A 72,089-nucleotide genomic window follows, 5' to 3' on the forward strand; every position below is an offset into this window, starting at 1 on the left:
AACCAACTATTGTCAAACTCTACACATTGTGTATACTGATAATTCATTGCTCACTGTTCCTAAAACTATTACTTGAACTTGGAAGTTGGCTGAAAAACTGTTATACGTATCATATTCATATTCTAACTGCCAAGCTTGTTGTTTAAATTAATTTTTGTATAGGCAAATAAAATTTCAAGTGATAAAATCTGGTTAGTAATGAATGTATGAGGAATTTTGAGGTAGAATGTTTAGATAAATGCAGTGTAGCTTAAAAAACCAGCAAAATATTAAATTTCTTAGATTAATTTTAAAATTTTCTAAAATTAATTTTACGTCACGATTTTATATAGTCTAAAAGGATGAAAATACAGGTAAGAAAAGAGGCTCGGTTTGAATGTGTCAACGTGGAATCTCAAGTGATCCGTAATAATAAGTTGTTGCTGCTTCCAACAGGATATAAACTTAGCACCATTAACTAAATCGTTTCCTCTTAATTTGAATAAATATTCTTCTAAAAAGAAATGAACTCCTTTTTACAGTTTTATCTATATATATAAAAAAACAACGTTTTTGGTCATGTATATATAACAGACAATGAGTAGGAATTAAGAGATAAAAATGTTACATAAGTGTGTTTATTTAATAATGTCAAAAAATGTAAAGTGAAATTAAATACTATGGCCAAATGGGTTTAAATATTAATTCTGCATCACCACTTATGAGACGTACAGAATATTATTAAAATGAGCAATTAGATGCCATGAAGGAATGTACATCAATACTGCATACACATATTACGTTCACGCATAACCCTCATGAATGAGGAAAATCAATTTATTAGACTGTTTTCTTTATTTGATCGTACAGTGTCAACAATGATACAAATTTATTCACTTCTCGGTTGCTAATGTGTAGGAAATAATCAGCTGATTTTAATAAATGAGATAAACGATAGAGAGGTCTGGATAACAAAATATTTGTATGTAAAATATAGACGTAATTATATTATTATTTCTTGAAACATAGACATATAGTAATCAACCGAGTAAATTAGTTTGAATAAAAGTGTCATATCAGGTAGACCAATTAAAATGATTAACTAATTTAAATTTTAAAATAAAAATTTTCATTTCAAACGCAATATTTCGCTCTAAAGCGTTAAAGTGTCTTTTATTATGATGGGTACCCTAAGTTGCATTATCGGATATGCTAAAGTAAACAATGCTTATGTCAAAATTGTTCTAACAATAGAGCATAATGGTTCTGTCACTACTGGTCTATAGTACATAACGTTTATGTCATTACTGCAATATATAAAATGAGTATATTTTATATATATATATATATATATATATATATATATATATGTATATAATACTCTCCTAAGTACTCCTCCAAGTACTTTAAAGTTTAAACAAAAACAGAAAATCCAGTGGTCATGTTTAAATTTTCGAGTTCTCAGAACCCTTCATTGGAAAGACACTACATTAATAAAACATAGAAACAAAACCCAAACCAAGAATTAATAACAACCAAAATATAATAATAACAAATAAATACCATAAACAACAAAGATTCCAATCAACTGTTTGTAGAATGTTTGTTAATGTTTACATAGAACTAAAAATTAATATATATATATATATATATATATATATATATATATATATATATATATATGTATATGTGTGTGTGTGTGTGTGTGTGTGTGTGTGTGTGTGTGTGTGTGTGTGTGTGTAGCAGTAATGACATAAACGATATAAATGCAGTAATAAACAATGCTTATGTCAAAACCTTTCTACTTATAGAGCATAATGGTCCTGTCAACACTGTTCTAGAGTACATATAGTTTATGTCGCTACTGCTATGTACTGTATATAGTACACAATGCTTATGTGAACACGATTCTAGTTATAATTCGCTATATTTACATTAATATGACTTTATTTATAATGCACAATGGTAATAATTTAATTAATAAGCTTTCAAATATTTTATATTATGTGTTATAACCTGCCACTACAACCTGTAGAAAGCAACAAGCTATGTAACAGCGTGCTTCTAGCTATTGTGTATTAAACATTGCTTACATCAATACGGCTCTTGATACAGTACACAATACCTTACTACCTTAATAATACCCTACCAAGAAGCAAAGTCTAATTATTGTTATTTACAGTGCAAGCTGCTGTTTATGAATCCATGGCAATGAATAAATGTTGTGTAACAACGCAAATCAAGCTATAGTACGGAAAGTTTTTTTTCGAGTACGAAAGGTAAAGTGTTGCATGCGAAAATTATTCTACCAATAGTTTAAAATGCTTTATGTGAACTCCACTTTAGCTATCAACACAACGTTAAGCTATACAATTATATGGCTGATGTTGTGTAGCTGTGACTGAGCTTGTCAGCTTCAGGCTCTGCACAGAAAGCTTTACTCAAAGGATTGCTTCACTAACTAATTATACGAGCTTTATTTCTAGTAGTAATTATTCTGATTGTAATTAGTATCCGGTATATAAATGTATCAACCAGTTAAACTGAAATATTGGATAGTTCTGACATTCAAAGAGTTATATTTTATTTGGAATAAGTTACTTAATTTCTTTATGTTCATTTCTTATGTTTTACTACATTTTATGAATCGTCGAGTAGCCATTTTTACTAATTTGGCTTAAATAAATTAACATTATCCTTATTAATTCCTTTTACAAGTTACAATAAATTATACAATCACAAAGTAAGTTATAACATAACCGGAAAACACAAACAGATTTTAATCGGTCTTTATTAGTCTTCCAACATTTGCTTTACCAGCCTATTATTTTGGTGGAACTAGTAATATGTTTTATAATTTACATTTTTAATTCTAAAAACAATTGTTTGTTAAACTTTACTCAGCCCTTAGACACCCATGGAAATTCTCTTATAGATGTGGTTTTTCTATATTGGTTTAAAAAGTACCGTTAAACTAAGTTGGAATTTTCTTTGTTGCATATAAAGTTCATGGAAATGTTTGTGTAACTCCATTCAACCGTAGACGTATAGAGTGGTTGTGTATTAAGCAGTTGTCAACCTAATTTAAATTATGAAGTAATTTGGTTTTAGGGAGATTGATAACATAAAATGAGTTCAATTTTATCTCAATATAAATTAAACAGAAACGAAATATAACTCAGTACTTGCTCATTAACGGTTAATATTTTAGATTACTAATTATTCCGGTAGTTTGTTTAGTAATGCTATGATAGTATAAATCTCAATATATCCTATACATACACACATATAGATTTCCTGACTCTTTCATATCAAGTTTAGCAGTGTTCAAATGTATTACTTGGCTATGGTTTTTGTAAAAGAAAACTACTTTTCTAGTACTCCTACACTGGGAACGATGGTTCGTAAGTACATGATCATAACCAACTAACAATACTAAAGACTCAAAAATATAAACGGAATAAAAATTTAATTGACATTACCCCAATAATAAAGGTTATCATTATCATACTTTTGAATATTGTTACTAGAGAATGACTAAAAATAAACATTAAAGAATTTTAAAAATCTAAACTTTTAGTAGTTTGTATTTTTTATTTTAATTACAAAATGTAGAAACTGGAAAAGTTAAGATGACTACTCGATACTTTAAGAGTTTCAGTTTATAAAACACAAACTCTTAAATGTTAAATGTTAATTCAGGTTTCTATTGTAGATCGCTCCTGATGTGTGTTGGTATGGTGATTGATCTATTTTTTGTTCTCTAATATAAACTCTGACGAAATTAATAGTGAAATCAAAACCACTGAAGAACTTCATTTTCATAGTCTTCAACTTCTAATAAAATTGTGTAGTTAATTAAATTTAAAAATTTATTTTTTTACTATTCTATAATTCCATTGCACAATGGGGTAGCATAAAATGAGAGTTTCCCGGCGGCCGATGACGTCCATGGCTTTGGCCCCTGCGAGTGAGGGGGAGGTGGCTCGCGTCTTGCGGAGTCTCAAGGCGAAAAAGTCCTGTGACATCCAAGGAGTATCGTCATGGTTAGTTTAAACAATGCTCCAAGCAATTGTTGGCACCATTGACCAAACTGATCAATTTTTCATTTGAAACAGGCACCTTTCCAGACAAACTGAAAATTGCGAAAATCATTCCGATTTTCAAAAAGGACGATCCTTGTGTGACTAGCAATTATCGTCCAATTTCTGTTTTGCCTGCCATCAGTAAAGTCTTTGAAAAAATATTTTTGGCACGACTGGAAACTTTCCTCTCAAGATTTGAAATTCTCGATCCAGAACAATATGGATTCAGAAAAAACAGATCAACAGTCGATGCAGTCACAAACCTTGTTGAACTCGTTGTCGATGGGTTGGAGAGAAGAGAACATGTGCTCAGCATATTTCTTGACCTCTCCAAAGCCTTTGACTGTGTGCACCATGCGACACTGCTGCACCAGTTAGAGGAATGCGGCATTCGAGGTTTGCCGCACAAATGGGTCATGTCTTATCTCAGTGACAGGGTCCAGTGTGTACAGATCGAGAATGTCCTGTCAGACAAAACACAAGTAACCCAAGGTGTTCCCCAGGGATCAATTCTTGCCCCAGTTCTTTTTAATCTCTATGTCAACGGACTGAAATCATCTATCCAGCATGGTAAAGTGATTCAGTACGCTGATGACACGACTATTTGTGTAAAGGCAAAATCAGCTGCTGAATTAGAACTCAAATCATTTCTTGATCTAAATCTTTGCATTCAACATTTCAATGAAATGAACTTGCAAGCAAACAATTCAAAGTCAAATTTCATCAAATTTTGTTTTCAGCAGCGCAATGAACAAAACAAAATCACTGTGATGGTGGATGATGAACTCATTGAAGAAACATCTTCCACAAAGTTCCTTGGAATACATCTTGACAAGGAGTTGACTTGGAACGGTCACATTGACAACGTTTGCTCTAGAGTTAATTCAGGCATTTATGCTTTGCGTAACCTAGCACAATTCTGCTCCCTTGAACTCTTAAGAACAGCCTATTTTGGCTTGGTCCATACTCACTTGGAGTACGGAATCAGACTTTGGGGTAGCTGCTCTAAATACAAGCTGGAAAGGGTATTTAGACTTCAGAAAAGAGCTGTCAGAACCATCTTGAAATTGAAAACAAGAGAGTCGTGTAGAGAAGCATTTAGGGAGCTTAGATTATTGACTTTACCCTCCCTCTATATCTTGGAGGTCGCTCTGTACTGCAGGTCAAGGTGCACTTTGACTCAAGGCAGGGATGTTCACTCATATGATACTAGAGGTAGGGACAACTACAGAATTCAACCACACAGAAGTACAGCCTTTGAACGGCTGCCATCTCAAGTTGGTGTCAAAGTAATCAATTGCCTTCCTGAATGCATCAAAAATCAAAACCTGAATCTTTTCAAGACTCGTTTAAAGCATCTTTTGGTGTCTAGTGCCTTTTACACGATTGAGGAGTTTTTTTCAATACCGCTGGGACAATTAGTAACCCCCCTACCCGATATTCTGGTGTTGAGAGTGTGATTGTTTGCATGATTGATTGTTGAGAGATGTATGTATGTTTGAGTGAGCTTCAATGTGTATGAATGGCTAGGAAGAATATGACGCTTGCAACACAATTGTAAAATTGTAACAAATGCAATAAAGAATTTATTATTATTATTATTATTATTATTTATTGAAAAAAGGCTCCACACACAAAAAAATCTATATGATATTTAATACTTATAAAAATAGTTTTTTTTTATTTTTCCGTTGCTCATCCATTCACTTGTTGGTTTCTGTTGCTACATAATATTCTTGATAATCTTGACACCATCTGTGGTTTTCAATGGTGTCTTCTCCTGTTTTTTTTATTATGTACATACTTCTATTCTTGGCGTGTTACTAGGTAAAAAGCCGATAGGGTCCAGCTGGTATGGTTTATAACCCTGTACTAGTAGAAGTATAACCATATAAACCTCTAATGTCTGTGACGAGAGGCAATTTGCTTTGTAAAAGAATATTTTTATTGAAATCATTGGGGTAATATTTCCTAAGAAAGATATTTATAGTCAGCCACTATAGTTTTTGTGGAAGTCGAAATGGTAAGAATATCGACAGTGTTATAAATGTGAAGTAATATTTTTTTCTCAGATCATATCCATTCAAGTACGACCAGATAAACAAAACCGCAAGACATATAAATAATAGTTATACGAGTATCGCTGTCAGATAGGTAGATACATAGACTGAAAGTAGCTGTTTTCAGGTTCTGTATTTGATAAACTGTATATTGTACTTTTTTGAAAATTTACTATTGCCGAATGCGTTAACGATGTTCATATTTAAATGTACGACATAAATATATGTGTCAAATTCATACCATAAATAATAAAATATGATTGAAATATTTATTATATATTTTGTAAATAAAATTTAATAAATGCAGCTATTTCTTTGTTTCATACGCAATTTTGTGGGAAAATTCCTGAAAAAATATCATTTTAGCCAAGCTGTCCAATAAGATTCGCTCATAGTTATAAATACGAGAAAGCAGCGTTAATTATTATCAGTACCTTCATTAAAACATTTACATTCATTAGTTTCTATGTTTAACAAAGACATCGCGATGAGTTAAATACTGAGTCCTTGTCCTCAGTTTCAGAACAACAGGGATCGCGTGACAGATTCTACAACCTCTCTAGATCATCTTCGTACAATGTGTAGCACAATAAACGAGCTCGCATTGAAACACAGCTCTGGTGACAATTACAAACATTAGCGTTAATTACCTACCTCGCTCTCCCCATGTAAACGTTAAATGATTAAACCTTTGTTGTATGAAACATGTAGATGTCATAGTAACAGTATGCATTAGTTGCTAAGGCATGTTTTGGCATAAATCCATTACATGCACTAAATTTTCAATGGTAATTATATCTTTCGAATCAAACCACCCTTTCTGCTATGTCAACGAACCCACTTCTAGGACTATCAGGTAATCAATTACCACAGTTACAGATAACAATAAAGTTATGTTTTCATAATGAAACGTTAGTGCATGTTTACTCTAAAAATTTAATTCAATTCGACTAGAAAGCTAAGATAAAAATACAATTTAAAGTTATATTAAACTGATTGATTTCTCCGAAACGTCATATTGTAGTCTCTATAACTGGCTGAGCGTTAGCAAATATATAACTAGTAGGACTGACAAAAGTTCCATTCTTCTGGTCTGTCTGCTTGGTCACGCGATATCTCGATGGTTAACTGTAGCCTTGAACTTTTGCATTTTATTTACTTTCTATATTACTTTTTAATATTTTTATTATTTTTAATGTTTAATTTCTTAGAGACAAAAATGCTACATAGATACATATAAAAATGTTTAGTTTATAAGAAGAAATATTTTCCCATAAAACATAAAACTTGTTTCCTTCTTTAATTTTTCATTACTGTCCACAAGTGTGATTTTAAAATAAAAATACTATTTTTCGATAGTTAACAAAAGTAAAAGCTTTAATTATTATGTAAGTGTAGATATTATAGCTTGTATACATACCTAAAATACAAAAACTGCTCAAATGAACAAAGAACAAAATAAACTCTTGATTTAATCAAGCAATATTAAATTCCCGAGCTAAATAAATGAATATAACATTAGGATGTGGGAAGCTTTGTACACTCAACATATTACAAATAAAAATTTGTTAAAAACCATATAGCTGTTTTTTAACCAGGAAAGGCAACTGTTAGAATACAAATAAACTCAGCTGTCCTTGATCTATAATAAAAAGTGTTGTACCATTGTATATGGCGTGAAATTATCTACATATTTTGCATATTGAGAATTCTTTTAAGTGCTAAAATTGAATTTGTGAAGGAAACAAACTTTTTTCCGGAAATTTGCCATCGTTCAGTGATACAAAAAATCAGTAACATCACGTTTCGAGATCTGCAATCTGATCTCTTCTTCAGATAAATAACTAACCTAAGACATAATTAATTACAAACTAGGTTAAAATAAACAAAATCATACTAGAGCGTTTTGACACGCGTAAGTCTGGAATCACAACCGCCATGTTGTGTGTCAACTTCACTAACTCTAAAACATGCACTTGATAAAAAAATAAAAACAACACTAAATATCAAAACTGAACTACAGAATACAGGTCAATTAGGCCTGCATTCATGGGCCAACCACCTACGACTGACCAGAGCCCAATAGCAAATGGCGATTGCCACGGCAGAAAAAAGATTACAAATAACTAATATGTTTGATACTTTTGGTTTTCTTTTTAGTTCATTTTTCATAGTGGCAACCAAAGTGGCCTAATCTCGACCGATGGTTGACTGATTGGTTGGTCCGCCAATTTAATGTATGTAGCCTCGATTAATTTCCTTTTGAATAAATGAGATTTCCGATGTATTGTGTTAGCTTCACACCAATTCATATAAAGGTCTTCGGACCAACATTGGTGTGCAATTTTTAACTTTTCTGTTAGACCCTTTCTTGTGTTTTTTGTGTGTGTTCTTTTATCCTTAAATGTAAAGGTCTTTTTGTCTCGCCTATGTATTCCCCATTGCAACTAACTTTTATTCTGTATACACAGTTTTTGGAATTCTGTGTGCCATTTTTTGATTTTTTACGAGACGTTGTATTAGAGTATTGTGTGTTTTAAACGCAGTTCTAATGTTTTACTTTCTACCTACCCTTCTAATTTTCTCCGATACCACCGGCACATAAGGGGTTGACATAAACGCAAATTTATCACTATTCTGTTTTCTGACTCAAGAATGATTCTTCTAGTTCGTTTGCACTTATTTATTACTAATTGAGGGTATCCATTGCGTCTAAGATTCGATTAAAATTTTTTAAATTCCTCTTTTAATCCATCTTTATCTGAGCATAAGCTCTTTGCGCTATGAAATAACGAGTAGGCCACTGCTTCTTTGACAACTATTTTATGGTTTGATTGATAATTTAAATATTTTCCTGTGCGTTTTCGTTCGAAAAATAGTAGTCTTAAGGACACCACTATTATCTTGATACACACATCCAAAAAAGGAAGCCTGTTTTGGACTTCCACTGCCATTGTGAGGTGGATGGAAGGAGAAATACTATATTTATGTGATTCAAAAGCTTATTCAATTCAGTGTCTCCATGAGGAAAAATAACAAATGTACCATCCTCATACCTCCAAAAAATCTTCGGCTTGAACTGAGCTGAAGCCAAGGTTTTTTGCTCAAATTCCTCCATAAAGATATTGGCGATAATATGAGAAAGTGGAGAACCTATTGCCATCCCCTCATGTGGACGGTAAATTTGACCCTTTAACTTAAAATAACTGCATTGAGTGCGTAGTTCTAACAGTTCCACAATTACTGGCACGGTAAGTGCAGTTCCTTCCCTTAATGTCTGGTCTTCTTTGAGACGTGATTCAATGATTTTTAGAGCTTCTGGAACTAGACTTTTAACGTCAAAACTTAACGTCAAACTTACTAAGTTTGTCAGTTTCAGTCATATTTTGACTTCTCCCCAAAATCCCTGTGATTTTTAATAAAAGAGTTAGTTTTTCTACCAATGGTGATAAAAATGTAATTATGTCTTAGGTTACTTAATTACCTGAAGAAGAGATCAGATTGCAGATCTAGAAACATAGTGTTACTGATTTTTTGTACTACGGAACGATGGAAAATATCCGAAAAAATCCTGTTTCCTTCACAATCCTTCCATCGTCAAAAACGAACTTCAAACAAAGAACTAAATTTGTTTTTGAATATTTTAAAACACCGCCGGTAGGTGTAGAAATTGAAATATTGTATAATTGTGTAACACAGCACTGTGCAGTATTCTGCCAAGGTTCATTGTTTTATCTTAAATTCGTTATGTTATATAAATCCTTGTTTACAAAAAACACATACAGATAGCAACTACAAAACGGTGCTAGATAGGACACATTTCATCGTGATTATTTCTTGTTTTTTATCTACTGAAAAATGTATTAACGTTTAATCAAATGGTTTTGAGGCACCCTCTGTATTTGTGTAAACGATAAATCGCTTTAAACATTAAATTATATCAAAATAATGGTTGAAATAAATTTACCTTTTTGACATATTTAGAACATACCGCATCAGTCTAATATAGTACAATACAAGACCATTTTTCCATTTTCAATTTTTGCTGTAACAAGACTTTAATCGGTTGGCACTGTTTTAATTCGGGAATAACTTTAGCCACTCCAATAAAGTCGAAATGAAGCTTTGTAGAAGACTATTGTGCGTTATAGTAGTTCCATTTAGCTTTTGGCAGATAACAGATTATTTATAAATACTTGTGAGCACATAACAAGCACAGTTTTATATTTAAGGCTAATGTCTTCATGGGGTAACATAAGGAGATAATGTATGAAATGCGTTATAACAGAATGCGCAGAAATGCAGAATACACAGAGCACGTTCACAGCTAAGCTTCATGAATGTGGGGAATCTATTCATAAGACAGGCTGCGTCTTCTCTACACGCAATATAGCGGCCGACTATTGTCAACTTTGCACATTGTGAATGCTGCTTATTAATTGCTCAATGTTTAACTCCTTGTCAAGAGCAGGACGGCAGTTTGGTTGTTCATACCTTGCGTCATTATGAGGTGTAATTACTTTATGTTCAACTATATACATTTTAGATCGTAATTGTACTAGTTAATTCTTACAATTTACTATCACTAAATTCAATAATTACTTTAACTGTTTCACTGAATGGGAAACATTGTTGCATATATTACAACATAAATATAATATAATAATATGTCCAACATCAGGAAACGTTTCAATTTCATGAAGTACTTTAAACGGTACAACAGATGTTTACATTTAGTTGCTAACCCAAATAATACAATCACTAGTATCTATGTTATTGTTATTGCTTTCATTTTATCCTAATATTAATTGCTGCAAAATGTCTTATAGAGTATATACTACAAACATAATCGGCATACTCATTAAATACAGGCTATAAAAGAAATCTCTCTGTACACTCTTGAGAATATTGTTTCTTGGATGAAAAATAGGAAATATCCAAATGTAACTACTTGTCTATATTTTTCGTACCCACTTTCGGTCCATTTGGGTGTTTATTAAAGAATTATATTTAAAAACTAATTAAACCGAGTATATAAATTAACATATTCATCATAATGTTTTATCTGTTATTAGTTTCATTGTTGAACTGGTACCTTATTGTGAAGAAAGCTGAGATTGGAATTGCATGGTCGGAGTAAACTTGCTATATAGGCCTATTTTTCAATTTGAGCATATAAAGTGTCATTGGATTGATATAAAAAGTTTGTAAAAAAAGGATACTTTTGTCAATTTGTTGTAAAATTATTACTATTAAAGGTATAATAGTTTAAATAATTTAAATAACCGACACTTAGAAATTTCATTTAAAAAGCGAACAAACTTGTTTTATTGGTAGATATTATCCCAAGTTTAATAGATTTTACTAAATATCGGTTAAAGTTTTTTGACTAGTTTTTAAATAAAATTTTTCTTAAAGACAGACGTTAAACAAAAAGTGATAGATCATTAGGAACAATATCATTTAGTTTGTGAAGAGAGTTGTGTAGGCAGGATATTACGCTGGTATGTAAACCTGATAACTGCAGTAATTTATTCCTGATTTAGAGTAGTTTTTATGTAAGAGTAGTATTATTACGACTCATGTGATAAAAATACTGCGAATAGCGTGTGCACATAAGTGAAAACTTTCGCTGGTTATTCTACAATATAGTTACCATATTCCTGGAAAAAATATTAAAATAGTTATTAATAATAGGATATACCCAGTGGTTTGGCTGTGACTAAATTTTCAATATTACCATTTCCCCTTTTTTACATTAACGTTGACAACACATTGAAGTGTGTTGATGAGGTAAAACAGCACTTAGTTTGGCAATTGCCCTTGTTATCGTTTAAAAAATATTTAATTTCTTCCTTTGAGTGTTCAGTAGCATCAAATTAATTTGTAACGAAAAAAAATATATTTAGAGCTCTAACCTTTTAAATACTGTACGCTTACTTTCATGCTAATTCTTTCAAAATTATTTTTACATGTATTTAAATTGATAATATTCATCTTTGCATTTACTTTTTATTGGGAACATAAACGATTGTATTAATATTACAGGGAGAGGTCACGTGATCACGAGTGGTTTACTGTAGAGCTGTACGTGTCAATTAGGATCACTTCAATGTATTGTAGCACGGACCATGCGGCTCGCAACAGTTACAGTCAATTGTCCAAAAGGGTTTATTGTACAGAGAGCTTGTGCCCTTTCAATATATTTTTCAGCTTATTTGTTAAGACTAGTGCTATTTAGTATTCTTTACTACTAACTTTGCTAATTACTAATTACTAATGATAACTAATGATAGCATTAGTTAAGTGAGGACCTTGATAGAATATTTGTAGCGATGGTAAATAAATTGGTAACAATATAGAGATCTTAAGCGTTCTATATGGAATTTTATATCATCCTATATCATTAAAAATAAATACGAGGCATACTGAGCAGGTCAGCGGACTGATGAAAGGGTTGCTAGTTGGGTCCTGTCGCTAGTCCGACACTCGGTCAACTTCCGTTGTTTAAATAAAACTGTTTTTGGCCATCCCTATTAAACGGAAGAAGAAAGTAGAAAATTTGACATTAACTAGAAAACAATCGCTTTGAAGTGATGAGCGTATAATTTTACAAATGACTCCAGGTATAAAATCGTATTGATTTGATTATGTACCATATTTAATGAAAATAAAAGGATATTCTATTCATATTGACGATATTAAATTAACAAAATAATATCGTTAATGTAATGACTAACTAAAAGATTCATCAACTCCCAACAAAAACCATGAAATTTGGTATACGACCTTTATTATAATTTACTTTAAACTGTACATTTTAGGAAATATTAGGTATGAAATTCAGGACTTAAACTAAAAAAGTTTCTATTGCATAAAATGTAAGCAATATCAAGGCAAATCATGACCTGATTATTAGAGGTGCATAAGTTGAAATTAGGTTCGTAGACCAAATTTAAAACTAGGTAAAATTAGTTTTTAAGTATAAAAAAGTGTAATAGATTAAAAGCATATTTTTATTATAAGGTACAATAATTGTTTTCACACTAGCAATATAAATTTCAATGAAATAATTTATTATAATAATTAAATGTATGCGTCTTAAAATATAACTTCCTTTTTTCAATTTCATTTTTGACAACTGAGTAATAATAAATTTCCGAGCAGAAATTATTGAATTTAATATTTTGTGAGATAACTTGGTTACTCAGCAGATTATAAGAAAAAGAACCAATCAACAGTATTCTAGTTAAGAACGTTAGAAGATTATTAGCTTTTTAAAAATCAAATTTTATCTAGTATTAATAATTTAAACTATAAACTATTATTATTATTAATAACCTATAAACTATAAAATAATTTTGATTTATGTACTCCTACAATGACTTTATCAATCGGAAAATACAACCGTTAGAAAGCAAATAGCCTCATCTACTCTTCAGTTTCCGATAAAATTAAGATTAACAATTCTAATAATAAATCCAGATCAGTGATATGCACATCAACACGTTAGAGTGGATCGCTGATTAGGAACAAGTTGAGCGACCATAACAGAGAGCAACAAAACTGGTGTTGGAGCGAGCTTCTATTAGCTTAATGGGAATCGCATTACCTCTTCTTGTCTGCCTCAAACACATTCCGTCCATTAGGAAACTGTCCGTTCTGTCGTAACCATCTGCTGAATGTAAACGATTACTTCGATAAGTTTCCAAATTTGTTTCCTTAAAAACGTTTAAATATGCAATAAAAATAGAATTAATATTTTAGTGTACGTATTTAGTATACTGAATGGTTTCAGTACAAAAATAATGATTAAAATTAATTTTAATATGGATAGACTGTATTAAAAAACCTTTCGCATTGTAATGTAATAAATTCAATGATTAGGCATTTGTAATTTATATCCATATCTACTATTATAATTAAACACATATATACGATTAAACACATATAAGTAAACGATTACTTTAAGTTTCGAAATTTGTTTTCTTAAAATAGTTTTTAGTGTGCATTGACAATTGAATTAATACTTTATGTACATATTCAATATTCACGATTCATTATAAACACAATTATAAAGATTAATTGTATGTATTTGCTGTGTTCCAAACCTTTCGTATTCCAATATATACTAGATTTAAATATTAAACATTTAAAATTCTCATATATTTCTACTTTTTGAAAAAAAACACTTATTTAATTGTATTCTACTTGTAAGGAGTTTTTAACACTACCATGACCAAAGGATAATTGTAATATGATACTTTAAAAGGTGAGTACAAACTTTAAGTTTAAAACCAAACAATCTGGTTTTTCTTAAAGCGAAAGATGAATTTCCACTAAGAAAGAAATCGATCGTCAGCCAAAATATTTATGTTAGAGAAATGGGGCAGTTTAAAAAAGAATATTAAACAACAAATTTTACCCTCATCTATTCTTAGCTTCACACACTTAAAACCAACTGTCATTGATGGAAATTAATGTTAAATTTGTGTATCGCCATACAGAAACCGTCTAAAAGCAGCGAATTTATATACTCGTATATCTCTATCTAGTCAAATGACAGTGATATGACTAATATTTATGTGTACGACGGTCATTGTAAAGTGTGTCAAGTTAAGAAATATATATTATTCGATAATGTTTACTCCACCATCGAGGATGACTATTAATTTCTTTCTGAGGAAAAACTCCTCTTTTCATTACAGGAAAAAACACATTGCCACTAAAAACTTCCATCAGACTTTATTCTGAATAAACATTTTTTCCAATAAATTTGTGAAGGAAATTCTTTGATTCTTGAAAAAAAAAAAACAAATGTTTAGTTATCATTTATTTAAATGGTGATAAACTAGAATTTCACTGGTGATAGTGCAAACCAATACTTATGTTTCCTGCCATAACTACGTAGTTCACAACTTAATTAACATATGCTTTGGACTGGCAACATTTTAGCTAACATATTCGTATCTGATTCCTTCTGAATAGTATACAGTAACTAATATCGGTTACAGTGGATGTCATTGAGTTATGTAGATTCCGCGCAAAGTATCTAAGAAACATTCGTAATAATATGCCACCTCATTCATCAGATAATATTTTTAACCCTTTTAGTGCCAAGCATAATTTGTTACAGTTATACTGAAAGTGCCAGGCCTTCACACACCTGTCTGTACCAAGATTGCCAGCCACTTTTGGCCAAAAAATTACTCATTTTCTTTAAAAAAAACTCTAACTGGACCATTTTTTAGGATAAATTCATATTTCTTTTTTTTATATTACTCCTAGATAATTGTATTTTTCAAAAATATAATTAATTATACAACCAAATTTGTTTATTAATTTTTTTAAGGTAAAAATACTCAGTAAAAAGTAAAAAGAATATATATTTTTTGAGTTTGACTTGAAATACAGTACATAAAAAATCACATTAGCACAACATTAGGTACATGACTCAATTCCTCATTTAATTCTGAACAAAATCTCAAAATTTTAAAATGCTAACTTAAAAAAAAACATATAAAATTTTACTTACTAGGAAAACATTCCATTTTGTGAATTAAATGTCAACTAATGTTTCTGGTTACTATAACAATATTAGTTAGTCAACCTTGCAAATATTTTCACTTTTCATTATCGTATCTTGTTTTTTGAAAGAATAAAAATTAATTGTTCACTTATAAACACTAAAAATAACAAGTAACTATTTACATATATGTACACATAGAAAAATCATGAACAAAAAATATCACTCACAAAACTGTCAGAGAGATAATCATTTTCTACAATTTGAAGTATTGTGTTTTCACTAACTGGTGAATGGGAACGTTTCATGGTTACACATAAGAAACTAACAGATTGTACTACAATCAAAACATTCACAAACAATGCAAGTACAACTGATCACAGCTGACGATCAGCAACAGGTGATAGAACAAAATAAACAGATTAGCCAACTTGAAAATCAAAATACGGCTATTATGTTTTGGCGTATGAATTAAACAAAGTAATAATTGGAAAGATTGTTTTATTGTGATTCCAAAACACTACTGATATGTTTATTTTATTACTAAATATATTTTTAATCTTTTTTTTACAAAACGTCCTAAAAATAGGACGCTGGCAATCTATGCATAAACTGCCGACGTCCTAAAAATAGGACGCTGGCAATCTTCATACAATTATCCAACGTCCTAATTTTAGGACGTTGGCACTAAAAGGGTTAATCTATGTACATAAAATTGTAAACCCAAAGAATACTAATATTTTTGAAGCAAAAGCGATAAAGTAAAATAACACATAATATAATTCTTCGCCCCACCAACGATTTCTCAAATTATAGAAGTAGATATAATATATGTTACTAATATGTTATAACCGTGTTAGGTTTATATTTGTATCTGTTAAATTTTCTTTAGAAACTATTTAATATTTATAGTTTATATACGAAAATGTGGTAGTACTAATACCAAATTCAAATAAAATCGAAGGTTCAGTTTAGTGTTTACTGTAAAAGACTATAGTTGGGTTCAGAACAAATCACCTATAATTCCGCAGACTGAAACACAAGTACCTGGTCAGCTGTACTTTTATAGACTAAGCTGTAATAACCTTTCAGAATGTGTAACATATTTCACCTTTTGTGACATTGTATAACCTGGTTGATAAATAATTATGTGTTAATACGTTACTTGTTAAGTTCTGTAATAAAATACAAGGTAAGAGTACGCCACTTTAAGTGCTACGTAATACGCTTCGCTGAAGTGGCAAGCAAAAAGTGAATTCTGTATTAAATACGTTCTTAAGACATCCAGGGGAATAAATAGAGACAAACAGAAAATATTTTGCCAGGCTGATGCTGTCTTTGCTAATAACCAGTCAAAGTAAAGGCATGCACCGTCATTGCAGCGTGTCATGAAATTTCATGGTAAAATAGTCTATAGTTCAATTTTTTCCTTAGACATCCTATAGAATAAAGGCATATGTACAAAAAAACAGCCACAATGGTGATAAATGTATAGTCAAACGCAAATTTTTTATACAAACGTTAAGCTTTGGGTAAAATTTCAAGTTTATAGGTTATTTTTGAGAAATTGAACAGAAATAAAGTACATTTTTAACAGATTGAACGATAGCAAAATAAGAAAAACTTCAAGTCTCTAGGCAAATCCATTCTCGTGATATCTTATGAAAGATGTGCTTTGCTAGCGTTTAGCCAAATCAAATGGACAGACATGAAGCATAATTGAGATAGTTCTTAAAAAACCCCTTATCTAAAAAAAATTGGTAAGTCTCTAGCAAATTTCGTTCTTGAGATTTCCTGTGGAAGACAAATAGGCAAAAAGTATAATTTTGGCAAGCTCTCTGTCAAAGAAAAATATACACTATTTCCATTCAATAGCTCAATAATTTTAGAGATATCTTGGCTAATGTTTGGCTAATTCTCAGCCAAATCCCGTAAGGAGACATGCACCTATACTCGGATTCGAACATATTTTTTGTATTCCAGATAAAATTCTCGAAATAATAATTCTTTAAAATTACTGCTTATAACTGGCAATATTAATTTGTAAACCAATTATAAATGAGAAAAAAATATCAAACCTATACTAAATATATAGAAAATTCTAGAATATTAATTATAAATCGTAACGGTGACTAACTGCTATCGTAATTGCAGTTTACTGTGTTTACTTCAAATCAAACTTGTTCATATCGAGTGTATAGTACTTACAATTATGTTTGGTTAGAGTAAGTGCTATTTGGAGTGTGTTTTTGGTGTGTGATGGTGTGTCATTGGTCAATTTTATCACTTATAATAGTTTGTTGCATTTTTTAAAGAAATTAATTAACTGGTGTGATGGACTTACATTCCAAGACAAAAAAACCCTGTGACAAAAAAAATTGTGTTGGTAACCCTGACGGCAGATGAGATCGTCCCCTATTGGTCAGTTAAATGACGTGAGGTCCTCTCCGTCTGGGACTGCGTGGAGTGGACACTGTAGCCAGTAGTGTTTCCGTGAAAGCTTTCACTCGTTCATCAAAGTGCGGTCAATATATAGAGCTCCTTGATATGAGCTCCAATGTACAGATGGAATCCCTTGAACCACGTGACCCACGTAGGGAGAGGGAGAGAGGAGAGAGAGAGAGAGAGAGAGAGAGAGAGAGAGAGAGAGAGAGAGAGAGAGAGAGAGATGTCGCAAATCAGCCTTAGGATCCGAAATAAATGTACCACCCCATGAACCTAGCTAAAATCAGAAAGACGTCATTGACTTGGCATCGCTTCTTATAAATACCGGGTCTTTTTCGTTTAAGGGCCAGCACTTTACAAACATACTATACCTGACTGACAGTGCATTTAATCGTTTTTTTTTTTGTGTTATTAGTTCGTAGGGCAGTAGTCCAGGTACTACTACTTCTAGTATAAACTCGTCTTATCTTATCAGTGATAAACGCGCGCCGCTTATCTTTTGCCTGTAATGAAACCTGCGTTAGTTCTGTCTGAGTTTTGTGTTAAAGTGTGGTGAGTTGATCTGGGCTTGGACTTTGCAAGCTCGAGTTAATTTTTTTTCTAAAAGAGCAAGCAGCGCAAAGCGCTGCGCAGCGGGCAAGCATCGTGTGATCTGAGTTTTGAATAGGCAAGCTAGGGTCTTTTGTGCTGGCCCTTAAACGAAAAAGACCCTAAATACCTGTTCCTAATTGTATTGCTAACCTGGTCCTAGGCACATTTTATGTTTTATTCTACAATATCAAGGAATCGAAGCTACATCCAATACCGGATTTAAATCTCATTATTTTATTCTTACCTCGATAGCATCTCGATCATTCACAGAGATAAATGACCGAATATTGTTATCTTGATTGAATAACCAATATTTCTGTCATTATGTTGATATAAATCGTATTTTACTACATACATACTTATTTTCGGAAAAATATAAATTTTATTTTTCGAAGGAGAAATAAGGACATTTTTTTTACTTACACACCTGATGTTGTTAGTATTGTGAAACGATTGTGAACTGCAGTGCAGGTTGGTATGTTTCCAAGTCCTGTGATCATACCGTAAACAATTTGCTCGCTGTGGACGAGGAACGCGCGGTTGTCACTGGGTGCAACATGCGGCTGTTTCCACTTTGTCACAAGTGAGCGCCGCACACGGGATATATCAGTGACATGTTATTTATCATCGAAAACTACAGGCAATAGCATTTGTAATATTGAAAATATGCAGGGATATGTGCCATGTATTGTAAACAACAGTGACGTTTATGAAAAAAAGGAACACGAGATTGAAATAGAATGCAAATATTTTAATTTGTTGGAAAAGCACATACCAATTTAACTGTTTTTTCAACCATTAGTTAGTACTTAACGGTAGTCCGTTAAGGTACGCTTTTATCATATTTATAACTTAACTACTAACGTATCAATATTTCATGTTTTGGTATTTCGGATTCATAATTGAATTACAGAGTGGTATAAGGTCGTATTCCATAGTTTTATATTGTTCCACATTCGTGACGGGTAAGATAGGCAGCATAATGGGCTGGTAAGGAACCAAGAAAGTAGAAAGGAGAATGTCGTTAACGACTGCCGTTAAATATAAATTTTATATAGGTTTTAGAATATTTTTAGATCAATAAATATTGCCATTTTGTCACGATTGAGTCGTTGTTCAAGATACTTCGATTAGCATGCAGGACACGTGGGTAGATACAAACAAGGTAAAGGACTTCATCAACTACTGTCATTTACAATGTTGAAAGGATTTAAAGGTATTCTGAACCGAAACTGCGTATTTTACAACTTTTCCAGATAATGGAAGTTATTAAACATTTTCTTAAATATAAAAGGGAAAAGAGAAAATAATTATTCAATTACAATTGTTATGTATAAATATGAATTACCTTCTTCTTAACTTGATGATTCATAACGCTCTCCTCCAAGCTATTTATCCTAGATATTAATTAGATCCACAGAATGATGACAAGACAATTATGACACGTCTTTATTTGGATTAGACGGGATTGCTGCTAGCTAGACCAGACAGAGCCCTTTAATTTGAGGTGTCTCTAATATTAAACCAATGAACTTTATGGTGTGTTTTAGATCTTTATGTTATGCAGGGAGGACCGATAGCTCTCATGTCCGTGTTAGATGGCACAATATCTGTGGTGGCGGTGGTAGGAAACTCGCTGGTCATGTGGATTGTTGCCTCCATAGCCACGTTACGAGTAGTCATATGAACTTTACTTTGTGTTTTAGGTCTTTACGATGTACCGGGAGGACTGATAGCTCTCCTGTCTGTGTTCTATGGCACAATATCTGTGGTGGCGGTGGTGGGCAACTCGCTGGTCATGTGGATTGTTGCCACAAGCAGAAGGATGCAGAAACGTCACCAATTGCTTCATAGCGAATCTGGCTCTTGCCGACATCGTCATTGGCTTGTTCGCTATTCCATTCCAGGTAAGCTTGTCGATTTTACCCAGCAGGGATCACTTCTGGCTGGTTTATACCTACGAGTTGAACCCACCACTGGGCACAGCAAAAACCGATGTGCCACTTCAATCTGGGCAATCTTATGGATGTCCAGTAGCGGCACACCACTAACCACAAATATTGAGATTCTGGGGTCCATGGGCAATTCGATACGTCTAGTCTACTGTGGAAGATGACTCTTGGAGTTGGTGGGGTTTGTTCCCTAACCTCAGAGGTTCTCAACAACCTCAACAAGGATGTGACACCCCCTACCTACTTTGACTGGAGAGACTGGTTCAGAGCAGGCCTCCCCTTCTTCCGGGGAGGCATGACTTTGAGATGTAGTGCCCTAATTCTTCCTCATGGGTCTCGATAGGAGGCGGCCCCTACTACCCTAACCCAACCCATCCTGAATATCCTATAACTCCGGAAGCAGCGCAAAGGTACTTACAGGACTAAGTGCAATTTATAAGCTTCTTATCCTAAGAGAACAAAAAAAGCTTGTCGATGTATCTTATTGTAAAAGCGAACTCTCATTGAATCTATACTGCAATAAAAGACAAGTTCTTATCCGTAGGTTGCTTAAAAATATATGAATATTTTACTGTGTTTGAGTGCTATATTTCAATAGCCTATCTTTGAAACTTATAAAAGACTATGAAAAATTTAGCTATCGTATTAGGAGAACTCTTAATTTAGAAGATTTTCTTTATCTAATTAGTATCTACGTGTTGTCCTGCAGTGTTTAACCTAAACAATGGTAACTGTCAGTAATGTAACTATGAATATAACATAAATCAAACTTATATTAAATACATTAGTTCAATGTTTTACAATAACTTAAGCCAAACTAACATACTTAAAAAAGTTATTCTATGGCCACGGTGTGGTGTGGTCTTCATTTATGTATACCTGAACATTTCCTTATCCTGTATATTGAAGGCATATTTGAGGTATTTGGTCTTCCGATCATATGTTAATTTAGTTATTTAAACGCATATGTGACAGATACGGCCAAATACAATATAATTTAATCGTAAAAAGTAAGGGCTCTGTGGTGTAATGGTAGCATATTCACCCGGCAAGTGAGAGATCCGGGTTCGAGTCCGAGCGGAGCAAGTACTTTTTGTGATTCAATGTTTATTGAAAACATTATATATATATATATATATATATATATATATATATATATATAATATATATATATATATATATATAAATTGTACTATTCAAGTGTTATGTTTTAATAGCCAACCATTGAAGCTTATATCCATGAAAAATGAAGAGATCTTATTAGAAGAACTCTTAACGTAGAAGATTTATTTTTTTTCATTCAGCATATACAGGTCGTCCTGCAGTGATTATCCTAAAACAAAGGTTACAGCCGGTGACGTAATTGTGGGTTGATGGGGGAAGTAGAATTTCAAAGTCCTAGAAATAAAAAAGAAGTTTGAATAATATCAATCAAACTTAAATTAAACACATTAGTTAAATGTTTAAGCAATAAATTAAGCCAAGTTTACATACTTAAAAAAGGTATTCTGTAGCCCCTGTGTGGATTGGTCTTCATGTATACTTCAACATTTCCTTATCCTGTATATTGAGGGAATACATGTTGATAACCATTCTAGGAACAAGTAAACAAGAATCCGCACTGCACCTAATAAGCAATGTTTACCAGCCTGATACAAACTGCTACAGTTTCCTGATGCTTATACAACCCGGTAAATTTAACTGTTATCAGTCATCATTTTGAGTGCTTACAATAACGAAATCGTGTGTTATGAAGAAAATATTCTTTGCACAATAATGCTAATAAAGTTAATTTTGCCTTATAGTCCGACTTTTTATATTTGAAAGAAATATGTAATTTCCGGACATTTGCCATCGTTCAGTGATAAAAAATCCTTCAATCGCCTAAAGAATTAATTCTTTAAATTTTTAATTTAATTTATAAACTATTTCATGCTACCAAAAAATTCATTATATGTAGTGTTTAATAAATACCGAGTTGAGCTAGATTGAAAATGTTTAATTTGATGACGTAAATTTTAGTTTTGTAATTTAGAATTTTCTCTGTATTATATTGATTTATAACAACGTAAAGCAGTCTGCATACATTTATTTAAGGTGAGTCTTTGATGGACTGAATGTCTCACAGTTTGCCCGTGACGAACGTGATTGTCTCAAGGGACGAGATGATGTCAGCTGTCAGGCATTGGCTCTCTTCACTTATTGATCTGCCTCGACTTTAAGTGATAACATGTTCTCGTGTCTTCTTGTATTTATAGTGTTTCCTTGTATAAAACTTTGAATTGGACAGAGTATAATATTGTTATAAAGCATATAGCTGGCTTAAATAGGCAACGATATAAAAAAAACTTGAAATATTCTATCTACTGTATATTATTATAAATACGTATATATTAAACATTTTTTTTATTTTTTTCATCCTAAATAAAAAAATGATTTTTACTTATGCATACAGTAGTTTCGATGCTTCAAATAACCAAACAATTAACTATATTTTGTGGTGTATTCAGATGTCATAAAGTTGGCAAATCTTGTCCACAAATAAAAATTATGTTAAAAGTCATCTGTCTGATTTTAATAAAATATAAAAACTATATATGAGTTGAAAATGAGCCAAAATCCGACTTTTCAGTTTCAAGCTAGTGGTCCAAACGTTTAAAAAGATATTTATATTGGTATTGATTTAATGCGGACGACCAACCGATTAGTTTCATTGTGCATCGAATAATTACTTTAAAAGTGAAAGATATATGAAACCCCTACATACAACCTATTGCAACAACAATAAACAGTATTCACTAAATTATGAATTGGTATTTAATAATTTCAAACTAATTTATGAATTGGTATTTAATAATTTCAAAGCCTCATTTCATTTTCTAGCCTTTTTTCTGTGGAGTTTTGTAAAAAATATCAGTTTAGAATAATATTACTATGTTTTTTTAAAATAAAATAACAAAAAATGTAACAAAATAGGCCAGGTGCTATAGTGAATAATACATTTTATGTATCAATGATTTTTACTTGAAAAGCCAATCTACATCCACATGCCAGAGTTGTAAGTAATTTATTGCATAGGTAATCTAACATATTTAATCTAAATAATTTCCATGAAATACCCTGTATGTATTTGAAACTATACACACTCGTATCCATTGACTAATTAATTTAATTTAAGCGTTTTAAGATAATAACATATTTTCATAAACATATATTATTACAATGATCTAGACAAGTATAAGTATAATTCTACATTATGTACATACTCGTAATGATGTAGTGGCTTTTATCAATCGTATTATCTTGGGTATTTTACCTGTAAGTGTATTGCAAAGTAACCTCTAACAAAAATATCGTCATTCAAATGTTAAAACACAAATTCAAAAAGAAAAGCAGTAAGAAACTTTAATCTCTCATAAAAAGTTGTTAAAACTATAAGTAGGTCTACTAAGATAATAAACTCCCATCCTGATTACAAAAAATTTTCCTTAAGATATTGCTTTGCATAATTAAGATGCATTTTTGGTTCTCATCAGAAACTTTTCTTTTATAGTTTTAAACAAAACCTAATTTTGACGTAGAAAGCCTTGAGGATCGTATATAAGTATTTTCACCTCACGGTTGTATTTAATAACCAGTAAGAATGTAAATTGGAAGTACTTTGATTTATAAAAGAATAATTCAATTCATTCATAAACATTCAATTCATTTAATTCTTATACATTTTTAAATCCAAACACATAGGCGAGATTTAAATAATAGTCCAATGTTACTACAAAATATTTATTTACTTAGTTATAATTAATTTATAAGCAATACTCAAAATTAAAAGTGCAAATAAAAATACTTAACATTTTTAATAGTCCTGTTTACTACTTATTTAAAAGTAAAATGTAGACATTTCGTTCATCCATTGATTCTTTAACAGTAATATGCTAATATGTATAATAATTTTTAGTTACTCTCTTACGTAAAATCTAAATGTAAAAACCAACAATATATTAAAATCAATTTTTATAAATTTCTGTTTTTTGTTGTACATATCAATAATAGAAATAATAATATATGCCACTTTACTCCAGAGGTGGAACCAACCACACTTCATGTGTGCGTTCTGTCCGTTCGTGCAGGTATTGACTGTCAATGTGTCCGTGTTCACGCTTACTGCTATAGCCGTGGACCGGCATCGTGACATCCTCAACCCGCTTAGGTAGGTTCATCCTTACTCTTCACATCCCTCTGATAAATTCACCAGAACAGTTATATGTTTAGCTCTTTATTCCTAAGAAGTTCATCTGAAAATCTGTTTTTCAGCGCAAGACCTTCGAAGTTACGTGCCAAGATATCCATAGCATGCATTTGGTGTGTCGCAGGGATCTTAGCTGTACCCATGGCTATTGCACTTAGAGTAGCCATTGTCGAGGAAGTCGATTCAAGTAGGTACGCACTTTCTTTATTAAAGAAATGTCAAATTATTTATTAACAATACAAACAAAATAAGAGTAATGCTTCAATAGACTTATTTATAAAAAACTAGGTATTGAAATGTAGATGCTGCAAATGAACATCCTTTCACACCTTTGTTAAACCCCCTCTTGGAGTCAAACACCTTCATTCACTTGAGAAGTTCTTGGTAGCAGCTGGGAACAATAAATCGATTCACTTCCTTTGCTGCCTGGTTTGCTAAGTGTTGAAAGCTGTGAGCACAGTTATGTGTTTTGACGTGTGAATGAAATAGAATAAATTATTTATGAAAGATCTTTCTACACTGTTACTTTCATGAGTAATAACTGTTGACATACAATATAAATATTTTATTTTGCAATCAAATATATTTTAATTTACATTTTTTGAAAGAGCTTTTTAAATTCTTTAAATGTAACAGATGGGAACAAGAGAGTAGACCACTCCTTCTTTGACAGAATATTGATGGTTTGATTGATAATTTAAATATTTACCTGTGTGTTTTTCCTTCCGAAAAACAGTTGTCTTAAGGACATCCCTATCTATTAATACACACACATCCAAAAAAGGTAGCATGTGTTGGAATTCCCCTTCCATTGTGAGGTGGATGGAAGGAGAAATACTATTAATTACTAATTGTCTACTAATTATCAATATAATCCTATTAGTTCCACTTTCTCTTTACGCAAATCATATGTTATCATCGCTATTCATTCCTTATAGAGAAGTCATACTGATTGGTTTGGCCATGTAGGTATATTTTTTCAATACAGGGACTAAATAATACGAGGAGTTTTTAAAGAAATCCATCCGGAATAAAATAAAATCCCGAAGATACGGAATAAAATGTTTGAAGTTAACAATTACTGACTAAAAAGGAAAATAAATCTTAATATTATAATGGACTGTTAGGGGAGAATAGCTCTAAGACACAAGTTTATACGGTAAAATAATGGTTTAAAAAATGACAATTCAAATTGTGTCCCTGTAAAGCAACGAAACGCTACATCTGGTAGCAGTATTATGTTTTACCGACGCGAGACGGTCGAGGAACACTACAAGTGTGCATTTACTCAGAGAACCCTCTCTCCTCCGTGCTTCACGTTTGGAGTGAACAAAAGCGAGATTATCACATGTGTTTGTAAGATATTTGGCTTTTAACATTTTTGGCAGCACGAAACCTGGAGATTTATTTAAGATCTTGAAATAAGAAAACTCGTCATTTCTATCTTTTTTCATTTTCGTTTGTTTATTTTTTAAATAATATAATTTTTAATATCAATAATTTTATATTTATAGACAAAATTAGGATTCAATTAATTAATCAGTTTGATTAATGAGTTAAAGAATTATTTCTGTTTTATAAATTTTAATCCTATGCTCCTCCATAAGTTAAGCCTATTGAAGTAAAAACTATAACTTTATCCACTCCCCATTAGGGTTCAAGTCTGTGAGGATTATGCCTTCCACTTAAATAAAAACATGGTACAGGAAAAACCTGAACTGTTACTTAAATCTAATTTTATAAATCTGCAACGGCAAATCACCTACCGCAAATGTTCAAATATTGGGCTCCAAGGGTTAATCGATAGGATTATTCTGCGGGATGTAACAGTTGGAGTTAGTAGGACTCTCTAAAAGTTAAGGATCTTTACTAGCCATGTCATAAGTGAGTACTACCCTCCATGTCTGCTTTGGCTGGAGCTGGTTTCACCTTTTCTAAGGACACATGACTGAGATTAATTCTCAAAATCCTTCCACGTGGATTTTGGCAAGAGGTTGTCCCTAGCCCCAATCCAGAATATTATGTCACTCTAGAAGCAGGGCATAGTTTCTTTGCAATCAATAAGTGCAAATTCTCAGATTCTTATCCTGAGAGTACATTTTAAACGAATAACATTCTTATCAGAACTAAGATAATCATAACTGTGAGTGATGTCAAATGATTACTTTTTTGCCTTAAATACCTTTTACCTTTGTGATATATATTGAACTCTAGGTAGTTGTTTTTCGTAAAAATATACTGTAGGAAGTATCTTTAGTAAAATGTAACCAACTTTGAACAAAGGTTTATTATTTAATTTTACGAGAATGTGGGGGAATGTTTCAGATAAAAGGCCCAACCTCCGATACGCAGGGATAATAGTTGAATAGCGCCATAGTAGAGAGAGCGGTAATTGGGTTGAGTCAGTGTCTTTGATCGGACCGTCATCCTTATCTGAGCGGTGGGTGAGCCCTGTGACTCTTCTCCACTCAACTAGTACGTTCTGGACTTCTCCACTTGAATGTTCTGGAAGCAGCAAAAACCTTATAAGGAGTTGTAGCGTCCTAGCGAGTGGAGTTGACCGCAGAAATCAACTTGTGAAAAGACAGAACTAGTGGTTATGCTCGTGACAGCTGGATTTGTATTAATAATAATTAATGTGTCAATGTTAAATAGACTCATGTCATGTGTAACTAAAAAGACAATTAAGTAATAGTGGATTATTACATAATAAATTAGTAACATTTAGTGAGTTTTGTAAACAAGTAGTTTATTTAATGCCAACATAGTTTTAAGTAAATTTTACATAAATTAAGTAATTTTACAATTCATATTTATTGTAAAATTAATAAGTATTTAGTAGTTTTATTACTAACGGAGTGTTTTATTCAAGTTAACGCGTAGCAATATTGGTTCTAGTCAAGGGATTTATAGTTTTATTACAGTTAAGCTTGATAAACATATTATATAATAAATACGCCGTTTTTTCCAAATAATTTTATGCACGCTGAAGAGATATTGCTTGCGCCTAATAAAGAAGAAATCAATGTGGTTAACTTAATACAAATATCGTTAACAACTCACCGCATAACATTACAAGTTTACCAACCCTACAAATATCGGAATAAATAAACTCCCTTTTATTAAAAATATGATTGGGATATTTTGTACCTGGTAATTCCAAAAATAAGTGCAGTGCAATATCAGGTGATCGGTCAGGTTTACCAACCATCCGACTAATAAAATAAACTACCTGTTCAAACGACCATCTTAAAAGGGGTTATTATTATTTATAAACCACAAGGAAAAAAAATAAACTCAAACCCTACACCCAGTGCTTGTTGTTCTCAAAACCTTTTTCACTATAATATTTAAAAACTAAAAAGAATTACATGCATATTTCATGACAAAAATACTTACAATATAGGTACTAAGGTAATAAGAGAATTGTGATAGTCTGAACGTTTTGACCAAAAACTGTTTTTTGAGCGCAGCTGTCATAAACGACGCAACCAATAATTAACTTAACAAAATTGATTGTTTGGTCTTATTATTACACACAACTTTGCCCATTTCATCTTTGCCGTATCTCTTATGGTCTCGAAGATTTCTTCAGTGTGCATAAAATTTGAAACACACGGTATATAAAGTTAAGTATTAATAGAAAATACTTAAAACTAAATTAAACATGAAACTTTGTTACTCTAAAGTCTTAAAGAGCTATTTGTAATTTTCAACACACGTTATGAAATAAAAACTTCAAGAATCAATTTTGCTTAAAAGAATGAACACGTCTGCGAGGCTCTGACAAGACCGCCAGTTATTACGAACCTTGTTCTCTTGTAAAGACTTAAGGGAGTTCAGCCGCCCTCCAGAGATCATTTCAGTGAGGGTTTCATCAAAAGTAGATTTAATCTCAATGCCATAAACCCTCAAAATATAAGGAATTCTGCTCACATCATGGTAAGTATACAAATTAGTACGTGTTACCAATCAAATAGAGATCGGAAATAACAAATATTACAGTTTAAACAATAATGTTTTTAACTTATAAAATTTTTTAAAAGTATTTTACTTAACTTCTATGATATTTTATATGGCAGATAATGTATGTGCCAGTCTGATATTTTCAAACTGATACATCAGTTCATTATTGACGCATCATAAAAAATTCCTTCCTGCATTTTTCCGAAAATAATTATTTACCTTCTATAAAATACATGTCACGTTTAATGTTGTACTCAGACTGTCTCTTAAGTTTCACCTATTCTTATATCGTGTGGAAAATAAAAATATATGTTCTTTTAATATTTTTATAATTTCTTTTATAAATAGAAGTTTCTAATTAACAGCCTATAATGTGCACCCAATAATCTTGAAGGGATTTACATTTTTATAACCTGTACAAAGGCAGAACTCAAAATATAGAATATTATTAATTAAAGTTTGAGCTATCTTGGCAATGAAACAAAAATATATTGTTACCAAAATCTTAAGAAAATGAAATCATGTACTTTCTTATTTTTTTAAATGTGAAAAATTTAATTTAGGGGATGTGTTAAAATTTAAATCATTATGAAGCACTTTAAATTTTAATAAAACTAAGTAATGTTTACCTTAACTTAAAAATATATTTTGAGATGTCTCAATTCAAGAAATGAAAATTTGTATGGATTTGTGAAAGATTTAACTGTAAATCTATTGTGAGATTCCTAATTTTAAAGGAGTTAATAACATATGAACGATAGTCAAAGGAAGTTTATATAATAGCGTACTATTTAAAACAAAATTTAAAGTAAAGTAAATAATCTTTTATTTTACAAACTGAAGTTAGGACTAAAAAGCCCTTTCTAACAACTAATCTGGGGACCATCGGTCTAAAGGTGACATTGAAACTATCACAAATGGCCGAACAAGCGGGCTGCTTGCTAGGGCAGGATCGCTCAGCGGTCTCCCATTTAAATAGCAGTCTCTCTCGACGTTGCATAGTTCGGTTAGGATGACTTTTGAAAAACGGTACCTATCATGGACAGAGTCGTCAGAAATATAATTTTCTGTGTTGTTGGGTTTGTTTGATTAAAATATTCAATATGAGAACTGTAGTGTATTTAGTGTGAGAAGTACTAAGTTGGTAGGTATCCATAGTGATATTTAATGTCTGCACCAGTGATGTTGGCAGTATGTATTGTCAGGCGATGTAACATACGATGTGGTCTAAAAAGAATAAAGAATGCTCATAGGCTGCTCTCCTGTGACGTCACATCACGCCACTACCCTACAACCAACGGTCCAAGCTGGCCAGCCACCAGTCCACCCGAAGTCCACCACCAGACACCGTCATGTAACCTCCGCGTCCCGTCCGTTCCTTTACGAGCGGTCCTAGAGCAATGTTACTCTAAATGTGTAGTTTAATTATTCTTCCCGACCCATAGAGAGTACAGTGTCGACTCGCATACATTACAGTGGCGACGAGGAAAACAACTGCAACAGTGGAACGTCGCTTACAGTGGCGACGAGGAAAACAACTACAACAGTGGAACGTCGCTTTACAGTGGCGACGAGGAAAACAACTACAACAGTGAATTACAGTGATTTAGTGCGGAAGGGCAACAAGCAATGAACACGTGCAAATAACCGGACATTCCAACGGTCGGGAGTAGTAAGGTACGCCGATCGATATAAACTATTCTTGGTGTAAGCAGCGCACAAGCTGATTTTTATCGTTGCAATTAATGCCGTTAGACGATTATTTTTACCGGGGACATTTTAAACAGTTATTACGGAGTGTACAAGAAAACAAAATGGCAACTATCGGGTCTATGGGTTATTTTGATAGTGCGGAAGAATCGTGGCAGTCTTATATAGAGAGATTTGAGTTTTTTATTGATTGTAATGATATCGATAATTCAAAGAAACTAAGCACTTTGTTGACAGTTATGGGTGTAAGGACCTATACGTTACTGAAAGACTTAATTACACCAGACAAACCGTCTGACAAGTCGTACAAAGGAAATTGTGGACACTATAGCGAATCATCTGCATCCCCAAGCCTTCTTTTATCCCGGAAAGATTTAAATTTAGTAGGCGGAATCAATTGGATCATGAAACGGTTAGCGATTATATTGTGCATTTAAAACAGTTATCTAAGTATTGTGAATTTGGTGATAAATTGCCAGACTACTTAAGGGACAGATTAGTCGCGGGTCTGCGAGACCAACAGATACAGAAAAGACTTCTCGGGGAGGAGAACCTCACTTATGAAAAAGCCGTGCAAATAGCTACTGCAATGGAATTTGCTGAGAAGGGGGCGGCCCAGATGAACAACTGCAGGAGGACGTATTCACCGGATGCAGAGCAGCGGGTCGATACCGAAAAGGACACAGGCGGCGAGCATCGCAGCGAGACGGTCATCGGACGGCGGGAAGGCGCTGGGAGACATCACCTGCTATTGTTGCGGCAAGCGAGGATCACACACAGCATCGCAATGTCGGTTTCGTGAGTACACGTGTAATCATTGTAAAAAGAAGGGACACCTTGAAAGAGTTTGTAGATCGAAAAAATTATGTTAACAAACCTAATGAGAACAAACCAAATGTTTTTACAAATAGGTCTAAGGAGCCTTCAGCTAAAGGGAAACAGTTTTACAGCAATAAAAAGCAATATGTTTATAAAGGTAGGCAGCACTATGTAGAGGAAAGTAAAGAATCAGCAGAGTCCGGTTCAGATAATCACTGGAAACATAAAGACAATGACGATGTGTATGACATTTCCAATCTATTTACGGTTAAAGAAATAGAAACTAAGATTAATAAAATTGAGCCAATAACGGTACAGTTATTAGTGGAAAGTAAGGAAATTGTATTTGAAGTCGATAGTGGGGCTTGTGTTTCAGTTATGTCAGAAAAAGATTGTAAGACTAAGTTAGGAAATATAAACATGTATCCATCTAGCTTAGTATTAAGTTCATATACACATGAAAAGATCAGGCCTTTAGGTAAGGTTATGGTCAATGTACAACATAGAGGTAAAGAGAAACAATTAGCTTTATACATCGTAGCTAATGGGGCTAATCCCTTGTTAGGGCGTGATTGGATGCAAGCATTAGATTTAACAGTTAGAGTGCCTAGTAATGTAAACAATGTACAGTCAGCTGATCGCACGAGCATGGTGGGGGGTTGTGCCAACTGCAGGCGGCAGCGCGGCAGACGCATGCACGCCTGTCAGTGGAAGCCACAACACACCTGTAGAGGTAAACAAACAAACATCTTGTTAATCCGTCTGTTGGTCAACAACAACAAACAAATAGAATTACTGTACAATGAGTTTCCAAATGTATTTACGGATAAGTTGGGATGTTTCAAGGGTGCACCAGTTAAATTAAAGTTAAAAGAAAATGTAGTACCAAAATACTTTAAACCTAGGACGTTACCTTTTACACTTAAAGAAAAAGTAGAAGCCGAGCTGACTAGACTAGAACAAGAGAACGTTATTTCACCAGTAGATACCAGTGAATGGGGGACTCCCATTGTACCAATTATTAAGGCTAATGGGAAAATAAGAATTTGTGGGGATTATAAAATAACTGTAAATCCGTTCTTGGAGGTAGACCGACACCCGTTACCGAAAATTGAAGAAATATTTGCCAGCCTACAAAACGGAGAAAAATTCTCTAAAATAGATTTATCTTCAGCCTTATCAGCAGCTTAAACTAGATGTAGATAGTCAAACGTATTGTACAATTAGCACACACAAAGGATTGTATGCTTACAATCGCCTATGTTTTGGTATCAGTTCAGCACCGGGAATATTCCAGAGAATAATAGAACGAACATTACAAGGTATCCCGGGGGTAACTGTATTTTTAGATGACATTCTAGTAACAGTAAAAACAATGAGGAAACACATGCATAGACTTAGACTAGTGTGTCAAAGACTTGAAGAGACAATGGGTTCACAGTGAGCAAGAACAAATGTAAATTTTTTCTGTGACAGTTTAGAATATTTAGGTTTTGTTATCAGTAAACAAGGGTTGCATACCGCACCTAGTAAGGTTGAAGCAATTGTCAAGGCACCTGAACCTCAAAATGTGACACAGCTTAAAGCCCTTCCTTGGTCTTGTTAATTACTATTCACGTTTCATTCCTAGGATATCCACTATTTTAACCCCAATGTATTCAGTTGTTAAGAAAGGATACCGATTTTTGTATTTAATTTAGCATGTAAGAAGGCACTACAAGAGATTAAGCAAAAGTTAATCTCTGCTGAAGTTTTAGCGCATTATGATCCTGCATTACCACTAGTGGTAGCCAGTGAATGCTAGTCCATATGGCATTGCATTCAGTTTTTGAGTCAGATTCAATACGACGGTACAGAAAGACCTATAATCATTCGCAAGTTAGAGTGTTAAATAGCGCTGAGAAAAAACTATTCACAAATAGATAAGGAAGCATTAAGCATTGTATTTGGTGTTAAGAAATTTAGTCAATATTTTATATGGTACACAGTTTTTTGTTAAAGAACTGATCATAAGCCTTTAGTGGCTATTTTTGGACCAAAGAAAGGGTTACCTGCTTTCGCAGCCAGTAGGTTACAACGATACGCTTTGTTTTTAAGTGGTTTCCAATATGAGATTGGTGTATGTTAAGTCCCAAAACCATGGCAATGCCGATGGTTTATCTAGATTACCTGTAAATAGTGAGATTAAAGATGAAATCTCGGATGATGACCTTAATATTAATGTCATAGGTACCTATTTGCAGTGTTTAGCTGAAAATGACATACCATTATAGCTATGTAGACATAAAAAGAGAAATCAATGGTAGATAGTGAAATCAAAAAGGTAATATCCTATGTAGAATTAGGTTGGCCTATTGTAAACTGAACCAGATCTAAAGCCATTCGAAATTAGACAGTCGGAATTAACCTTGGAGCAAGGAATCCTAATGTGGGGGTACAGGGTGGTAATACCTAAAAGGTTCAGAATAAACATTCTGAACGAATTGCATACTTCACACATAGGTATTGTTCGCATGAAGGCATTAGCCCGTGCATATGTATGGTGGCCTAATATCGACCGGGACATAGAACAACTAGCTAACAGCTGTGCAGCCTGTTTGGAGGAACGAGCAAAACCGCCCAAGGCTTTCCTGCATCATTGGAATGTTTCCGGAACGAGTTTGGTCTCGAATTCATATTGATTTTTTTGGACCTTTTTCAGTCCAAGTTATTTTTGGTGGTAAAAGATGCGTACTCTAAGTGGCCAGAGGTGTTGCCCGTTTGCTTCAACGGCAGCTGTTCACACGATTGTGAAATTAAGGGAATTATTTAGTAGGTATGGTATTGTAGACCACATAGTGTCCGACAACGGACCACCTTTTACCAGTCAAGAGTTTAAAGAATTTTTTTGATGTCAAATGGTATCAAACACACGTTTTCACCACCTTACCACCCAGAAACCAATGGTTTGGCAGAACGGTCAGTCAGAACTATTAAAAATAAATTGAAAACAGCTCTTCATAATTCCAAGGATTTAGAATTAGCTTTGAGTAACTTCCTGTTCACTTATAGAAATACAGTGCATTCTACTACCAATCTATCGCCAGCTCAATTAATGTTGGGCAGATCGCTAAAGTCTAGGTTAGATTTAATTCGCCCAAATGTTAAGGCAATAATGTCAGATAATCAAGAAAAACAACGATTGTACTATAGGGTAGTAAAAACTAGACAGTTAGCTATTGGACAACCAATCATAGCCAGAGATTACAGAGGTAGAAATAAAGTGGATACCAGGTGTGGTAGTTTCACGATTAGGACCAGTCACGTATTTAGTTGAACTGAATACGGGCATGAGGTGGAAACGACATATCGACCAGTTGGTAGGTTTACAGTGTAGTCCGGAAATGTCTGAGTTGACAACAATGCCTAGCCTCCCAGACGCAAGCGTGGCAACAGAGCACACGCGCAGGAAACGATCGATATACAGTCGCGGGACAGAGCGAGCGCAAGGTCGCCAGTACTTTTAGCAACGACCTTGCCCCCTCTCCGCAAAACCATAACAATAACAGAAACGCTCAGGGGCAAAGCCCCAGCCCACGTACAAATGTAAACAATAACAGTTTCCAGCGTTTCACCCAAACAAATGACACCTGTTAGACGATACCCACTAAGGGATCGTAAACCTTTAGTCAAAAATGGACTTGTAAATACAACCCAATTGTGACTTGTATATAATTAATATTGTTTAAGCATTATTATTATCGATTTGTTAATTGTGTTTCATTCAATGTGTTATTAATTGCTATATTCTGATTTATTGTTTTGATTGAAGTGTTTTGTGATTTGTGTTAAATGATTATATTGAGTTTGTATTTTGTTCTCTATAATCTATACTTACAAAAATAAAAGAGTATAATGTCAATTTTCCTTATTCATTGTAATTGATTTAAAATTGGAGAATTGTAAAACAAATTGTAATTGATAAATTTCTAAAAATTGTAGGGGACTTATGTATTTAAGGGGGAGGATTGTAGTGTATTTAGTGTGAGAAGTACTAAGTTGGTAGGTATCCATAGTGATATTTAATGTCTGCACCAGTGATGTTGGCAGTATGTATTGTCAGGCGATGTAACATACGATGTGGTCTAAAAGAATAAAGAATGCTCATAGGCTTGCTCTCCTGTGACGTCACATTCACGCCACTACCCTACAACCAACGGTCCAAGCTGGCCAGCCACCAGTCCACCCGAAGTCCACCACCAGACACCGTCATGTAACCTCCGCGTCCCGTCCGTTCCTTTACGAGCGGTCCCTAGAGCAATGTTACTCTAAATGTGTAGTTTAATTATTCTTCCCGACCCATAGAGAGTACAGTGTCGACTCGCATACATTACAAGAACTTAGTAAATGATTTCTTTACAATTTTTGCGTCGTAATAAAACATTTTTAATATTTTGGGACATAATTAAAATTGCATCTTCAGTAATCTTATTACATAATATTATCAATTTATAAATTTTAAAACAGTTTTTTGTCTGTTTAACTTAATTTATTATAGTCAATTTGTATTCGTTCTCTCTTTTATGTTCGTGTTCTCTCAAGTCGCTATAATGTCATTAAAATAAGCTGGCACAATAAGATCCTCTTTCATTTTACCTGTTTCATCAAATTTATCAGTGCGATCACTAATCGACTATACGTGGGTAAGTTTGATTGCAAAGTATCATTTAAAGTATCAAAGTAAGATTTATACTATATTTTTCAAATAGAAATAATGTATCTTTTAAATAGAAGAATATAGTGCAATATTCCATTTTAATGTTCTCAACTGAAACTAACTCTAGTACGTAGTCCCAAAATCACTATCTTGTTTAGTGGTGATACAAATTTATTCTAATGAGTGGTGTAAAGAATGAGAAGTGAAGGGAACGACGAACGAAGACTGTATTTCAATGATGAGATAAAAGGATGAAAGTTCGACACTAATACATGTAGAACGTCCTGATTTGATTCCAATCTGCTTTAACCTCTGGATGTTTTATTTCTAGACTTTCTAAATTCTTTATATCTGGCGTCGCTTACGTCACCGTAAAGTTAACCTGAGTGACAGAGTATAAGGCGCACGTCTAGACTTGTCTTCAAAACATTTATTAAATGGTGGTAATATTCTTTACTATTCTTAATATTGATGGAGTGATCAAAAGGTCCTTCTAATTTATGAACGATTTTTAATGAAAAAATAAAAGTAATGGTTCGTTTACAGTTTTATGGTTCTCATAAATACAAGGTAGCGTGGTTTAATAAAACTAAAGTTCCTGTAACTAATAGCAATAATCTTCTCTAAGGACGGACTATATTATAACTTTTTATTCAATTATTCATGAGATAAATCCTGGTAATTTATGATTATAGGCTTAGTATAATAGGTAATTCTCTTTTTGAAATATTTGCTGAAGTCTAATGAAGGTTTAAAGGAATATAAATACCGGAAAAAAGAACTGAAAAGCTTTACAATTTAGAATAATAAATATGACCGTTATGTTTAAAAACACAAATTTAACCGACATTAATCAGCTGTTGACACCATGAAAACCTTCTTAGTTTTTCATCTGAGGTTCGTTAAAGAGACCAAAACATTTGTTTACATTTATATTTTATAAAATATGAAGTTCATAGTGCTTGGTCAGTAATGGAATACAGGTAACAGAGACAAAGTTACTCTATATAATTTTTCTTTTACATTATGCCAACGACGAATCAAAATGTCTAATACATTGGAAACACTGTGTTTTAAAGTTTGTTTTCAGAAATAATAATAAAAAACTATTATAAATCCTTTAAATAACAAAGCTGTGAATGTTTGCACATAAGGTAGTAGAATTTGTTGGCTTCCATGTGTTATATCACTTCTACAGTGGCTGAAAAAATAACAGAGGAATGAACACTCATAGCAGTATGTCTAAACATTGCAAGAGTTTTAAAACGTAAAACTTGTTATATGCAATTAAATGATTAAATCTTACTAACATACTTTTAGAAACTGAAAGCTTACTTGAATAATCAAGATAGGCATAATATTTTACAAGTACTTTAAAAGGTCGCTAAGCAGCCACCTTAAAGACGAGAAGGATTGTTCACCTTTAACATTTGAAGGATCTTCAACAAGATCCATGTACGTCACTAACTCTACTTTATAAACCAAGCGTAACGATGATTCTTGGAGCAGCAACTCCTTATGTGTTATATGTTCAGAGGTTGTAACATCAACACGAGTTTATGTTACAGGTATCGATACATCAACGTTATATGGTTCTGCTGTGACTGGTTAGCTATGAGCAACAGCTGTTACAATCCCTTTATATACGGAATATACAATGTAAGTAGCAATAAAACTTGGGAAGTTTGTTACAGAGAAATATACCGTTATTGCTTTATATTTTTTAGTTTAGCTAGATATCCTAATATACAGGGGTGGATTAGTCTAAGTTAACTTATAACTTCCCTCAATGAAGTACTGTTTTGTTTAAAATAACTAGATTGAGAAATAAACATCTTCACCCCGACATATTAACTCTTTCTTTACTATTATAACACATTATGCATCAAACTATTATTTCACACACAAAGTAAAATGGGAAATAGCATGGAATTGTGAGATACAATGAAAGTTGAACATTTACCGATAACAAAAACACAGTCATACTGTCCAGTGATACAAAAAAAATCATTAACGCTACGTTTTGAGATCCGCAACCAGATTCCCTGAAATGTTCCCCTGAGAGTCTAACATACAATTGCATTCTTTGGTGAAATAAAGAAAAATAAAAAAAATAAAACAGATCGTTGTGACACGCAGAAGTCAGGAATCACAACAAAATCGTGTACGTGTTAACGCCAATAACTATATCATATGCACATAATGCACTAAAAGAAAATCAAAATTTAATTATTTATAGTTAATTATTAAAAACTGAACTATAGAATACAGCGTACAATAGTTCTGCACTCGCCGACACAACAACCTAAGGCAATCTAGGTTATATGTGTAAGGTTAGTATTTTACCTGAGGAAGAGTGCAGATTGCAGATTGTGAAAGGTAGAGTTTACTGATTTTGTTGTATCTTTGAACAATGACAAATATCCGGAATATATTGCTTCCTACTATTTAGCTCACAGTATACTCAAACGTAGGATACATTGACATACTTGATGTGTCCTTGTAGCTTCAGTGAATTTAGAACTAATATTTTTCTTACTACTGACGAGTATGGAGCTATCACATTGATGTTTCTCTAAGGATCCAACTCCTGAAACTCAAACAAAGGAGCAATACGTTATGAAGGGACCCTATTTCGCGCCAAGTGATCTTGTACGACAATAAGGCGATTTTATTGGCGCCAATACTGTTTTATAGAACAGAGGCTTCCCCATGTACTGATTGTCGATTATTGATCACTCTCATTTGGTGTAAGTATTCGTCGCAAGAACCCCACAAACTATCTAAGTATTAAAAGTAGTAGATGACAATCTGCTGACGATTTCCGTTTTTACATGACATTTCATAAAAGTCAACTAAGAGTTCTTGTGCCTCAGTTTAACTACCAGTAAATCCACCACCACCGTGTGACTAGCGTAGTACATAGTTTATCTTTGTATAACTTGTTCTTCTTCTTTATGACTTCTTTACGTAACGATCAATGATGTTGTGTTTTAATTCATGAGAATGCACGTTTCGTTTTGTATCTTCATCAAACTTTCTTATCACAAAGTACGAGTACGCTATAGCACGTGTCACGTAACAGATTTTCGCTTAGTTATATGCAAGATTTCAAGACTAAATCCTCATTTAATTCTCGAGAGATTGTACAGACAGACAGGACAAACAATCATACAAAAAGGTGTTTAAATCCATTATAAGACAAAATGGTAGTTTTTAGCCTAATCATTGAGAAGCTACAATAATACTCAGCTAAATTGCATGATTCAATATGAACCATCAAAAATCTTATTTTTACCTACCAATGTAAAAATGAACTTTTGTCAATAGCTTAAAGTCTACATACAAATAAAATACTCTGCTTGTTAAGATCTCCTTATAGTAAACTTATACCAATACTACGAGTGTGTGCACACTGTATCAATAATATTAGGCTCGGCCCTACAAAGTAACGCTTTGACAGGATAAATCGCATCAAAGAAACTCTGCTCTAATCTTGCGCCTGCAGGAACCTGCTTTACATATTTATTGCCGTTTAACTCGGTTATTACAATTTTCAGAATTCGGTTATTTACTTGCTCGTTAAAGACCAATCATAATTTTGTTGTATTACCTTCAGGTCTGCATTTCTAAAATTTATATCTTATATAACAGTTTTTCATCAAAACTTTATTGTTATTAAATAAGACTGTTGCCACTTAAACAAATTTAAAGAAGATTGTGCATAGTATTGTGGCGACTATATGGCCTTCTATAGCACACATGTTACATGTTAGTTTTAATATTTCAATATACAGTATCTGAGACAGAAAAAATGTAATAAAAAATAATTTATGGGCATATAATAAGAACTCTATGATGAAGAGCTTTCTCACATTGTGGCCCAGCATGTGAAAGATCTAGGTTAGTATTCCAGTAAATAATTTTGTCCACATATATTTATTGTAATTGATTCTTCATCCATATTCGAATATAGTATATTTTGCTATTTTATGAAAACTACGTAAATTATTATTAAATACATGGTTTTTAATCAGCAAGGTAATAGTATCGGTCAATGCGTTAAGTTTACATTGAGTTTAACATATTTAAACTCATTGCAATATGATTACTATTTAATATAAGAATCACAGGCAGTTATATACAGGTATATAAAAATGTACGTGAACGTTTCGATCCATGAAGTGTTTGGAAATTAATATGGATAGTAATTACTGACAAACACTTATTATTTAACTCATACACAGAACCCTATTTCATTAATACCCCATAAGGGGACTGTTTGATAGTTTATATAATAAATAATGTATTTTTTAGGTTTAAAATATTCGTTTATAAATTTTCATTTTTAAAGTCTTGAATTTTAACCTGAGACTATCAGTGCCATCTCATTATTTGGCCTGCATTATCCTATCGTTCACTTTAAATTTTGTCTGAAAATGTCATTTAAACTAAGATAACATTAGCTGTTTATTACCACAACCCCAAAAACCATCGTATCTGGCCTATTTGAAGTTTATATTATAGTTAGTGCTTTATAATAAAAATGAAAAATTAAAAAAAATATCTAGTTGCTTTAGCGGATTTTGAAAAATAATTAGTTGTACATGAAATCAGTTGAGTCTAATTACTATACATTCCACACGTAGCCGCAAGCTTAACGAACTGGGAGTGGCACTTTGGCTAATTGTTCTATTCGAGGTGTAAATTGCTAATCATTTAGCTTTCAATGAAAGCTACCTAGATAATATGCCAATAAACAATAAAACATATGTAAAATGTTATTCACATTGTTCATGAAATAAATAAATTGTCATACACGGTAGTGTTAAAATCACTTACCATCGTATTTTTTGGAAAAAGAATCTAACTTCAATGTATCAAGATCTGGTATATGCCAATAAACAATAATACATATGTAAAATGTTATTCATATTTTTCATGCAATAAAATCAATTTTCATACATGGTAGTGTCAAAATCACTTACCATTGTATTTTTTGAAAAAAAAATCTAACTTCAAACTATCAAGATCTGGTAACAAGTACTGCCCTATCATAATCAGGTAAAATCCCCATAGTACTTCCCGAAGTGCCTAAATTAACTATTAGTGTAGGTAAATATTGTACTGGCTAACGGAATATTGTATTTTTCTATAGTGCAGGAAAATTTTTATTAGGTATCCTTTTGTTGCTTTTGTCTTTTGGGTTCCTTGAGTGGCACTGAAGTACTAGTGGCCTGGTTGAACCACTCTGTTGTTCCCTTTCTGGAGGTAGTGATATTGTCACTTGAGTGGGGATGAGGCCCTAGAATGCGCTGATCATCCGCATTGTAGCAAGCGCAAAAGTTTTAGGAGTATGTCCAATGATTAATTCTTCACAGCTTTTAGTCCTAAGTCAAAAAAGAATACTGGCGAGTTAACTCTAATGGTCGGCCTTTTTGAGTTAAAATATACATGAAAATTAAAAGCATAGACCTCCTAGAGCTACCACTTAAAAATTACAATACCATACTGAAGGTAGACGCCTTTAGTTCCAATTTATAGAATTACTCCTCAGACATCTCCAACATTGTTTTAATTTAACTACGTACAACGTTAAAATAAAATGTATAACATAATATATGAATCAATGTTTACGTTCCAGCTTATATTTACTACACTATAAGGTTTTCTGCACTTTTATAACTAATATTTTAAATAATCATGGAAATCCGCTGAACCAAAAGAATAGAATCGTAAACACTTGTTGTGTGTAAAAACTGTCATCTAAAACAAAACACTTGGAGAATTTATTTTAAACTAATATACCACTATACTGATAACAACTTTAGTATTATATTTATTCCAATATCTTAAATTTTATTAACACTGTTAATATAACAAAATTAAAAGTTTCCTTAATTACTTACAAATATTTATTTGATATGAAATGATTTACAAACTTGAATGTGTTTATAACAAAATGCACAGTAAGAATTTAAAATAGATAACACTTAAAACTTAAAAAATAGGTAACCTTTTCCATTTAAAATTTCCATATTTACACAAGTATCTTCTATTCTTATTTCAGGAAATTCAAGCGAGAAATTCAAGCAACGGTTTCCGTTTCACCAGAGGAAGTGGATGACGGGAAGCGGAGGTGACAGTGTTGACTTGGAGAAGACATATCTGGGCGGCCGTGGCTCCGTGCACTCTTCCCACAGTCCGGGATACGACTGGAGACGGTCGTACAGAGCCACGTCACACAACGGTGCCGCACAGTACAGCCGCGCTTCCTCCAGAGCCAAAGACTTGTACGTGTTCCACAACAAGAGTTCCACCGTGGTCAGGCAGGCCAGCAACACCGAGCTTGAAGAATTGTGCTTATAAACACTTTAGGATTAGTGCTCATATCTCGAGCACAGGTCGTACAGAGCCACGTCACACAACGGTGCCGCACAGTACAGCCGCGCTTCCTCCAGAGCCAAAGACTTGTACGTGTTCCACAACAAGAGTTCCACCGTGGTCAGGCAGGCCAGCAACACCGAGCTTGAAGAATTGTGCTTATAAACACTTTAGGATTAGTGCTCATATCTCGAGCACAGTTAGGGGTACATCGATTGTACTCTATAAGTTCTACCGTGGTAGGCAGGCCAGCAACACCGAGCTTGAAGAATTGTGCTTATCACTTTAGGATTAGTGCTCATACGTATGTGTTCCACAACAAGAGTTCCACCGTGGTCAGGCAGGCCAGCAACACCGAGCTTGAAGAATTGTGCTTATAAACACTTTAGGATTAGTGCTCATACCTCGAGCACAGGTCGTATAGTTAGGGGTACATCTTGAGTTGTACTCTCTATAAGTTCCACCGTGGTCAGGCAAGTCAGCAACACTGAGCTTGAAGAATTGTAATTATAAACACTTTAGGATTAGTGCTCATACCTCAAGCACAGGTCGTATAGTTAGGGGTACATCTTGAGTTGTACTCTCTAAGTTCCACCGTGGTCAGACAAGTCAGCAACGTCGAGCTTGTATAATTGTGTTATAATCATTAAATGTTAAATCTGGAGGAGGTTGTACACTTTACAGAACTACTTTTACGTATTTCACAATGAACCAATACAGTGTATCATATAACTTGGTAAAACCAATTTTTGTTACTGAACTTTAATTTCAGTAATAGCGCAACCTGTCGTCCACAAAATCAATAGAGGGTTTACTTAGCCCAAGAAGATATTATTTCAAGAGATATTGTACAGATTTACGGACAGACATATACACGATATTAAGAAGGGCCCAGAAGGGACCTACGGTCACGTATGCCTGCATTACGTAGCTCGAGGAATTGTATCGTAAAAGCTCAAAGGTTAGTTTTCATAGCTCGTACAGTGCAGTCATCGTTCAGTTTGAAGTACATTCGAGAGCACTCACAAACTGTTGTGATACTTGTTTTACAGCAAGAGTTGTAGGTCAGGAATTTCGTTTGAAAAACCGTAGGCTTAGCCTTTTAAAATTAGCTGGTTCACTGTTAATGTTATCAGTTTTGAGGTATAACTAGAAGTGATTACTCAGAACGATACCGGTATTTTTCCATCAAAATGAATTCACTACTGTTAGGCAATTCAGCAACACCTAGCTCAAGGAATTGTTGATAAAATATGATATTTTAAACCAATAATATCGTATAAATGAAATAAGAAATCATAGAATAGTTTTATAAATTTAGAAAATATCTTAAGTGCTGAAATGCTTAGATCACATTTTCTAAATACTTTATTGAAAACCTTGTTTTGACTTAGCCTATCGTTAGTTTCGTGTTTTTACTGTAATATAATACTATATCTCATTTTGTAATCTACAGTTATGAGCCTTTTATATATTTCAACCGTAACATTAAAACATAATTACTAAAATATTAGTAACTGCCATATTTTGTACTAAACTTACGAAGATTCTATATTAATAATTTTTGCTTAAAGTACTGCAGAAATAGAAAACTTGTATCGGATAAAACTAAATGTCTATTATGTACTAGGTGATGGTGAAGAAAACTGTATTAATGGGCTAGGTTTTATCCTATATCAAAAATATTAAACCCCAAATTATAACAACTTGTTTATGAGCGTTGACACATTTAAATAAAATAATAGTATTGTATAATATTTGAAAATATAAGTGAAACACAGAAAAAGTTTAGAGATTTTCTTAGTAACCAATATACATCTATTAAAAAAATAAACAGCGTTAGCTGCCTATTAATAGTCTACGATCTCAAATAGTCTATATAATACTTTATAAGGTATAACATCATTCCTGTCGTACTAAAATCAAGATGGCCGCCAGATTATCCGAATCTTGAGACTCAACTATAAGATGAGCAATGTAATGATAGTAATTTTTATACAAATACAATATAAAACCTAAAGACCTAAGAACAGTTTGCTTAGCTATAGATATAGTTATGATTATAGTCTACCCAACATTTAATAATTATTTGACATTGAGAGGAATGTTTTACTTTTAAGATTCCTTAGAAAGACAGTGTATTTTAATAGAATATTTTTCTAAAAATAAAGTTTTCATCCACTGCAAATTACTTACATTAGGGTTGTTCAGATTATGCGATTTATATACAATGTTTCTGTGTAAAACGTGTAAATAATTCTGAACTTTTTTCCGGTTGGTCATGCTTCATTGAATAATTCTTTGATCGTTGCACATACATTGAACTACTGAATATACCGTTGTTTTTATTGTACTCAATGGATTAAATACTTTTGTAAATACTATGTTTTAATAAGTATAAATCCGATATTTAATATATATTTTACTGTATAGTATAAAACTATTCTGCATACGAACAGAGTGGAGTTACTCCACTAATCTCGGGATTCGGTTTTAAATTATCATATAATCAAAATATAGCATTAAAATAGTTTTTTTACTGTACCGGATTATTTGTATCTTTTAAAGTATAAATTTAAAGAATTTTAGGAAGAGAAAAAATCATTTCATAGCCAAGAAAACTATACAGATTGAACAAACCGTACAGGTCCAAAACGTGTTTTAACAAGTGAGTATTTTTAAATACAAACGACTGACTGAATATTTAAATATACAAAACTCTGTACAACGAAGTTTTTCAGTATGTACATACAATATTATTGATAGAAAATGAAGTATTTATGATATTACTTTTCGCTCATCAGTCTTTAACGTAATACTCTGTAAAATCTGTAGCCTCTTATCCAAAAAAGTAATTTACACAATTATTTTCTGCTGCAAACGAGTGCCGTTATTGATAGCAAAATATAAATTGTGACAGATGCAGCTCTTTACCCACCACTCAACCCGAAACATCCCTACCACTAAACCCACATACCAACTCTCAACCCACATAACAATGATTCATAACTTTGAATGAGTTACTGTATAAACTGTGCAAGTAAAATTGTTTTAATCTATAAATAGAACTCGTTGAGTCCTTAGCAGTAGTATTTGGCATTTGTCAGGCATTCTATCAGATTTCAAATGACTTCGAGAAGTGTTACAGCATCATTAGAAATAATTTTGTATCCTAATAATTTATTTTATTTAACATGTGCTTTAATCTTATTTCAGCGTTATAAATATAACAAATACCATAAATTACAAAAATTTGGAAAGGATATGCTGTAATTAGAATAGTACACGATAAGTTATATGAACACAATTTTAATTTTTGATGGTCTAAAAATTTGAACTTGATTTTACACATTATAAATACGATGTATGATTTATAATGCAAAAAATAATTAATTTACAAACAATTGATCAATTGAATTATAGACTCCATGCATGCGGCTATCGAATATGCTCAGCAAAACGTTCCTATTTATAGTACATCTCAGTGGTTGACAGTATTTGCAATGGTATGATCAAACTGTAATCGGAATAAGAAAAGGGAGAAGAAACATTTGAAGTCAAGTTACATACTAAACGAACTACAGTTCAATGATTTTGTAGACTTAAAAGACCTTGGTGCTAGTCTGATTGACAACAGAAACAAAGACTTATCCGGTAGAACTGTGCAATGGCTAAAAATCAAGCGTTTGCTTCCGGAAGTCAAATCCCAAAGTAGTTCTTTTCAGCTATCAGTCTCAGGTTGACTATAGTGAACTCCATGTTTATGAAAAAGAACCTAGAAGACCTAAGAGCCTGAACCTCAAGCAGCTTTATTCTAGAGAACTAGCAATATCAGAAGGCAGAAAAAAGATCTCCTCAAGCTCTGTCGAACTGGAGTAATTCCAAAAGAGCACCACCAATGGTTTCCATCGATGAAGTCAACCAAACTTGCCACATCTGATGTAACTCCAGAACCAACCATGGAGGAATAATTTTATGAAGAAATATAATACTTCTCTAATAATTGTTTTTTATTTACAAAGATAGACAAACAATTTGTGAAAAAAGCTAAGATAAGTTTTTAAGTTTGTTATTACAGCAAGGAATGAAGAATTACTTTACCAATGTAAATTGTAACCATTAACCAACTGTTTTTGTAATAAAAGTTTTATATTTTTAGGACTAGAATGTTGTTATTTATTTATTTAAGTCCCTTTCAGACCATCATTATTATATTCTTATACGTTATTTAACAAGATTTTGTTACATTCGGGTAATTTTACCATAAGTTAAGCTTTCAAGTAAAAGTACCTGCAATACGGCAATTTTAAATGCAAAAAAATGCATTAAAATCTTAGTAAAGCATCGATGAATACTTCAATGTGTAATCTATAACATAAGCAACATTTTATACATAAATAGGTTTATATTATTATAACCCTTTAATTTATATACTAAAACTTATATACAAAGTTTGTTTTTTAGTTTCCCGAAACTTTGCCAGAGTGGACTTGGGTAGGTTTACTTCTAGCCCCCTGATATGCAGAAGAAGTAAAGACACATTTTATAATCCTTTTCTTGCAATATAGGGGTATATAAAAATAATTTTAAGTTATTTTTAATCAGGCTAGACACAAAGTCAAGAAATATAACAGAATCAATGACATGGTTTTGATCAATTACGCTTTACAATTATATTTAACAAATAAAGTATACTATTGTTAAAAAATTACACCTCATTTAGTGATACAAGTTAAACAAATTACATGTCTATATAAAAATCATAATAGACTTTGGTGATTCATACAAGTAATTTAAAAGTTCACATTGGTACATTCTGCTGTTTTAATTTATCATTATGAGCATTTAGCAATCATGAATGATCAGTGCACTGCCATTTAAAGTAATTTCAATCTTCATAGAACAATCAAAAGCCTTTTTCTTTTGTGCCTGGTCATATAAAAGCACTGTGAATACACGTATTTAGAATATAAAGTTTTAATAATTTTTTTCAATCCATCCAAGTATCTTTTATTCATATGAGCCATGAAGATGAAGAACACACCGCATTATAGAATCTTCTTAAATCCAGGTTAATATATACCTATCTTAGTAAAATGTTAAGATTGACACACACATAATCCCTAAACTTGGTTGTTGAAATACTACCGGATTCATACCTACGTAAACAAATAATATTCTAAATACCAAATAAAATTTATTTTGAAATAATATAAAACTATGATTTCAAAGTATCTGAATATGATAAAACGCGTTACTACAGGGTATATTTGATCAGGAATTTCGATGTGCTTGTCTCGCGGGAACTGGAAGAGTAAACTTCCACTGCTTCAATAGAGATGAACTGAAGAATATTTATGCTTTATTTACGTCTTGCATTGCACGTATAAGAACAATAATGAAATAAATGAAAATATTCACCTAAATGATCTTTTTCTTGTAATAATTCACCAAGAAAGCCAAGCTTAAAGTATAGGTGCCTAAAAAAACCTGTGGCACCTGTAACATGTGTAGAGAGAGGGAGGGAGCGAAGAGGGTGGCGAGAGGGGGTGGGAGAGGGAGGGATGGAGAGGGAGAGGAACGGGAGGGGGAGAGAGGGAGGGAGTGGGAGAGAGGAGAGAGAGTGAGTAGGGGGAGTGAGGGGGGAGAGTGAGAGGAGGGGGGATGAGAGAGAGAAGAGAGGGAAGAGAGAGAGATCAACGCTACGTAAGCCAACGTATATGGCTAAGTAGGAATATTTAAATGAAACAACAAATCAGAGCTATCCTAACAAGAGAAAGCAACAGAACCCTCCACCGAGTGCTTGCTCCTGAATTAAACTATGCCCGGAACTGTTCAGTGAAATTATATGGACCTGATGGTGTTACCCGTAAACAGTCTATTTCGGTTACAATTTCTGTTTTGAAACGTCTTTTTTCAAACTTGCCTCTGATTTAATTTCTTTCGATCATTGGCTATTATGCCATTATAAAGTAAAACTTTAATTCACATAGAATCTTTCGATCTATGATAATTACATGAGCAGTACTCGGCAGTCGCCATAAAACCCTAACTGAGCACATTTGAGTGGAAGATTTAATTCCGACAGTAATGATTTACGATAGATTATAAAAAATACCACAGTACTTAAACATCTTAAGGCCTATTTAATGACATGTTTGTTTTTACCGACTCTCGATATGTCGGAAGGACATTCAGACAGCGTGATGCACTCTTCTATTCCTGTGGGCAAAGTTAGGGGTGGTCCATGAAGTCCGAGTATGCATGTCAAAACCTTTATAAACTAAATTAGACAGCTCATCAGGTGACACGAGTATGGTACAAATTACACTGTCGTTGAGAATTAAAGCGATCCGTTGTTAATTTATTCTGCCTTGGCGTAGATATTGTTTTGGCAATTGGAGGAATGATTATGGCTTTTGAAATCAAGGATTATTGAGTAAGAAATTTTGTAAAAATCTTTATATAAATATTGATTACTGTTAAAGACAATAGATATTTTTAAATCTCCTACTTATACACTTAGTTCAGGTTATCATAAGAGTCACTCGTTTAAATTTTCAAGTATATGGAAAACTTACATGCAAATGTTAAAAGTATTAATGACTGTATGAACTTAAATAACAGAAAAGTTATTATTAAACGTACAGGAGGTAAGTTTCATCACGGAAGAATGTGTGTTGATACCACGTATACAGAGCACGTTCACACCTAAGCCTCATGAATGTAGGGAATCTATTTATTAGATTGTATCTTCTCCACGTGCGACACCGGAACCGCTATTATCAACTTGTAGAGTTTAGCACCTTTTATTTATCCCTTTACCATTAACAGTTAGACTGTGATTTATTTTTCATTTCATTGCAATTTCATAGCAAACAAAAATAAAATAATAGATAAATTTGTGAAAGACTGAGAGCACCCATAAGAGATCAAACATGTGGCATATTAACACATGTAGTATAACCAAAACAATATATACATCATTTTATAGTGAATTTGTGTATGAACTTTAGTTATTTAAACACTTATATGAAAACCAATGTAATGAACAAAAATTTGAATGTATCCTGTTTAAAAGATATGTCGAGAAGGATTTCATGTAATGAAATGATAAGTTTGTTACTGTCGAGGTTACTCTATGCATTCAACAATATAAATATAAAAGAATTAAAAATAGGTTATAAATTATTTAAAAAATATAACTGTGCTGTCATGAAACACTGTTTACAAAGAACAGTCGATTATATGTAATAGATTATTTCTATGTGTTCTATTATACATAACAAATCCTTTTCTTTTCCTGTTTCCCTGATTTTACGTGAACTTTTTCGATATTTGAATAGTTATTCTTCTATTCCGGACTGAGACGAATACAGTAAATCAGAGATGATTATTTTTGAGTCATAAAAGATTTAATGAATTGTTTTTTATTTATATAGATGTTTAATTGAAGATTTAATAATAAATTTGTATATATTCAGTTTTTTCTACATACAAGTACACTAAAGTACTAAGCAAATGTTTCAATTTCATCAGAATTCTCTATCGAATAAGATTGCCATATTATTCACAGTAACACACAATATGTATAGGCTAAATCCTTCATAGGGGACCCAGAAAAAATGTGAGTTCATAAGTTTTTCAGAGTAAGAATATTTATATCTCAGTGCATTGGTTATGTTCCTAACAATTTATTGAAGCTGTTTCTGATGTAAATATTTGATATTTGACGTCCAATGTTTCTGTTAAATACCAAAATATTCACTGCCATATTCCATTGATTTTTAATATTCGTGCATTTTTAGCCTAATTTTAAGGTTTGGAGACCTGAAGAAGAGGGAAAATGCCAGTTCTAGAAACATTGTCATCCAGTTTATGCAATCAAATCAAAATTGTACGATATCCTATATCCTTCATCAATAATGAGTTAAAAAAATGATTAACTTCTCCGAATGGATGCAATATTTATGTTAAAATTTTTAATGCTTGACGAATTTTAGGTCCAAGTGCTTGAACTCCAAGTGAAGAATCACCATCGGATAGATTACTCTGACCAGAACTGTAATTTATCCACGAATAGCCCCGTGGACATTGGTGATATTTAAAAGAAGGTATATCTTCAAACCTTATTCAAGCCTTCTCCTTTATTCACGGAATACATTGTGTAAATTTTACTATTGTGAGAAACATCCAAAGGTTATATAATGTCTCTTCATTATCACATATTACACAGCTCAAGTCTGACTACCTGATGAAGTTGTTCGTTAACAAGTAAATAAATAATTGTTCAATTTATTTTTAAATGAGAACCAAAAATAAGATAACGGCAAGAGTTAATTATTAGCATGAATAAACTAGAACTTTATGCTGTAGTAAAAGGGGAGGTAACTAATCGATTGTAATTTGTTTATATTGTTAATATATACTAAAACTTATATCAGACTTTTATAAGATTCTTACTATTATAGCTTGATTAGTACTTTATAACTCATTATTTAGTTTATAAAACTAAAAATATATTAATATATGCCTTGATTTAAAGACCACAAGGAAGAACTTTACAAGTCACAATTTGACAATTTTTCAGGAAAACTGTATGTTATTTAAATACTTGAATCATTTATTATTTTTTGTACACACAATAAAAATAATAAACTCAATTTCACAATAATTAAATATTAATTAGATCATCTGTTTTTTTTATCTATTTTATAAAGTATCAGTATTTTTGTAGTCCAAAATTATATTTTACATGGAAAAAACCCTTAGAACTGTTATCGCAAGAACGATCCTGACCTTACAAGCAGGCCGCCTCCACGGCCATTAGACGTGGTTCGGAAGTAATCTTTAAGCCATTGGTCTCCAGGTTGTATTAGAGAGAGCTTATTAGTCCTAACTTGGCCTGGTAAAATAAAACATTTTAACTTTACTTTGCTTTTTACTAATAATGTTCTTTCCTAGAAAAATAAGTGAATGAAAAAATTACAATTTTTGGTTCTAAATGATGATTTAATTTATTGGACCAAAGTTTAACAAATATCGTGTAGCTTACTACATTATTCTCCACTTTAAACTGGAACCTATAGACCTAATGTTTTATTGATGTAAAGGTAAGTTGTCATTGAATGCTTGAGATCTAGATACACAGTTACATACAGAACACGAAAACTATTAAATAAGGTTCTTCCATTGTGATCTCAATTTTAAGTGTATTTCCCAAATTTGTATTTATGGAAAAAAAATATGAAAACCTTTTAAATATAGATCAGGACTTTTAGAGCCAGTCAGTCAAGTCTTTCCCCTCATACGACAACTGGAATTGGAGTCTGGAATATGTATCTATATATTTAAATACAGTTACATCTATTTATATATTAAATCCATTTATAGTATGGATTTAAATTTATACTTATAAATCTGTTATATAATAAGGAGATGGTCAAATGTTCGGTTAGGGTACCAATTCCAAAGGTAGAAAAATACATTTACATATAAAACCCTACATACACGAAACTAGAGGTGTTCCTGTTTTTAGACCCTAAAATAACTAAAGACGGTATTAATAAGCTAATGCAGTATAGTTAAATATATATGTTCTATTATTACAGTTTTCAATAAACTATACATAATTTAATAAAATAAAATTTGTAACAAAAATGTACTTTTAACAATCAGTTTTCTTCAACATTTTATCGACGCTACCAAAGATGATGAAACAAATATAACCTCCGGGCAATCATGTGTCGCTCAAACAAACATGTCTCAGCCTGAAAATAAACTCAGATACCATTTTTCAGATACTTTCCGTAAAACGTTATACATTCTATATGTTCTCTGTTTGATAATTAGCACAAATAATTATTCATTCATAATATCTAACATAAATATCTATGTTATTATCAATGATGATCTTTTCTTATTAAATATTCAAACCACGTGTTCTTCCGGCCATCTTGCTTCTATACATTTCAAACACAACTGTATAATCACAACAGGAAAAATATACGCAATGTTTTCACCAGCTTTTGTTTACACTAGTTGGTATATTTAAAACAGATTATTAATACACTACTGAAGTCATGCAATTAAAAATGTAACAAAATTTTAGACTGTTTATTTACTAATGCGTATCTTATGGATATTTCTCTAATATCCATTTCTTTAATTTTAGAGACCTGTGGGTCGGAGCCCGTGTTATTTAATTAGCTAAGTTTTTTTAAAATAATATGCGATATGATTTAAGTCTATATGCGAAATTTTAGCTCGATCGAGTGCTGAAAAGTAGTTCAATGCAGTAACAAATTTGTGCACCATGACGATATACACACAGAGCAAATTTTCAAGCTAATATTAGGAATTGAATTAGGACGGATCTAAATATTTTTCATAATAAAATGGGTTTTTCTGACATCTTCCATAAATATAAGATAAAATTGAGGATGTAAAGTTGTTTGAGTGTTAATATTATTGTTTTGCGTTAAATCTCAGTCAACCTGCTCTTACCCATATACTACGTCACTCTATCGTTATTGATATGGAAATAAAATACGTTTAATTTAATATAATTTGTTTCCAACAATTAAATCTTTCCCTTTATACTTCTCGTCCCTGCTGCTTTGATAGTAGCATCATCGCGTTGCACATATCCGATATTGTTGTTGATTATTGGAAGAAGTTTAATCCATTAGCCTGTATTATGCATTAAATTTCATTATTAAAACAATTTGTTCGTGAACTGTGTACACATGTTGATAGTGAGATAGTTGTTATATTAACAGCTGTCAGCTGCATTGTTCCACAATACGTGTCAGGCGTTTGCAGAGGAACAAAGCAAACTGCTGTTTCATACCCTTTTGTTGCTGTCGAGACATCATCTGCTGTAATCAACCGGGAGCTTAATTATTTAACGTTTAATTAAGGAGGGCGTGATATTTGTCAGAAGTATCTTTAGATTCTGTTTCAATGAGAGATTGTGTTCTGTTCCGGGATAGTGTATGCAGTTGCTACGAGATTGTATGTCCACGATTAGGTTTTTATTTAAAAAAAGTATAGAGTGATTTAAAATACTAATGTATGCTCTATACGTAGTTTAAAAATTATGAATGAAGCACTGTGTTGTAACTATGGGAACCAGTAACGTAGGAGTACCCCAGTACATATGTCGCGTTGGATAGGATGAATGATAACCCATTGGAGGGCATTATCATCAAACCTGATGCTTCCTATATACAATTAAAGCGTCATTCCAAATTCGATGTCCATAGCCTAATCTAGAAGAAATATCTATGGATAGGCAGATAAACTTTTTACCCAGTGATACCCAGTCATTTTTACCCTCTGAATGATAAGGTTTCCCTGACGCTCAGAAAATTCTTTATAAATTATTTTATTAATCACTGTGATAGTTTAGTAACCAACTTGCGTCTATATTTTGTTTATAAATTAAAATTACTAGGTGTCACACCTAGCCAAATCTTGAGATAGTTCAACATAGTTTTTTTTTTCAGTTTTAGTTTCAGAATTGTTACACTTTTATTTACTGTAAATAAAAATATCACAAAATGATCTAATGTCGTTTTAAAGAGTTGCAATTATTTTATACAAGCCAACTAATCTAAAAGGTATTTTATGTGTTTATAAATCTTGCACTAAACAACAATAAAAAAATTGATATAATATTTAAATAGACTGTTATTTAGAGGTCTGTTCGCAATCACATGTTCTTCAATTGACAATTTGCTTATACATTATTGGTGTTATTGGACTTTTTTTCAGTTTATTATCTCTCTCCAGATATTTAGTAACTGTCACATGGCTTTCGTAGGGTTTAATGAAATTAAAAATCCATTGTTTGTACTAAAGGCTATGTTATTTTTAGTTTATTATATAATAGTTATGGTAACACTAGCGGAAAGTTTATATGAGAAAACACCACTGTCATGAGAGATGGTTTATAAGGGAAAATTTATTACATAAATTAACCAGTTCTGTCTGAGAAAGGATGAAGTTGTCGTTAGAGACGGCAGGATTTATGAGGGGATATACACACAGATCACGTTCACAGCTAAGCCTCATGAATGTGGGGAATCTATTTATAAGACAGGCTGCGTCTACCCTTCTCTACCACAATAAGGAACCAACTATAGTCAACTCTGCACATTGTGTATACTGATAATTCATTGCTCACTCTTCCTATCATTATTACTTTAACTTTGAATTGGTTGAAAAACTGTGTTATATATCATATTCACATTTTAATTGTTAAAATTTTAGACAAATGCCGTGCACCTTAAAAAGCCGGCAAAATATTATTTTCTTACAATTATTAACTTGACATCATGATTTCATATAATCTAAAAGGATGATAATACATGCAAGAAAAGAGTTTGAATGTGTAAATGTGTATGCTCAAGTGATCCGAAAGAATAAGTTGTTGCTGCTTGGTTGGATATAAACTTGGCGCCGTTCCCTAAACCATTTCCTCTTTGTTTAGAAAACTATTTCTATACAAATCAATTTAACTCCTTGCCATTCTTTACAGTTGTAGGTAAGATTTTATAATAGCAACGTTTTGGGTCTTACATAATGGACAATGAGTATGAGTTAAGAGATAAAAATGCCACATCATCCATATTTATACAAAAAATATGTAAATTGTTTTTATTTACTATTGTCACAAAAACTTACAATGACAATTATATACAAATACTAAATGGACTTGAAATACATTTTCCATCACTACATATGAGATGTAAAGGAAATTATTTGAATGAGCAAGGAGATGTCATGAAGGAATGTGCATCGATACTGAATACACAGAGCACGTTCACACCTAAGCCTCATGAATGAGGAGAATCTATTTATTAGACTGTATCTTTTCGCACGTGCAACAAACACCAGATCCCTCTGTTATCAACCTTTATAACTTTGCAAGGTTCCATTTAATAAACCGAAATAATTTTTATCTGAGGAAGGATAAAGCTGTAATGAATTAGAGGTGTTATAACAGGTTGTGTGTGCACTGACACCATATAAACAGAACATGTTCACACCTAAGTTTCATAAATGTGGGGAATTTATTTAGGAGGCAGGCTACGTTTTCTCTACACGCCATATGTTGGTTTACTATTGTGAAATCTCCTCATTTATAAGCTGCTTATTCATTTTATACTGTTTAACTCTTTATAAAAGAATATATATATATATATATATATATATATATATATATAGCATATATTATATATGTTTAATTTAATATTAGATTCTAAAAAGTTACCCTGGATTCATAGAAATTTCATAGGCTTTGCATTTGTACTTACACTTCTGGTTCGAGTGAATTATTGCCAACGCCAATATTTAGTTCCCTTGTTCGTAAAATTAAGAAAACATCCAAAAATGTATTATTCTTACCGTTTTAATTCACTCCAGTCTTAGTAATTTTTTCCATAGTTGATTTTCCTTGTTACCCGAACAAGAAAATATGTACACATATACTTGTATAAGGATTCTACATATGCCAAAAGACAACTAAGATTAGAGTTTTAAAACAAATTTAAATGTATAGTGTATGTAGGTCTTCTATAGCTGCAGTACTGCCAAAAGAACTGGATACTTAATATTTACTAAAATGTACAGTTATAGGTATATTTTTACTAAATATTCATTTTCTTATCTGGATATTTTCTTATTCTGTGCTCAACGGGGTGTGCAAGATACGTTAAATTAACTGTTGTAATTTTCAAACAAACTCTATGCTTTCCAGACTATAAAAGTAAAAAGTAGTGGTTAAACTATTTAAAAATATGGGCATGTTTTCATAAAACAATATTTAAACAAAACATTTCATTTTATTCAACAGACTATTTCGATTAATAATATATGTTTGCTGCAATACAAAGTTAGAGACCAGGATGATTTTTTCAAAGAGCGTAAGACATGATTCCCAGTGAAAATGTTAAAATACTAATTTACAGTGTCTAAATTTAATTTAATTTAATAAAAAAAATACTTTTCGTATTAACTAGAGAAATATATAGAGTCTGACTTAAATAAAGACACTTTTTACTTGTTGCACACGGAAAATTTGGTTAATTATTTTCTATAAAACTACTTCATTTCGCTATTCTCAGCTTCTTATTGAGTTGCTATTTTTATTACTGTGTGTTATTATTTACCTTAAACAGATTTAAGTATAGTTTAGTCTATTTAAACTTATTATGTTATAGGTTGCGCCATACACGAATAGAAATCCATTAGTATTACAGAAAATTAGTGTTTAAAAAATTAATATCACCAAATTCAATTAAATTTTTTGATACGTTATGTTTGTATCAAAGGTTTTTACTCACGTGTTTAGAATTGTTAATTCTAAAGATAAGAATGCATAGTTTTATTTCATTCTTAATGTTAAATATTGGTTTATAAAAGCATGCTTGTAACAATGATTCTCTGCAATAATGATAATCGATAAAATTTTTAATTATATGGATTCATAAAATAATGAATCAGCTGTAGTCTCTGTTGCTTCAACAATACGTGTAACCATAGTGTTCAGCATGCTGTAATCTCAAGAAACATAACCTAAGTTTACATCAACATGCTGATAAAACGGCTCTTTGTAACAATGCAATTTGAAAAATTATGTCAACATCTAGACCTACCTAAAATTGTTTTATTGCTATCTGTACTTAATTATATGAATACTTGTCAAACTAAAAGCCGAGGATGGTCCATCCGGTATGGTTGCTAACACGCTACTAGTGGAAGTGAAACTACTTAAAACCTCTAATTATGGTCTAGGAGCCGAGAGGCAATTTGCTTTGTAAAAGAACAAAACTTTTTCTTGAAGTGGGTAGAGTAGTTTTTTCCTACGGAAATCATTGAAAGTCACCTACTATAGTTTTGGCGGAAGTCTAAATGGAGAAATATCCACAGTGTTAAAAATATTAAATCTTTTTTCAGATCATATTTATCCTAGTACGCCACACTTAAACCAACCGCAACACACATAAATAATAGTTATACGAGTATCACCGTCGAAGAGGTAAATAAATATAACGAAAATAGCTATTTCCAGGTTCTGTATTCGGTAATCTAACGCTGTATATATTGTACTATTTTGAAAACTTACTGTACTGAGTGTGTTTTTTATGACTTAAAAACCTGTAACAATAACATCTTGGGAGTGCCGATGGCCGAGTGGTATAAGACGTTGGACTTTGAGTCTGAGTTAGAGATAGCGCAAGGTTCAAATCCTGTCTGTGACCATTGCACTTTTTATCAGTACCATCGACCTTGTAGTGTATCGACTCTCCTCCTTATTCTATTTGATAAGATCCTCGCACAGGCCAGTGGCCCATGAGGACGGGCAGAATAAGGCATAAAAGGAGATCGGCTTCTTCTGTAAAAAAAATCTTGAATAATTTAATAGTAATCAGATTATTATTATTTTTATTTCAAATATAATACTATAAATTTATATACTTTCGGTTTAATACACAATATTGTCTATTCTCTAGTATAATGTTTGAAAAACGATAATTTCAGCCAAGCTGTCCGACAAGATTCGCTCACAGTCATTAATACGAGAAATTATTAATTTCGTAATTTATAATCTGTAACAACATTCAAACATTTTCGTATATTAGTTTCTATGTTTAACAAAGACATCGCGATATGATAAATCACTGAGTTCTCAGTTTCAGAACAACAGAGATCACGTGGCAGATTCAACAACCTCTCTAGATCATCTTCGTACAATGTGTAGCACAATACACGAGCTCCCACTGAAACACAGCTCTGGTGACAATTACAAACATTAGCGTTAATTACCTCGCTCTTCCCGTGTAAACGTTAAATTATTAAGCCCTTTGTGTTATATAACATGTGGATACCGTAGTAACAGTATGCAATAGTTGCTAAGCCATGTTTTGCCATAAGTCTACTACATGTGTCAACATTTGTAATAGTAATTATGTCTTGCGAATCAAACTAAACATCCTGTCCAGTCAAAAAATCTACTCCTAGAGCTTTCAGCCAACCCGTCACCACATTTAGTAAATAATAAATTTAGGTTTTCATACTGAAACGTTGGTTCATGGTTAGCTGAAAATTTAATTTATCTCGACTGTTCATAATCAGCGCTTCATAATCAGCCATTTTGTTTAGCTATATTAAACTAAATGATTTCTCCAAAACGTCATTTTTTGTTGGCCCTAACTGGATGATCGTTAGCAAAATCTATAACTAGTAGGTCTGCTAACATTTCCCTTCTTCTGGTCAGTCTGTCTGTATGCACGATATCCCGAGAGTTAATTATAGACTTGCATTTTTATATAATGCTTTATTTGTATACTGGTAAAATTAATTTTGACGATGATGCCTGTCTAGATATGGGATTAGAGCGAGCGTTAGCAAAACCTACTGAATTAAGCTATACTTGTAAAACTTACTCAGGGGCCTGAGTTCCTTTACCATCTGCTTTATCTACCCGTCTGTCTCTCTTCCGAAGGATGTCACGAGAACGAACTGAGTTAAAAACTGTATATAATGTTATATTTATGCTTAGGCGACATCGAGTTTAATACATGTCCATCCATTGGATTCGGCTGAGTGCTAGCTAAGTATAACCCTACGCAGGATATCGATGGAACAATGCAGTAATTGAGTCGTACACTTGAATTGAATTTAAACTACAGCAATGAAAATGGCACCATAGTGGTTTTTTACGCGCCATGCTGTGCTGTACTAAAAATTATTAAAATTTATTATTTATTATTTTAATATTAAAATAATATTTAATATTTATTAATAATTCATAAAATAAAATAAGTTTTCGTAAAATTTTACCAAATCAGCGTTTTTATAGTGAAATAAATATAATATATTACGATTTATACATTATATTCTTGACATGATTTTAAAGAAATTTAAACTCAATGAATACATACATTACCAATGTATATTGAATCATATTTTTATAAATTCCATTGAAATATAGCATGAGAATAGTGTTAAATTCAGTATATACCATTAAGTAAAATTATACTGTAAAAGTGATTTTTAATTATTAGCATTTGATTTACTTTTTTTGACAGAAACATACTAAATACCTAGTGAACTTTTTGGTGTGTAAGAATAAATATTCTCCAACAAAACATAAACCTTGATTGTGTTTTAGAATTTCTTATTGATGTCCACAAATGAGATTTAAAAATAAAAATATTCTTCTTTCATAAGTAATAAAGTAACGGCTTGAAATATTTTGGTGCGTATGGATATTCTATCTTATATAAATACCTAAATTAAAGATATAATTTATATGAACATAGAACAAAAACTCCATGTTTATTTAATCCAGCAATATCCTGAGGTAAAACAATCAATTTCATATGTTGTAAGAAAAATTAAGAAATCTGCAGGTTATAAGGAAATTTGTTTTGGAAACTAAAAACTGTATTACAATAATTATATTTTTTTAAACAAACTATGATTTTTCATCAATAAATCAGCTGAAATTTAAGTTGAAAATATTTTTTATAATTACTAACTGCTGATTAAAAATTTGGTAAAATATTTTAAAGTATATAGTACGTTGATTATTTTTTTATAGATTATATTTTATCCAGTTTTCAATTTTTGCGATAAACCTCTGTAATTTTGGCTGATGCAGTCCTTCAGTTTTTTTTATCAGAGAATACAACTGTAAAGAGGAAATAATTTTTTGTTTTGTTTGTTTTTACCTGTCTTTGACCTATATGATAAAACTGGATGCACCATTGTGTTTGATTTAGATTATTATTATTTTATTAGATTTTTAAATTCTTAATTTGTATTTTAAAACTATACCACCACCAATTTAAAGATACCTCTTAAAAGTTAATATTTTTTACGGTTGTGTAAATCAGTATTTTACAGTTTCCTTATTTATATAAAAACACACATACAGATAGACACTTCTAAACCATGATAGATACGACGCAATCCGTAATGTATTACTTTTGATTTTTTATCCACTGAAAAATGTAATAAAAGTTTGATAAAAATGGTTGTGAGGCAACCTGTAAACGTAAACAGCATCTATTTGTGTAAACGATATATCGCTTTAAGATTTCAATAAAACCAAGATTGAATAATGGTTTTAAAAAACTATATTATTTCATTATATTGATCATATAATGAAATAATCATTACTTGCCAAGCACAGTTACACATTTAAGGCTAAAGTCTACATTTGGGAACATAAGGAAATGGTGTATCAAAGGCTTTAAAAGAGGATGTGTAGGATACACAGAGCACGTTCACAGCTAAGCCTCATGAATGTGGGGAATCTATTCATAAGACAGGCTGCGTCTTCCCTACACGCAATATAGCGGCCGACTATTGTCAACTCTGCTCATCGTGAATGCTGCTTATTCATTGCTCACTGTTTAACTCCTTGTCAAGTTAAAGCAGGACAGCAGTGTGGTCAATGTTCATAACATGCGGCATTATGAGGTGTAATTACTTTATGTTCAACTATTTTAGATTCGTAATTGTCCTAGTTAATCCCTAACATTTATTAGCTCTAAATCCAATTTATACTTTAAATGCTTTAATTTACTTATATTATTTGTATAAGATTCAGCCATTTGTTTATAGTAAACACTTTATATTTTAAACATTAACATGATATAAACATTAGTCGAATATCAGAAAACGTTTCAATTCCATTATGTTCTATAAACAATATAACACACAATATGTTAACAATTAGTTACTAACCCAAATAATATATAAAGTATTTATGTTTTTTACTATTGCATTTTTTTACGTTAATATTTTCTACAAAATATCTTATAGAGTATATACTATAAACATAATCGGTACATTCTTTACATGCAGGTTGTAAAAAAAATCTTTACACGCACTTAAGAGTTTTGTTTCTTGCATGAAATAGAGGGAAAATCAAATGTCACAAGTTGTTTTTTTTTTGCGTTTACTCTCTGTCGATAACTAACTCATGATAGTGGAGTAAAACATGTTATTGGAGTATTAATACACTGTGTTTTTGTTATTGTCCTTGTTAGGAATTTTTAAAAATTGTCAGCTTTCATGGGATATTCAGTAGCATCAGTATAAGTTTTAACGACGCGAACTAACGAAATACTTTGTGCTTATAAAAGATAAATACTCTATGTTTCATAATGCAGTTTTCTAAATTAGCTATACATTTACTGAAATTGACAACACTGTACAGTTTATGTTTCCAAAAGTTTTAGAAATGCTGCGTAGAGTGGTCACGTGATCACGAGTGGTTTACTGTAGAGCTGTACGTGTCAATTAGGATCACTTCAATGTATTGTAGCACGGACCATGCGGCTCACAGTATTACAGTCAATTGTCCATAGAGCTTTGTTCATCAGGGGGCTTATGTACATTTTTGTCAACTGTTTTGTTAAGACTTCTGCTATTGCGTATGCTTTACTATTAAACTTAACTGATAATTTAACTATTAACTAATCATTCAAATAAATTATTAGTTAAGTTTGAACATTTTTCAAGCATTGGTAAGAATGATTAATGAGTAACCATACCCAGAATTTAAGCGGTTTTTAAATTATTAAAAATAAATATTAGGCATGCTGAGGTATCTCAGAGGTTATTGTGTCGGACTGATTATCAAAGGGCTGCCAGTTGGGTCCTGTCGCTAGCCCGACACTCGGTTGTGTTTCCTTGTTTAATAGAACTGATTTGGCTATTACAGTTAAGCGGAAGAAGAAAGTTTAAAATTTTACAATATCTAAAAAACACTTAATCTTAATTGCTGAGAGTATAATTTTACAAATGATTTCACTCAGGTAATATTTAAACAATTAAATCCTATTTTTATAGATTTTCCATAATTTAAAGAGAGTAAATCAACACTCATTTCTAGTTGGCAATATTAAATTCAATAAAAAAATTTATGAATATAAAAGCAAATGTTCTGACTCAACGAATCTCAGTTAATGAACGATATAGAAATGAGATTTGGTATATAGGTTTATCTCGTGCCCTAGAGTTACACTAAGGAATGATTTTTCTCTGACCTCTGAGCTCTGACCGATAATAGATAAAATAGTTTGTGAATCCAGCAATGCCATTTACCAATTTACGTGTAAAAACTGTCTATAAAACTACATTGGTCAGAGAGTAAACTCGTTGCAGCTTAGAATTAACAATAACCGCAACGATACTAACCTTTAAATCAAATTTAATCAAGTCCTGTATCGACCCATCCAGTGGAGTATAACAAACATTTCTATGAATTATTTTTTTCAAAAGGCATTAACCTAATTATTCAAAATCCACATAAGTTGAAAAAAAAATATTTATAAATAGCTCATCAGAGGGTGGTACAAACTAAACATCCCGGTGGTCTAAATTTAACATATGGATAGTTATAGATATGACTACTTTAAATTTACTATTAACTATTAAAATTTCAAATTCTATTAGATTATGCAATAAACAAAAAAATTATATTTAAATGATTAATATCTTTGTATAAAGCAAAATTATTTACTCTTAGTACTTTATTGTACTATCACTAGTATAAATGAATAAAACATTTTCCAATATAATTTTTATTTTTGCGCAAGTCCTTTCGGAATCCAAGATTCCATCATCAGGCACTTCACAAATTAAGACATGTTTACATTTTTCTAAATAACAGATGTTATAATAACATATGGTAAGTGATTTGGATGTATGATTAGCCAGTATAAAATATTTAATCAGAATTACATTTTAATATTCTTATAAATTGAGATGAGAGTAGAATGGAATTTTGAATTATTCCGTCTTCATTATTGATAAGTGTTTCTTATTGATTTTTGCTAATGTAAAATGTTTCCAAAGCATTTAGGTGTAGGTGTATTGTGTTAGTAACTTCTTTCAATAATCGTACATTTTTATTAGAGATGGTGTGTCCAGATTCAATACAGTGATTGGCAATAGCAGATTTTTCACTTCTTCCATAGACATTAGACATATGTGCAAAGTGATCTTTGATTCGTGTCTTAATGTTTCTTTTAGTTTGGCCAATGTACAATTTATCACAGTCGTTGCATTTAATTTCATAAATTTACAATAACACCATCGATAGGATAACAAAATGTGATATCCTTGTTATAGTCCGTAATACACTGTCTATTTTGTTAACCCATGTAGCTTTCCCTTGATACATTCTTTTCTATTTGTTATCAAATAATGATCAGATATTTATCATTTCAAAGTAATTGCAATGTTGACATTGGGTTAAAAGAAGTCAAGAAAGCCATATGCCACCAAAACTAAAAAATAATTGCCATTAGTTAAAAAAAAACCGATAAATCACAAAACGAATAGTATGGTTGTTTATTATAATACACATACAATTTCCTTTTAAATTTGTATAACATTACGCATAATAAGTTACCTTTTAGAAATATATCATAATAATTGTTCCTTGAGATTTTTTTAAGACCTTTTGGAAAAAAGGAAAGAAACTTATCAATCAGGATGATATACAATGTCGCTAAAGACGCAGGATGCATTACATGTGGAATTATTCATGTGTACTAAAAGGAGTAGAAATATATATCAATCTAAAATGCCTAATCTTGTACTAACATTAGCAATAAATGGCAGTGTCGCCATTGTTATTGTATTTTCAAACTAGGGTTAACAATTCTAATAATAAATCCAGATCAGTGATATGCACATCAACAACGATAGTGTATCGCTGATTAGGAACAAGTTGAGCGACCACAACAGAGAGCAACAAAACTGGTGTTGGAGCGAGCTTCTATTAGCTTAATGGGAATCGCATTACCTCTTCTTGTCTGCCTCAAACACATTCCGTCCATTAGGAAACTGACCGTTCTGTTACAACCATCTGCTGAATGTAAACGATTATTTCGACAAGTTTAAGCTCTTTATACTTAAAAACGTTTAAATGTGCATTGATAATAGAATTAATAATTTAGTGTACGTATTCAGGTTACAGATTAGTTCAGTATAAAAACAATGATTAACATTAAATTTTAATATGAATGGACTGTGTTAAAAAAATTTCGCATCAAAGAGTATTTAATTAATTTTGTATTTAATTCAAAGATTAGGCATTTAAAATTTAAAATTTATATCTATCTCTACTAGTATAAGACAAACATTTAATTATGAATTTTTATTTTATATTTATTTTCACTATTATAGAGAAAGACATTTCATGGAATTCAACTTGTTAGGAAAATTTTAAAATCACCATTATCAAATGGCACTCCTAATAGTTCACCTGTAACCTACGCAATTTGGGGTCTCCCGAAACTGAAAGAGGAATCTCCACTAAGAAAGAAATCTCTCGTCAGCCATTAAAAGAGTTAAAAATATGAAATAAAAAACTTCAGCGATATAATATTATCCTTACACACTTAAACCCAAGTGTTAAAGATGGAAATTATTTTCCAAATTTGGTGTCAGCTCACCATATAGATACTGACTATTTGGCTAAAAGCGGTGAATTTATATCTCTTTATCTGTCATACGACACTAATATTACTATAATTAAGTGTGCAAAACTAAAAAAATATGACACATTTGATAACCTTACATTTCCACCTCTACCAAAATGGGTACAACTTAAAATTGATTTCTTTTTTAGGAGAAATTCCTACATCTATTTCAGGTAAAATTAGGTTGAGTGGGTACACACCACTAAACACTTTTAACATGCAACCATAATCTAGTATATATTATCGTCACATACTCGCCATTCATTATAAAGACTGATTGCCTGGATATGCGGGTTCATTGACTACCCAACGAATTTAAAATCTACTGCCACTAAAATCTTCCATTGAATTTTATTCTGAATAAAATTATTTCCTAAATATATTTGAATGAAATTTTGTAATAAGTTTAATCATTTATTTAACTGATGATATATTCGGGATGTTAATGGGGATATTATAAAACCAACACTTTCGTCTATTTCCATTACTTAGTAGTTTATAACTCAATTAACATATGCTGTGAGCTGGCAGCATTTAACTAAAACACTCGTGACTAGACTGTCAAGAAAATGATTATATATTCTGATTCCCTCTGAATAGCATTTTATAGCAGTATACAGTAATTAATATAGGTTAAAATTGGTGTAATTGAGTTACGTAACTTCTGCGTAAATTATCTCAGTAAAGTTCGTAGTAACGTGCCGCATAATTCAGCAGAACTTATTTTTCAGTTATGTGTGTAAAATTGGAAACCATAAAAATACGAATCGAATACTGTTAAAACAAACTGTATAGAGAAACTTAACACGTAAAATAACTACTTGTCTCAACAGTATAAACAATAGATGTAACTATTATATTATAATTCTTTTAAATTTATCAATATCTATTGAATTGTATAAATAAAATACTGAATATTTATAATTTACTATGCGAATGTGGTTGTAATAATACTCAATACTTATAAAATCCGAAGTTCAATTTAGTGTCCTTGTGAAATAGTCTGTTGTTAGATTTAAACAAAATCACCTATAATACGCAGACTGTGACACAAGTACTAGGCCAGCTGTAGTTTTATAGACAAAGCCGTAAACGCCTTTCAGAACTTGCCATGTGTTGCACCTTTTACGACATTGTATAAACTATTCGATAAGTAATTAAGTGTTGACACGAAACTTGCTAAATCCTTATAATGTAATAGAATACAAGTTACGAGTACGCGCTAAGTACAACCTATCACGCTTCACTGCAGTTCCAAGTAAAAATTCAAGTCGGCATTTCAATTCGTTCTTAAAATGATTACTAGCATAATTTTTATTCAACATGTACCACGGATAGTTCTGCAAAATCTCATTGAGATATATGCATTTATCGTTGCAATAAAGCGTGAAGTTTCATTCAAAACTTAGCATATAGCTCAATTTGTTTTAGAGATATCCTTCGACATTTCGCCTGTAAAAAAATTAAGTTTTGTGTACAGTTTACAGGTGACTTTTTCTTGGGAAATCTGACAGAAAGAAAATACAAACTTCAGCATCTTTACTAATAGCGAAATAAGAAATATTTCAATATGTATAACACAATATGTATAAACCTTTTAAGACTTTTTTAAACTTTTATTTTCATACTATGTACATTTCGAAATCGGGATTTCATCTTCAGGTACTAAGGTTAAGTTAATTATGAAAATAAATAATTGAAACCAAATAACAAGCAAAAAAAGTCGCTTATTATCTACTTTATAAGCTTTGAAATTTACAAAAGTGCCAAAATTAATCATAATATATTATTAAATGACAAAGATTTTCTAACAAAAAATGTATTATTCGATAGACTTTTAAACAATACACATTGTTCACACATAAAATTAAATACAACAAATTTAGCCACCAAGGTAGTGAAAAACACCCATGACAATTTGGTTTTAATTTTTTATTTTCATAATTAACTAACTTAACCTTAGTACCTGAAGATGAAATCTCAGATTTCTAAATGTACATAGTATGAAAATAAAAGTTTAAACAAGTGAAGGTTTATACATATTGTGTTATACAAATTTATCAAACACTTTTCGAGGCTACATCTCTAAATATTTCAAGCCTCTAGATCAATCCGTTCTCGTGGTAACCTGTGAAAGTTAGCCAAATCCAATGAACTTGGATCAAAATCCAACTTTTAATTGGATCAAAATCGATCCTGCATATGAAGGTTCAAAATACAAAATTTATAGGTTTTGAGATATCGATTGGACATATTTTGAAAGTAATATTTTAATAACACTTAGAAGAAAAACTTTCTAGCCCCCTGAGGGATCGACACAGCGTCAGCTCAGCCATATAAAAAAGAAAGACATGTTTTTGATTTGTGACACCAACTAAACTAGCCTATGTAAAATTTTACGAAACAGAGGACAATTACTAGCACATAGAATTTCAGGCAGAACATAGTTAATTCTATCGTTAATGTTTTATGTGTATAACAGTAGGTTATGGAAAACACGATTTTAGTAATAAAACAATTCTATAGCTTTGAAAGTAATCAATTGGTGTTTACTAAGGCGGAGCTGATATGGACTGAAAAGCTTTTTAATTCGTCATTTCGGTTTAAGGTAGCTGACACTACAGGATTCAATTAATTTTAAATCCACCGGTGTGATAGCTTTGAAATAAATATTCGGCACCGGGATTTTTAATCGTTATTGACGATTAATTGCATATCAACACAGAAGTTAGGTTTACTCCACTTAAAGTAACAGGACTCATAAATAATATTAATTATATATATATATATATATATATATATATATATATATATATATATATATATATAAAATACTGATACTGTGTGTTATATTATGAAGAATTGTGTTACTAGAATATTAAAACTAATATTTACTTCTAACCCTAAACTTTACGGATCATAGTGAAGATGGGACTATTCCTTTCATATTGATTTATAAATATACGTTCCTTCTGGTTGAATGTTGTATATAATATGTGCAAAATCAGTAATTAAAAATATTTTAAAATTACTATATATATATATATATATATATATATATATATATATATTATATAATTAAATGATTAATCATTCTAATTGTGATTAATGTAACTGTTTTACAAAAGTTGGGCCTTTCAAATTTAAAGTAGGAGTTTAGTAAAATAATGTAGTAATATGTGTCTAGGAAAAAAACCCAAAGGGTAACGAGGCTACCTAGTATAATTATACCATAATTAAAGCCTTTTTGGCGAAAGGAACATAAAATTAAGCTAATTTAAGATAGGCGAGATAGGGCTGTGCGTTAGAAAACGCTATCACTCGTAGGGTTCTAAAAATTGCATTAGTCTGTCCGTCCGCATGATGTTTCGAAAACTAACTTATGTAAGGAACATGAACCTTCATTTACATATTAAACACACTGAGTTTGATGATAATTCATAAACTTGCATGGATATAACTGTATGTTATCAAATATGTTTGTATTGAACTTATGGGTAACCATGAAAGCAACGAGAAAACCGCAGAATAAATAAATTTTTAAATAAGCTGAATACAAGCATGTGAGGTTTTATAATGTGACGTATTCATTAAGTTTATTCATGCAGTATAAATAAATAATTAATAGATATAAGTTTAGTGTTAAAAGTTAGTGAAAAAAATCAGATTTCAGCGCACTCTTGCGTTGTAGCACCATCCCAATCTTACCGCTACTTTTATTGCTTAAATACTGCTATGAAACCTAATTCAATGTACAACAATGTAATTTAATATATAAAATAGCTCAAAAAACTATATTTTCAGACTTAACATTTTGAATAAGACGTAATTCATACATAGGTAAGAATAAATTATATGATAGTTATTGTACAACCATGGAATTTAGTTGATCGCTATTGAAGCCTATTACTCAGTAACTTAAAAAAATTTCTTTTTCTGCAAGAAGGATGCAAGTTTCTTCACTGAAGATGTCTGTTTGTCTGTATCTCAATAATGAAATGAACTATAGGTTGGACATTTTATACTCAACCTTAGCGAAGTCGGTACAGTTATACTATATAAATTTACGAAATAGTATCACAGATACAAATGAAATAAATATTATGAACCTTTGAGTTGATAACGGATTTGTCGTAGAAGTTTCCTATCTTGAACTGACTGATCATTGCCTGGTGGATATGCATTCAACAAACAATTTGTGTTATCTCCAAAGAATGACGTAAAGCGCTGCTTCAATTCAATTAAGAAACGAGCTAGCTGTCTTTAATTTTCCTATCTTCATTTAAATAGATATTTAACACAAATAAAATGGAACATGGAACACTAAACTACAACTTTAACTTAGTGATACCCTATACAAATGGTGAAAACGTGTGATTTTAATCTGATTTAATGTATTTTTAATAAGGAAAAAGAGAATATTTTAAATAATGGAAAATATCACCGCATGTTCCACGAACTTTTCCATTTATAAAGGTAACTAGAGAGTTATTCCTGAACACAACAAGAGTACGGTAATCAATTTTCTCGGAACCATCCTGACCTGCCGCTCTGATTACATGTTTTACCGTTACTGCAGCAGTTATATTTTATTTTTTTACCAAAATTGCACATTATTTTGTCAGTTATTAGCCCATACTGAATTAGCTTATATAAGTCATTTTTTTCACCGCGTTGGATTACATATCATCATTGATAAAGAATGAAATAAATAAGATGATCAGTAAATACACACAAAACTATGGGACCTTGAATATTTATCCTTAATAAACGCAAATAAAAATAATCTAGATTGAAGTCGTGAGGTGTTTTGGTTGGGTTATTTCTGAGATTTGATTCGATATTACAAGTATTTATCGTTAAATTAAAGACGTTACTAGTGTGCATTATGGAATAAGAATATTTCAGGAGAATAGAGACGGAAATTTCTCTATAACGAAAACTGGAAAGCGAAAAAGGAACGTACTGTAGATTAAAAAATATTTGGTTTTATGGAACAACAATTAAATCGTGGTGGAGGATCAAAATTTGTAGTTTCTTTATGTACTAGTTAAACATAATTAATTTTGATATCCAGCAAATAAAAAATCAAAATTATAATAATGACAACATTAATTCTTTGTTTGTAATATCGTTTGATATATTAAAACGGATTTTATTTTAACATGTTTCAAATTTAAAACTATCAACCGTTATTCTTCTTCACTACTAGACCGTTTTTACGTTTTAATAAAATTATGTGTGAATCATTTTGTAATAGATTAACTGTAATCCATCACAAATCTTGTATTTACTGACGATACAATCTCAAAATTTTAAAATTATCCATTAACATCAATAGTAAAATACAAAATGCAATTTTCTTCGCAACGTATATTCAGCGATAATTGAAATGATATAACTAGCTTAATACATTGGTTTTAGTTTTGATTTCCTTTTCGTAATCTATGACGTGCTGTTTTGATTTCTTAGTAGTGTGTAGGGTTTATGTGTCGGATTAAAAACATATCTTACTGAAGAAGACCTGTTCGGAAATTTTGCAGTCTTTTCTATTTCCTTTATTTTTTTAACACAAGCCTTATAGACAGAGAATTTTTCACGTTGGGCAAGAATATGTGAAATTCCTAATTGCACTTAGTCCTAAGTAACTATTACGCTTGATTCCTGAAATTAATCCGGATGGGTAAGGTTGGGAGAAGGGGCGCCTCAACATCCTTCTCAAGGCCTAACGATTCACCCTTGAAGCCAAATATCTCGTCATTTGCAGTTAGTGATAAACCGTTTATGGTCATCCATGGGATTACCTATGGGATATAAGTAACTCATCGATATTTTCTGTAGCTTGCGTAGGTTCAATCGAAAGATATAAACTGTTCAGAAGTGAACCCCCTTATGGAGACATTCATGTAAGTTCTTATTATTGTATAACCTTATATGATATATTATAGGAATTCGTTCCTAAAACAAATCTCTTTTTCACTCAATAAGAAAATAAATAATAATGGAAAGTATAACAACATATAAAACGTTTAACTACTTTATTATCCCTAAAAAAAAGTTTAAAGTCTAGACTTAAAACTGAATAGATTGAATAAAACATGTAGTGTTTACTGTAGGTGGTCTACTTGATCTAAAAAATATTATTTACTTTGTATTTATATATGTAATATTGTCATATTATTTTATTATTCTCATAGTGACAAGCAACCTACTGTCACTCCATTTATAAATATAGATTTTATTACTCTAGATATGCTAGTGTGTTTAAATGTCTTGGATGATGTCATTGACTTTCAAGACAATCTTCTTTACAATGGATCAACTGAGTAATATGATAAAACACATGTCTAGTTTATAATTTGTTGTTTTAAATATGTAGTAGGTAAATACCGTAAGGGTAAAATTAATTTCAGTATACTTTCGTAACCTTTATTTGTCGTTAGATTTTAACAAATGTGGCGTATGTTAGGTCCAATTTACAATGGTGTAATTTTCAAGACATTTAAATATTTTCTAGCAGATTACCTTTACAATTGTAATAATAATCGTGTTTAAAGGAATCAGCCACAGTCTAACTTCTACACTGGGGTGGAAGTCAAAAGGAAACCCCTTCTTAGACTATGAAAAAATGACACTGATATACAGTTCTTTGTTGGCGATGAAATTCGAACTAGCTTTGATTGCTTAGATATCTGATTATTATCGTATTTAATCACCTGCGTGCATTATTCCACATTTCTGAGCAATGAATAAAAAGAGCAGGAACTTACATTTTCAGTTCCGCATTTACTCCTTTATATTTTGTCAACACAAATCAGTTCGTACCAGTTACTACACCGAAGTTTCAAAGTATATCTTTAATTAATTCTTTCAAATGAGATGAAAAAATGTAGAGTTTGATATTTTTAACTCGTGGATCTGCTAATTAAACAAATAGTGTACGATAATTGACTGCAAGCAATAATTGAAGTAGGCCATTATTGCTGAAGTGACCTCTTTCAAGAACAAATAGGATAGCAGTAGCTGAGATCTAGTTTAACAGGGAAAATACATCCTCGGGAAAAGACATACAGGGAAAAGGTAACAATAGATCCTCGAAGTCCCTGTTTC

The 72,089-nt window shown here is 31.8% G+C and overlaps 1 protein-coding gene across 1 annotated transcript; it reads left to right on the plus strand.

Moving 5' to 3' along the window:
* The first annotated feature begins 3,900 nt into the window (after positions 1 to 3,900).
* On the plus strand, positions 3,901 to 42,642 carry LOC124358122 (orexin/Hypocretin receptor type 1-like). Its single transcript, XM_046810415.1, is given in 9 exon segments — positions 3,901 to 4,025; positions 12,173 to 12,276; positions 20,393 to 20,517; positions 20,519 to 20,597; positions 24,692 to 24,848; positions 24,953 to 25,078; positions 37,647 to 37,741; positions 38,939 to 38,945; positions 42,159 to 42,642. Coding segments are annotated over 9 exon segments (1,107 nt in total). The 3' UTR covers positions 42,448 to 42,642.
* The last annotated feature ends 29,447 nt before the right edge of the window (positions 42,643 to 72,089 follow it).

This window comes from Homalodisca vitripennis, chromosome 3, assembly GCF_021130785.1.
Source record: "Homalodisca vitripennis isolate AUS2020 chromosome 3, UT_GWSS_2.1, whole genome shotgun sequence".
Classification (NCBI taxonomy): domain Eukaryota; kingdom Metazoa; phylum Arthropoda; class Insecta; order Hemiptera; family Cicadellidae; genus Homalodisca; species Homalodisca vitripennis.